Source organism: Delphinus delphis, chromosome 2 (genome assembly GCF_949987515.2).
Source record: "Delphinus delphis chromosome 2, mDelDel1.2, whole genome shotgun sequence".
NCBI lineage: Eukaryota > Metazoa > Chordata > Mammalia > Artiodactyla > Delphinidae > Delphinus > Delphinus delphis.
Genome location: NC_082684.1, coordinates 64,846,845 through 64,918,933, shown reverse-complemented (window position 1 = coordinate 64,918,933; position 72,089 = coordinate 64,846,845). Strand labels below are relative to the sequence as shown.

General features: G+C 42.6%; 1 protein-coding gene across 1 annotated transcript; it reads right to left on the bottom strand.

Annotated features, from left to right (window-relative positions):
- Positions 1–39,159: 39,159 nt before the first annotated feature.
- EGLN3 (egl-9 family hypoxia inducible factor 3) lies at positions 39,160–71,362 on the bottom strand. The gene is made up of 5 exons (XM_060004699.1): positions 70,710–71,362; positions 49,001–49,120; positions 47,268–47,404; positions 45,435–45,508; positions 39,160–44,567 (listed from the first exon to the last, which is right to left on the bottom strand). The coding sequence occupies exons 1-5, from the start codon at positions 71,064–71,066 to the stop codon at positions 44,536–44,538; spliced, it is 720 nt and encodes a 239-aa protein (XP_059860682.1). The 5' UTR covers positions 71,067–71,362; the 3' UTR covers positions 39,160–44,535.
- Positions 71,363–72,089: the final 727 nt, after the last annotated feature.

Below are 72,089 nucleotides of genomic sequence, written 5' to 3'. Positions count from 1 at the left end.
GTCTCCCAAGGGAATAGAAATAAAAACAGAAATAAACAAATGGGACCTAATCAAACTTACAAGCTTTTGCACAGCAAAGGAAACCATAAAACAACCAAAAAGACAACCTACGGAATGGGAGAAAATATTTGTAAACGATGTGCCCAACAAGGACTTAATCTCCAAAATAAACAAACAGCTCATGCAGCTCAACAATAACAACAAAAACAAACCCAATCAAAAAAAATGGGCAGGAGACCTTAATAGACATTTCTCCAAAGCAGACATACAGATGGCCAGTAGACACATGAAAAGATGCTCAACATCACTAATTACTAGAGAAATGCAAATCAAAACTACAATGAGGTACCACTTCACACAGGTCAGAATGGCCATCATTAAAAAGTCTACAAATAACAAATGCTAGAGAAGGTGTGGAGAAAAAGGAATCCTCCTACACTGTTGGTGGAAATGTAAGTTGGTACAGCCACTATGGAAAACAGTATGGAGCTTCCTCAGAAAACTAAAAATAAAGGTACCATATTATCCAACAATCCCATTTCTGGACATATACCTGAACAAAACTATAATTCAAAAAGATACATGCACCCCAGGGTTCATAACAGCACTATTCACAATAGCCAAGACATGGAAACAACCTAAATGTCCATCGACAGATGAATGGATAAAGAAGACGTGGTACATACATACAATGGCTTACTACTCAGCCATAAAAGAGAATGAAATAATGCCATTTGCAGCAACATGGATGCAACTACAGATTATCATATTAAGTGAAGTAAGTCAGAAGGAGAAAGACAAATACCATATGTCACTTATATGTGGAATCTAAAATATGGCACAAATGAGCTTATCTACAAAACAGAAACAGGCTCACAGACATAGAAAACAGACTTGTGGTTGCCAAGGGGGAGGGAGAGGAATGCACTGGGAGTTTGGGGTTAGTAGATGCAAACTATTACATTTAGAATAGATAAACAACAAGGTTCTACTATATAGCACAAGGAACTCTATCCAGTCTCCTGGGATAAAGGATAATGGAAAAGAGTATTAAAGAAAGAATGCTGCTTCCATGTCTTGGCTATTGTAAACAGCACTGCAATGAACACTGGGGTGCATGTATCCTTTCGGACCATGTTTTTCTCCGGGTATATGCCCAGGAGTGGGATTGCAGGATCATATGGTAGCTCTATGTTTAGTTTCTTAAGGAACCTCCATACTGTTTTCCATAGTGGCTGCACCAATTTACATTCCCACCAACAATATAGGAGGGTTCCCTTCTCTCCACACCCTCTCCAGCATTTATTGTTTGTGGATTTTTTGATGATAGCCATTCTGACAGTTGTGAGGTGATATCTCACTGTAGTTTTGATTTGCATTTCTCTAATAATTAGCGATGTTGAACATCTTTTCATGTGCCTCTTGGCCGTCTGTATGTCTTCTTTGGAGAAATGTCTGTTTAGGTCATGGAAGCAACCTAAATGTCCAACGACAGAAGAATGGATAAAGAAGATGTGGTACATATATACAATGGAATATTACTCAGCCATTAAAAAGAATAAAATAATGCCATTTGCAGCAACATGGATGGATCTAGAGATTGTCATACTGAGTGAAGTCAGACAGAGAAAGAGAAATATCACTTATGTGCAAAATCTAAAAAAATGAAACAAATGAACTTATTTACAAAACAGAAACAGACTCACAGACGTAGAGAATAAACTTATGGTTATGGGGGGATGGGTGAGGAGTAGGGATAGTTAGGGAGTTTAGGATTGACATGTACACACTGATATATAAATATATATATTTCTTTCTTTCTTTCTTTATTTGCGGTACGCGGGCCTCTCACTGTTGCGGCCCCTCCCGTTGCGGAGCACAGGCTCCAGATGCACAGGCTCAGCGGCCATGGCTCACAGGCCTAGCCGCTCCGTGGCATGTGGGATCTTCCCGAACCAGGGCACAAACCCGTGTCCCCTGCATCGGCAGGTAGACTCTCAACCACTGCGCCACCAGGGAAGCCCCACACTGCTATATTTAAAATGGATAACTAAGGGACTTCCAAGTGGTGCTGCGGTTAAGGATCCGCCTGCCATTGCAGGGGACATGGGTTCAAGCCCTGGTCCAAGAAGATCCTACATGCTGTGGAGCAACTAAGCCTGTGTGCCACAACTACTGAGCCCACGTGCCACAACTACTGAAGCCCGCACGCATAGAGCCCGTGCTCCCCAACAAGAGAAGCCACTGCAATGAGAAGCCCACGCACTGCAAAGAGTAGCCCCCACTCACCGCAACTGCAAAGAGTAGCCCCCACTCACCGCAAAGAGAAAGCCCACGCACAGCAATGAAGACCCAACGCAACCAAAAATAATTAATTTTAAAAATGATATTAAAAAATAAATAAATAAATGGATAACCAACTAGGACCTAGTGTATAGCACAGGGAATTCTGCTCAATATTATGTAACAACCTAAATGGGAAAAGCATTTGAAAAAGAATAGATACATGTATATGTATAACTGAATCACTTTGCTGTACACCTGAAACTAACACAACATTGTTAATCAACTATACTCCAATATAAAACAAAAAGTTTAAAAAAAAAGAATGTATATGTGTATAACTGAGTCACTTTACTGTGCAGCAGAAATTAGTACAACATTGTAAATCAACTATACTTCAATAAAAATAATAAAATAAGTCTCTATTCCAGAAGTAGCTACTACAAGCTCTTTAGTTATCTCTTTCTCATCAATTTCAGACATTTTGCTAAGATAATGGATGTTCAAATTGTGTTTTCGTTAGTAAAAGTAATCGTATCCAATATATGTGCAGTAGCTTATCTATTTTAGAGATATTTCCACCCCTAAAATGAATAGGGTTTAAGAATTTGGAACTATGCTGTCCAATACGGTAGCCACAAGACACATGAGCTATTTAGCATATGAAATATTGCTAGTTCAACATGTTAAAATGATAATATTTTGGATAAACCAGGTCATATATTATTCAAATTATACTGTTTTTCGTTTTTAAATATAGCTCACATTATACGTTGCCACTGGACATCACTGGTCTAAAGACCCTTTAACTGTGCTGATGATGGCGCTCTGGGTTTGATCCTTAAATGGTCTTCAGTCTTGTCACTGATTCCATAGATTCCATGCTTCCACCATAACTGACAGGGTTAGCTGAATCCTGTCACTGGAATAGTGACTCAGGCATCATGCATTATGGTAGGCATGGGATGCATAGAACAGACATCAAAATAATCAAACTATTGACCTTCATAGAATTCACAGAAAAGGTGTTTTGTGTCATGACCATATGACAAAATTTGTTCTGAAAGCTTGCTGTCATTATAACCTGGTAGTAAAGTTGCAAAGAAATAGCTAAACCTCACCTACTCTAGAATACTGCCTTTTTCATATTATCTTATTTTCTCTTACTAAGTTGTAGTTGTTTTACAATATTATACAATTTTACATATTATATGTATGACTTAGTGATTCACAATTTTTAAAGGTTATACTCCATTTACAGTTATAATGGTTATATTTCCTGTACTGTACAATCTATCCTTGTAGTTTATTTATTTTACACATAATAATTTGTACCTCTTAGTCCCCTATCCTTATATTGCCCCTCCCACCTCCCCTCTCCCCACTGGTAACCATTAGTTTCTTCTCTATATCTGTGAGTCTGATTCTTTTTTGTTATATTCGCTAGTTTTTTTTTTTAGATTCCACATGTAAGTGATATCATACAGTATTTGTCTTACTCTATCTGACTTATTTCACTTAGCATAATGCCCTCCAAGTCCAGCCTTGTTGTTGCAAATGGAAAATGTTCATTCTTTTTTATGTATGGGTGAGTCATATTCCATTGTATATGTATACACCACAACTTCTTTATCCATTCATCTGTGATGCACACTTCGGTTGCTTCCATATTCTGGCTATTGTAAATAATACTGCTATGAACATTGAGGTACATGTATCTTTTTGTTTTTTTCTGTTTTTTTGTTTTGTTTTGTTTTGTTTTATTTATTTATTTTTGGCTGTGTTGGGTCTTCGTTGCTGCGCGTGGGTCTTTCTCTAGTTGCAGCGAGCAGGGGCTACTCTTTGTTGCGGTGCGCAGGCTTCTCATTGAGGTGGCTTCTCTTGTTGCAGACCACGGGCTCTAGGCACGCAGGCTTCAGTAGTTGTGGCTTGCAGTCTCAGTAGTTGTGGCTCGCGGGCTCTAGAGTAGTTGTGGCGCATGGGCTTAGTTGCTCCACGGCATGTGGGATCTTCCTGGACCAGGGCTCGAACCCGTGTCCCCTGCATTGGCAGGCAGATTCTTAACCACTGCACCACCAGGGAAGCCACATGTATCTTTTTGAATTAGTGTTTTCATTTTCTTTGGATACATACCCAGGAGAAGAATTGCTGGATTATATGGTAGTTCTATTTTTAGTTTTTTTGAGGAAACGTTTTACTGTTTTCCACAGTGGCTGCACAATTTACATTTCCACCAATAGTGTAGAAGGGTTCTCTTTTCTCCACATCCTCACCAACATTTGTTCTTTTTGATGATAGCCATTCTGACAGGTGTGAGGTGATATCTCATTTTGATTTTGAGTTTACAGTTCTCTGATAATTAATGACGTTGAGCATTTTTTCATGTGCCTGTTGGCCATCTTTATTTCTTCTTTGGGAAAATGTCTATTTCGTCTTCTGCCCATTTTTTAATCAGCTTCTATGGTTTTTTTTGATGTTGAGTTGTATGAGCTGTTTATATATGGTGTATATTAACCAAGAAAGAGGAAGATGTAGAATCCAGGAAGCAAGGGACGCAGCTCAGGGAAGAAGCGCTGGGAATGCCAGGTTAGTGGTGAAAGGAGATCTGCTCATCCAAGGATGACCACTGTACTGCTGGCCTGTCCAGATGGGAGCCCATGGACAATTACTTTTGGGAGGTCTGTCTCCCAAAGAAAGAAGTGATTACTTAAATATCTTCAGACACATTGAGAGGAGATTTATCCTTCTGTTGGAGTGTTTAGAGGCTCATAGAAAATTAAAAGTAACAATTACTAACTCAAGGGAAAACAAAGTTATACAAGCATGAAAATGCAATCGGAGGATACTGCATGGCTCGGCTCGATTAACATTTCCATAGGCTTAATAATAATTGATCCTTGGGCTAGTCAAAAGGCATGATATAAATTTGCTGAGAGGATGGGTAGAGGGTAAGTATGGGGTATAATAGTAACGATTGGGGGAGGGGGAGCATTATATAAAATCATTTTAAAAGTGGGAAGCCAATAATATTCCAAACTTAAATCAAGTAGGAAACAGCAGTATAAACATGCCATCTAGAAATATGGGAGTAGATATCCAAAGAAACAGCTTTAAAGTAAAAAAATAATTACCTTTTGTAAGTATGAATGTACTTTTTTTTAGAGACTATCTGACTAAATCTATGTCAATATAATCAATTAAATATAGTTCTATTAAAAAAAAACTTTAAAGGGAAACTGAGCAAGCTAGTATCTAGCTAGGAGAAAGGAAGACAGTTCCGCTCAATCCTGTTATGTTTAAAGTAAAATGCTTGACCACAGAGCTTCCCATCCAGTGGGAGAGATGGACCCCAGCTTGGAATGGTGCCTGTGAAAAATCAGAGAGGTCAATTTTTTTTTCAGCTGTAAACAAGAATTTGGATTTTATTTTATTTTTAATTTTTAAATTTTTTGGGCTGTGTTGGGTCTTCGTTGCTGCGCTCGGGATTTCTCTAGTTGTGACGAGCAGGCGCTACTCTTCGTTGCAGTCCGCGAGCTTCTCATTGTGGTGGCTTCTCTTGTTGTGAAGCACGGGCTCTAGGTGTGCGGGCTTCAGTAGTTGTGGCTCGCCAGCTCTAGAGTGCAGGCTCAGTAGTTGTGGCGCCCAGGCTTAGTTGCTCCACGGCATGTGGGATCCTCCCGGACCAGGGCTCAAACCCATGTCGTCTGCATTGGCAGGCGGATTCTTAACCACTGTGCCACCAGGGAAACCTCAGAATTTGGATTTTAGCAGGCTGGTAGGGGAGAAAGAAAAAGAAAGAAAGAAAGCTATTCTGGACAGAAAGAAGAGCATGAAAGAAGGAATGGCTTGGCAATGAGCATGGCAAGTGGCCAGACCCTAAGGACTTCAGCCTGGCTGGAAGAGTGTTGAGCTGTGGAGTAACATTAGGAAGTGGGGGGTTGGTGGGGATTGGAGCCAGATTCCAGTCCAAAGAATTTGCCAACACCAGGTCTCTCAGCCAACGCCTCATCTGTGGCTCCTGGATGCCGGTATCTCAGAGCCATGCACGGACCAGAAACTTAATCACTAAGCCTCTGAAATTAGATTATTGCAGACACCTGACCTCATCTTCCCTCATCCTTAAGTTTTTCGTCGTCTCCTTGCCCCCAACGTGAGGAATTAATTATAAGACTATCAAAATTCCAGCAGGATGAATTCTCAGCCTTCACACGTCTTCCACATCCAAGTCAGGGCCCCCATAGGGAAGGAGTAGACTTGGAATGGGGCTATCTGGGTAGAGAGGCTTAACAACTTTGAGCCCCCAATTTCCCAGAATCCTTTGGCCTGTACAAGCAGCTCATTTCCTTTATTAGAGGATAACAATTACCCCTTGTTTGAAGATAATGCAGGATCTTCTGCGGCAGCAGGTACCTTATAGGACAATATTTGCCCTCCTCAGGATCTGCCCCATCCTGGACCAAGACTGGGGTCAAGTGTGAGCATGGCCCAACGGGAGAAGTCCAGGCCTGCCGAGGGATTATACACTGAAGGGGCTGCAGGAGCTAACAAAGATATACCAACAGCAAGGGGTAGAATTTGCCTGGACACAGATCTTGAAGGTCTTGAATCAAGGGGAGTAGAAAATAAAGCTGGATAATCACCAGTATGGGGGGACTCTTCCATGACACAAGACTTAACATCCTGATAAGGCCCCAGGGCTTTTCCTAATTCCCTGTTAGGATAGCTCTTAGAAGCCTGACCCACTTAAATGAAGAAGAGATACAAGAGCTACTGTGGCAGAGTATGGAGGGAGGATTACAAGGCTCGGAGGAATGGCCAAGCTGGAATGGATTTATTATTATCCATATACGAGAAAACCCGCTGTATTTCTTGGGAGAGCCCAGAGGTCATTCTGGTTATCGCGACAATATGAAGTGTGCTGGGGAGGGTGTGTCACTGGCATCATTAAGAAGCTTCTTAATTGCTGTCCTCTGTAAACTGTCCTCTATAGGTAGAAGGTGCTGCTTCAATACTGGACTCCTTCCAAGCTATGGGGATCCTAGAAGCCCAAAATAGCAGAGGCCTGAGAGCAGCACTTACTTGCCAGAAGCTAGGTGGTCATGATTACCACCATGGGCAGCAAAGTCAGAATGGTAGCCAGTGGTAGCTGACCTCCAGGGTGCTATAGGACATGATGTTCACAGAAACAAGATATATAAATAGCCAAGAGATTATTGCTTAATAATATTCAGCAATACCAAGAACGTATGAGCAGAAGGCTGAGATCAGCTGTCCCAGTAGAAAGTCATGATCCTTTGCCCCATTTCCAAACCCAAGTCAGTTCTCAGATCCAGAATCCAATGATTGAAAGAGAGGAGACAGAAAAATTGGGGACAATTTGAGGATCTAAATAATGATAGTAAGGGATTATAACACTAAATAAAGTAAAAACCCATAGGGGCTACAATGATATAAATAAATAAGGGAGAAGGGAAAGCTCCTTCTTGCCGTAGAAAGCCAATAGAAGGAATAATGAAATCAGAAACCACCATTCAACAAGCACCTTGACTCAGGCAAAAATAACCAATGATAGCTAAAATAGTGCATGAAAATGTGGTAAGAAAATAGGAGCTAACATTCACATACTCTCAAGTATCACCCCCACGAGATACTTATTAATCGCAGAATGTAAAATAGTAATAATGGTAACCTGGCAGGTACCATTTTAGCCAAATCATCAAACTGAACGTCGCCAGGATGTTCAGTAGTAGTTCTGCCAAAAATGGGTAATTTGAATCTGACCATGAGGGAAACCAACCCACATTGAAGGACACGCTACAATATAATCGGGCTGTACTCTTCAAAAATGTCAATTTCATGAACTACGAAGACAGACTTGGCAACTGTTGTAGATCAGTGGAGACCAAAGAAACAGGACAGCTGAGAGCAATGCTTGACCCTGGATATTTTTTTAATATAAAGGATGTTATGGATGAGAGGATGTAAAGGATGAGACAATTGGTAAAATCTGAGTCAGGTCTAGAGTTTAGGTAATAGTATTATATCAATGTGAATTTGGGGGTTTTGATTATTATACTATGGCTATTTAAGAGAATTCCTTGTTTTTAGAAAACACGCACTGAAGTGTTTAGAAATAAAGGGGAATCATGCTGCAAATTATTCATAAACAGTTTGGAAAAAGGTACGTATATGTATGTATATACACACATACTACACACACACATCGAGCCACCGATCCATCCATCTACAGAGAAAAGGACATAGCAAATGCAGTAAAATGTTAACATACGGGGGATCTGGGTAAAAGATATCCAGGAATTCTTTGCACTGTTCTTGCAACTTTTAAGTTTTAAATAATGTAAAGATTAAATAGAGAGAGAGGAAAGGAAGCTTCCACAAGTGTATATAGCAATGATTCCCAGAGCAGTCCCTGCCTGTGGTCATTTACCCAAATAACCATATATTGGGGGGAAGTCCAAGGTGACACTGATAACCAGAAAACCCAAGCACCACTCTGACCTCCTGTTAGAACAGAGGTACTTGATACCAGGTAATACCTGGATTTCTGAACCAATCCTACCCATCTCACAGTGGACCTACTGGGTACACACAGCTTTCTAGTGGTCATTTCTCCAGTTCCTGAATGTATAAATGGAACGGATATACTTAATCACTTATTAAACTCTTGCATTGGACATTGGTTCCTTAAACAGTAGAGTAAAAGAACTGTAGTAGGAAAGGTCACATGAGAGCCCATGAAACTACCCCTATCTTTAGTCTAAATAATAAAAACCAAATTGCTTCCCAAGGGAATGAGAGAGTTTAGGCCCACTCTTGGACTTAAATAATGCAGTGGCAATGGCCTGTATCCCCATTTATATTCTCATTTAATTTGCCTCCATGGCCCCTTACAAAAACCTGATGAATCATGGTGGATAGCAATGGACTAGTGAAATCTTAATCAAGTAGTAGCCTCAGTTGTAGTTATTGTGCCAGATGTGGTCATCCTTACTAGAGAAGATTAACACAGGCTATAGAATGTGGTCTTTAGCTCTTGATCTGGCTAATGCATTCTCTCCCATGCCTATCAGGAGAGAAGATCAGAAGCAGGTTGCATTGCCTTGTGATGGACAGCAAGGTACATGCAAGATCTTGTCCCAGCTTATTACTTCTCTGTCACACCACAGTCCCAAAAGCAACTAAGAACATCCAGACATTCTGCAGAACATCACATTGATCTACTATATTGATGGTATCATGTTATCAGGCATTCGTGATGTCTTTATAAGGGCTCCACAGGGTGGGAAATAAATCCTACAAAGATTCAGAGTCCTTCTACTACAGTTTTTGGGTCCAATGCTCTGGAGCATTCCAGAATATTACCTCCAAAGTAAGAGCAATTTATTATACCTTGTACCTCTTACCACTAAAAGAAAAACACAGTGCTTGATGGGCCCCTTTGGACTTTGTGGGTAGTATCACAAAGTCCAGGGGAGTGGGACAAGTATTCTTGGGAATACTGCTCTGACTCATTTATCAAATGATTTTGAAGGCTTTCACTTCCGAACTGGGCCTCGAGGAAGAAAGGGATCAGCGGCAGGTTTAAAACATAGTATAAGCAACCTGACACTTGGGCCATACTAGTAAGGCAGATTCAATAGTACTAGAGGTAGGAAAAAGTGTCTTGTGAAATTTCAGGCAAGCTATGAGAGTCACAGCACGGATCATTAGGGTTCTGCAATGTATAGGGCGTACAGGGAATTAATTATACACCATTTGAGAAATAGCTCCCGGCATGTTAGAGATGGAGCATGTTATCATGGGGATAGTAAGTAACCGTATACTATAAATGCCCATCATGACCCACATAGGCCGAGAAGCAATCCACCTATGAATAAAGTGGCACATCTGGGATCGGCCTCAAGCAGGTGCAGAGGTCGCAAATAAGCCGCAAGAACAGGTAGCCCAGATTCCCAGCACACCCAGCCCTACTGCACTGAAGCCTTTGCCTGGACTCACACCTGTGACCTTATGGGGCCATTCCCTACGATCAGCTGACAAACAAAAGAGAAGGAAAACCGAGTTGATTCTTGGGCTCAGACCCCTCCGGGATGAGAATTTGGGTCATCCCATCAACCAAGTCACCTAGACAAGCAGAAATGGTAGCTGAGGGCGAGAAGAATCTAGGATCAACAGTAAAGGTTGGAGATGAGTATTAGTTGTGACTTTAGGACCAGCTTGCCACTAACTCTCCTCTTGTAGGTTTTCCTAGAAACTGATCAACCAGAATCCTAGAGAATTAAAAGTGAATTAATTAAAAGTGAATCAGAACAGGGTAGATTGTATTGATAGTTGATGCTGTTGGTGTCCCATCCAAATCTTTTTCTTTTTTTTTACTGGGTTGTACATATTCTCTCAGCTGCTATGAGTGTTGGCTAATAATAGCTTCCAGGCACTCTGCTATGGAAACTTCCCCTCTGCCAAGAGAAACCACTTTGCCCAGAAGGCTACAAAGCCAACCTCCATACTCATCAACATTGCCAAAGGAAAAGAGAGTATAGGATACAAAAGACAGCGGGATTTATACTCCAGACCATCTCTCTCACCATCCTCACGGATGGGCTACACGTTACCGGAAACTACATTCCTTGCTCTGCCTCTTTCCCTACCTTGTCGTACTCCCTTGCTCTTCTACAGATTTTTCTTCTGAAAACAACTCCTTAAATAAAATACATGCACCTGAATTCTTGTCTCAGGCTCTGCTTCTAGGGTAACCAACCTAAGACATCTGTGATACTGATATGACTCAAATTTGAAAATCTGTGGACAGAGGGATTTATTTTTTCAAGTTTTCTTTGTATTTCTATTGTTTTTAATTTTTGAATTTTATTTTATTTATTTTTTATACAGCAGGTTCTTATTAGTTATCTATTTTATACATATTAGTGTATACATGTCAATCCCAATCTCCCACTTCATCCCACCACCACCACCCCCCCGCCACTTTCCCCCTTTGGTGTCCATACGTTTGTTCGGTCAGAGGGAATTTTTGCTACCAATTTTTGCTCAGATTTTACCTTAGTTAAGAAGTTAGCTGTTCAACAGCATTAGTTCACGATTTCTCCCAGGGCTAGTGTATATTTTTAACGAGCTTAAAAACAAAAGAAGCTAAAGATGAGGTTGAACTCAACTAACATGCCAGGACTGTCATGAAAGTCACATCCTCGTGTATATCTGTGAGGTGACAGTGAGGAAAGGATTGGAGAATAGGGTGGGGGAGATCGCATACTCCCTCCACCCCATCCTCTCCATCACACCCCATCACTTCTATCCTGAAGCTCCAGTGAGTGTGTCCATCTCCTTATATTCAAGAGTTTCTAATAATATGACAAAAGCAGCACTTTAGATCAATTTGGCAATGAACCAAAATGGACTGGAGCTGACCAAGATGAGAAGGAGACCTGTGGAGAGCCTGCTACGGAGATAAGAGTTAGATATGAGATGGTGAACACCTACATTTTTATGGTGTCAACATGAATGGAAAGGAAGGAATAGAAATGATATTTATTTTACCCTGAAGGTTCTCAGGCTCCACCATCCTGTGGATTCAATTAACATTGAAGCAACATTTAATACCCCAAGTTTCCTGGATCATCACTGCCACCTGCTGGTGTAAATCTCATCTTCCCCATTCATTCCTGGACCACCCAAAGGGACCTCTTAGGTGCTCCCATCCTTCTGCCTCAGCCTCCTCCTGGATGTAGGCTTCCTACACACCGCAGGAGGATCCTGCCTCAACACTGTTGAACTGGGGCTCCCTGAGTGCTGACTGCTGTTCCCAAAGCTTCAAAACTCTTGAAGTGACAGTGCTCCTTGACTGCCAGCTGAAAGTACACCAGAGCCACACTGTGCTTGAGCAGTGCTGAGGAGACAAACACTCTCCCCACCCATTTGTTTGTGGAGACTTATGGCACACAGAGCCCCAATGAAGCGTTTCTTTAGAGTAGTTGATAATGTTGATTATATCTCATTCACTGACTATTTCACATGCATCTATGTTGACTAATCAACTAGATCGGGCAGCCCTCCAGCGAATCTACTTTTTCCTGTATATTCAATAGTGCCTAGAGTGGTACAATTGCATATTGGTCATGCTCAAAAAATCCTGGTTGAATGATTAACCAATAAAGATGTGGCAAGATTCCCAAGTCATTGCTTAAAGAGAGGAAACTCCTTCATTCTCTACGTGATAAGAGTGACTGTAAGTGAAAGTAGACTATTACTTTGATCATACTATCATCCGTTCTTACTGGGGCAATAGCCTGTGGGCACCCAAGACCTCTGACAGAGTTAAACTAGAAATAAAAACTATCTGAGGCAGATGGTCGATGCAACAGAATGACCTTTGGACCTGTAAGATTGAGGTAGGAGATAGATGGGCCCCTGGGCCAGACAGCTGGTGTTTGTCACGTGGAGTAAAGTTGAAACTTTGTTCTCCCCCAGCCACTCCAAGGACAAAGTTAGTGGCGGAAGAGGAGCTCTGCTAAAGTAAAGAGATAAGGTGCCGGCTCCTGAGGTCAAGGAAAACTTCCCTGTCTGCACATGCGCAAGAAGGCTCCTTGGGGGTCAGAAAGGGAGGGGGCACCACCCCATAATGTGTGTGGACATGTACCCACAGCCTCTACTGTGGGATCCACCTTAGCAAAAAGTTGCGCACGCATCTTGGGGAGCATTCTAGGACCAGTCAGGTGTGAAAAAAGAAACAAGATAATTGGCCAAATGTAAACAAAGACCCGGAAGGACTGTCCTAGGCAAGTGATTCAAATCACCTCTTTACTGAGATCCTCATTCAGGATGCCTGCATTCCTCTCTGGGTGCGCATCTCCGCCTAGCTTCTAGCTTCTAACTTACTGCACTCCTCATTAGACAGAACACCCGTACCCTTTCTCTCTGGGTGTGTATTTCTGCTTTGCTTCTGTCTTTTTATTATTATTACTATTTATTTATTCATTCATTTATTTTGGGTCTCCGTTGCTGCGTGCGGACTTTCTCTAGTTGAGGCGAGCGGGGTCTACTCTTTGTTGCGGTGCAGGCTTCTCATTGTGGTGGCTTCTCTTGTTGCTGAGCATGCGCTCTAGGCTCACAGGCTTCAGTAGTCGTGGAGCCCGGGCTTAGTTGCTCCGCGGCATGTGGGATCTTCCTGGACCAGGGATCGAACCCGTGTCCCCTGCACTGGCAGGCACATTCTTAACCACTGTGCCACCAAGGAAGTCCCTTGCTTCTGTCTTAAATAAACTGTTTCTCTGTGTGCTCTCCCATACATTGTGCTGTGTGTCTAATAATAACTTTTGTACCTGTTTTTATAGTTTTTGCCTCCTTGAAACATTCTTGCTTTCAAATGGGGGAGAGAGCCAGGGCCACTTTCCTTCTAGCCTCTAGCCCCTGGTGGTCTAGCAGCTAGGATTCCTGGTTTTCATCCAGGCTGCCCAGGTTCGATTCCTGGGCAGGGAACTAAGGTCTCTCTTTAGGGCTGCTCACTGCTGTCCCTCCGAGATCAAGATTATACACTGTGGTTAGATATTTGCAACCTAACATGAAAAAGAAACTAAGTCCTCTTAAAACTGAGTTCCTCTGCCGAGTTTATGATTAACCTCTCTATCCAAAACATTATTCCCCAGAATGTTATTCCTCTTCTTGTCCAACACCTCTTCTCCTCAAGATGGAGGAGGAAGGATGAAGATCAAAGAAAAGGGGGAAGTGTAACCAAGCGGGACACTACGGGGCCTTCCCAGGACAGAACCCTCCCCCATATCCTTTGCTTTAGCTCCTCTCTGGAGTACCAGATAACAGTAACTGATGCACATTTCCTGAATTGCTTTACAGATGATAAAACTCTCACCAAAAGGGAGACTAACTACTTGATGACCCTGGGCACGTATATAGGTAGCCCCGAAGCCTACTGGAACCTAAGAATTGATAATGTAACCCCTATGACAAACCCTGTTACCTCACCATCAACCAATCAGAGACTTGTGCATAAGCTGATCACACACCCTTCCATCCCCCTCCCTCACCTGGCCTTCAGAAATGCTTTCCTGAAATCCATTGGGGAGTTGGGGCTTTTTGAGCACTAGCTGTCCCAGACTCCTTGTGCGGCACCTTACAGTAAATGCGGTGCTTTCATTCACCACAATCCAGTGTCAGTAGGCTGGCTTTACTGTGTGCTCGAGCAGACCCAAGTTTGGTTCGGTAACAAAAATAATCCATCAAAAGAGAGTAGGCCAGGACTTCCCTGGTGGCGCAGTGGTTAAGAATCCGCCTACCAATGCAGGGGACACGGGTTCGAGCCCTGGTACAGGAAGATCCCACATACCGCAGAGCAACTAAGCCTGTGCGCCACAACTACTGAGCCTGTGCTCTAGAGCCCGAGCCACAACTACCGAGCCCGCACGCCACAACTACTGAGCCTGCACACCTAGAGCCTGTGTTCCACAACAAGAGAAGCCACCGCAATGAAGAGTAGCCCTTGCTCGCTGCAACTAGAGAGAGCCCACGCACAGCAAGGAACACCCAACGCAGCCATAAATTAATTACTTAATTAATAGAGTAGGCCATGGGAAATAGAAAAGGGAAAGTTGCAGAGATGAATGTTGGCAGCATCTACTCCCAACCCTCAGACACCAGGGAAAGGTACCCCAAATCATGTTTTAAAACAAAAGAAAATTTCTGTGTACACACAAGCCCTAAGAGGGAAGTTAATGGAAATACACTCTTTTTTTCCAGTGGCTGGTCCAGTAGCTCAGGTGGTGACAGCACGTTGCTGAACGGTAACAACACTTCAGATTCATCACTTTGATAACTGTGATTTATAAAAGTAAATTTCTATTTGTCTTCCTCCTGTTCCTGGCACAGAGTTCCTAAAACCCTTGGAATTTCCAGTGAGGAGAGCAATCAAGGTAGCTTTTGTTATGGTAATGACGTGACTCTCAGAAAGCACCTAAGGGTGAGGGCTGGTAGCCAATAGAACCAACCAGGGGATTAGAGGGTTGAACTTTTAGTCCTACTGTCCTCACCGCCCATCCCCCAGCTTCCTGGGAAGAGAGGGGCTAGAGATTGAGCTCCATCATCAATAGCCGATGATTCGATCAATTGTGCCTATATAATGAAGCCTCCATAAAAACCCAAAAGGAGAGGGTTCAGAGAGTTTCTTTGGTGGGCTCACACATGGAGATGCTGGGAGAGAGCAGGAAAGTCAACGCCCCTTTCCCCACACATTGCCCTGTGTACCTCTTCCATCTGGCTATTTCTGAGTTATATCTTTTTTTTTTTTTTTTTTTGCGGTACGCGGGCCTCTCACTGTTGTGGCCTCTCCCGTTGCGGAGCACAGGCTCCGGACGCGCAGGCTCAGCGGCCATGGCTCACGGAACCAGCTGCTCCGCGGCATGTGGGATCTTCCCGGACCAGGGCACGAACCCGTGTCCCCTGCATTGGCAGGCGGACTCCCAACCACTGCGCCACCAGGGAAGCCCGAGTTATATCTTTTTATAGTAAACCAGTAATCTAATAAGTAAACCGTTTCCCTTCCATGAACTACTGAAGCCAATTAATCAAATCCAAGGAGAGGGTTGTTGGAACTTCCCATCTATAGCTGATGGGTCAGAAGCCCAAGTGACAGCCCAGACTTTCAAATGGTGACTGAATTGGAGGATGAGGGGAGAGAGTCTTTTAAGACTGAGCCCTTAACCTGTGGGATCTGATGCTATTTCCAAGTAGACAGTGTCAGAATTAAGTTATAAGACACCCAGCTGGTATCAGAGAATTGCTTGGCCATGTGTTTAAAAAGCACACACACATTGGAATTGGTGGCAGAATCATAGCTGATGATGAAATCGAGCAGGACCCTGTGGGGCTCCTGGGTCCAAAGTCTTTCCATGTCCCCCGTTTCTTGTTCGTAGGAAATAGGCTTCATTCAGCCTCCATGACCTTCCCTGAGTTCCAAAGGACAGGTTCAAACAGCTGTTAATCAGGGAAGGGAGGGGATGCAGAGACAAGGGAGGAGCAGTCAGGAAACAATAGTGCCTCTTGGGGCAGGGTCCGGGGTCCTCCTCAAGGAATATACATAATAATATTTTTGAGCTCTTCTGCGGAACTAAGGCTCGCACCCAGGTGGAGGGGGGCCACTTCCGGCTGAGCACAAGATTCCTGGAACACCGCCCTGTTACCTCACCACCAACCTGTCAGAAGAAAGTCACACACCCTGCAGCCCTCACCCCAAATTTTGCCTATAAAAACTTTTTTCAGAAAACCGATGGCGAGTTCAAGGTATTTAAGCTCTCCTTTCTGCTTGCTTGGCCCTGCAAGAAACCTTTCTCTGCTCCAAACTCCGACGATGTTTTGGTTTATTTGGCCTCACTCTTCAACAGGCACACAAACTTTGTTCCATAACAATGATCAGAAATGGGATCAGAATCAGAATCATAAGCACTCACTTATGCAACTGGTATTAAGTGACTACTTGATAAAAGGTATTCAGCCAGGTTCTTTGTTTCCCCCAAAGATATATACAAAACCAAGCAACATAAAACATGCTCACTAATAGCTACAAAGGCAGTTTGTAATGAATTCCTTGAAATGCATAACATAATGGGAAATTAAGGCAAAGGATAAAATTGAAGTAGCACTGAATTTTGTCTCGAACAGATAAGGTTTTGGTAGGTAAAAGGACAGGAGAGTCAAGGTTTTTCCTCCTACACCAGCTATATCTGTTTTTCAGATGTACTGTAGCTGCCAGGTCAAGAGTCTGTAGAAGCGAACCCATCACTACAGGACTGACCATTCAAAAAGACAAATCCAGCTGATGGTGGACCCAAGATACCATTGTGATACAAAAACGTTATACAAAAGAAAGCAGACCAAAAAACTGTGGGAATAAAAATTCAGAGCTGCGCAAGACCAAGTCTGGCAGCAAATCCACTCCTTCCACTGGTGCAGCACCAAACCCTGCATTGAGCCACCTTGGAAGTCCTTCGATTGAAGGGGAAGGCATTCAAGGCAGGAGGTTCGCACAGGCAGTTAAATGCAGAGGTTGTGCTCCCTTGATTTTGCAGCCTTAGAAAACTGGGCCATTCCATCACTACTAACAATGTAGGCAGAGGAGCAAAGACGAGAACGCTTTGCTTTTGAAGTTAAATCCCCACAGGAAAGCTGCTTTGCTCTATGTGGGTAGAAACAAAGAGTTGCAAGAAAATGGTCACATCCCCTAGCACTTTTATCTCCTTGCTGCCTAGACATTTTCATGTGGAGAGGGAAAATTCTCATGGAAGTCTGAGAATAAGCAGGCACTGTCTTATGAGCTTGAATAACACTACCTCTGTGAGGTTTAGTAACATGACCTCTGAAGAGCTGCCCCCAACCAAGAAGTTCTGGAGAGCGTTCTTACCTCTTCAGGTCTTTTCATGTAGAAGCGTATATCCGGCTGGTTCTTGGGGCTTTCTCCTCAGGCTGCCAGGAGGAAGAGGAAAGTTGTATTATTGGAAGCCAAAGGAATATTGTGGTTTAAAAATAAGCATGAGTAAGCTTAATAGCATCAGTTTCCATAGCCGCCTCACTCCAGCATCTTGACAGGACAGTCCCTGTTTCTGCTGGTGTCAATCCAGTGACAGCAGCACAGCTGGCTCCCACCATCATGGGCTCCTCCAGCTTCCAGAAGGAGCTTCCTAATCTTAAGCCAAAATCTGACTCTCAGGGATTCTGAGAAAACAGCAATAAGGGAAAGGAGAGGAAAGGGACAGTTGAATAGAAAAATATTTCACTGAGCAGAAATGAGAAGAATTCACTAACTACCTAACATCAGAGCAGTCCTTAAAAAAAGGCGTGTGGGGGGGGGGGCGCATCACAGGGGAGACTAAATCCAAAATACATGTATCTGGAGATACTGTGGAGAATTTCTGATTTTCAGATCAGGTAGACTTGAAACCAAGCAGGACCCTGTGGGGCTCCTGGACATGGAAGCCTTTCCATGTCCCCCATTCCTTGTTTGTAGGGAACAGACTCCAGCCTCCATGACCTTCCCTGAGTCCCAAAGGGGAGATTCAAACAGTTGCTAATCAGGGAAGGGAGGGGATGCAGAGACAAGGGAGGAAGAGCCAAGAAACAAGAGCGGCAGCCTTGGGGCAGGGTCCTGGTTCTGCCTCAAGGGATGCACATAACAATGTCTTTGAGCTCTTTACAGAATGAAAACCCCCAACAAATGGAGTTAGCATTCTTCATTCCAGAGAAGACCACCAGAGGCCAGATTAAAGGAACCAGAGTTGCTCATTAGGAGATTACCTGAGACCAGAGTAAAGGAGTGCACACCCTAATCTTATCAGCAACCTTGCCCTTGAACTACTGCTGTAAAAACTCCACCAAATTCTCCCAGGTGGGGACACACGGTTATATCGAGGGCAGGAGCCCTCTGTGTCCCCTTTTGCCTGGCAAAGCAATAAAACTATTCTTTTCTGCTTCACCCAAAACACTGTCTCTGAGATGAGATTTGGCTCGGCACCAGTGCATAGAGGCTGGGTTTTCAGCATCAGACTAAAAAGTACAGAAAATTAACGTTAACAAATACGGTTTAATAGACATCTATAGGTACACAAATAACATTGTATTCTTTAGAAAATAGACATTTTCAAATGTGTCTGGGACAAAATTTGTTTAGGCATTAGATTACTAAAATACTTTTAAGATTATAATATGCAATAAAAACTGAAAATAAGTTTAAAAAAACAGTGTATATATACACACAAATAGTGTGTGTATATATATATATATATATCTAATATATATGTACACACACACACACTCTAAAAACTTGAAAATTTTAACAAATTTTCCAAAAAAAAAACCAACCTAAAGTTAGAGGTTATTCAGCAATAATGAAAAACTTACTAAGCGTAAAATTGTAACTTGTGTGTCAAACACTAACCACTTTACGCTTAATCTTCATAATAACACTAAGAGGTAGATGCCCTGATCTCCATTTTCCAGGTGAGGAAACTGAGGCTCATAGATGTCAAAAAGCTTGCCTAAGATTATATAGATAGTTAGTGGCAGAAGTAGAATTTGAACCCAGGCAGCCTGGTTCTAAAGCATACATCCTTAACCACTATACCATGTAATTTCATATAAAAACCCATAGGAGTGGCCAAAGCCATAAAGAGGAAAAGTCATACCTTTTATTTATTTCATACCTTAATAGCTTTTCTTTTGAATTTTATTTTATATACAGCAGCTTCTTATTAGCTATCTATTTTATACGTATTAGTGTATACCTGTCAATCCCAATTTCCCAATTCATCCCACCACCACCACTTCCCCCACCAGTTTCCCCCCTTGGTGTCCATACGTTTGTTCTTTACATCTGTGTTTCTATTTCTGCCCTGCAAACCGGTTCATCTGTACCATTTTTCTAGGTTCCATATATATGCATTAATATACGATATTTGTTTTTCTGTTTCTGACTCACTTCACTCTGTATGACAGTCTCTAGCTCCATCCACCTCTCTACAAATGACCCAGTTTCGTTCCTTTTTATGGCTGAGTAATATTCCATTGTATATATGTACCACATCTTCTTTATCCATTTGTCTGTCAATGGGCATGTAGATTGCTTCCATGACCTGGCTATTGTAAATAGTGCTGCAATGAACATTGTCATACCCTTAATAGCTTTTTTTTTTGTTTGTTTGTTTTTTAAATTTATTTATTTATTTAGGGCGGTGTTGGGTCTTCGTTTCTGTGCGAGGGCTTTCTCTAGTTGTGGCGAGCGGGGGCCCCTCTTCATCATCGCGGTGCGCGGGCCTCTCACTATCGCGGCCTCTCTTGTTGCAGAGCACAGGCTCCAGACGCGCAGGCTCAGTAGTTGTGGCACACGGGCCCAGTTGCTCCGCGGCATGTGGGATCTTCCCAGACCAGGGCTCGAACTCGTGTCCCCTCCATTGGCAGGCAGATTCTCAACCACTGCGCCACCAGGGAAGCCCCCTTAATAGCTTTTTATATTAAAAAAATAGGTTATTTAACACAAGATTGCAACATGGTGGCATACTTTAGCAAATGATCCTGTTGTCTCCTCCTGTGCTAAAAACTAGGGTACAGAGTGGGAGAAGGAAAAAAAAAATGGAAATGGTATTACGTTGGCCAAGGATTTACCAGTGTCTACGTGGATGATGTTTAGGTAAGACATGCAGAGCCGTGTATATACATTGACACAAGCTAAGGATTGGTGTGAATCATGGCTCTGACTAGCAATGCCACAAGTATTACACCATCTGTGCATATTGAGTGAAAATTACTTCTGTGCATATTGAGTCAAGACTGAGTTCTAAGTGATTAGTCCCTAATGACTTTGATTACAGTAACTTGCTAAATTGCTATAAATGGGGGCCTCTAGGATAACGTGTTTAAGAGCCCAGGCTGTGGCGTCAGATCTCAGCTTCAGGCTATGGCTTGGCCACCTGAGAGCTTTATGACCTTGAATAGCCACCACCGACTCTACCATTTCCTGGCGTTGCTGTAAGAACTAATTATAAAACACCTGATATGGTGCCTGGCACAGAATGGCTGGAAAACAAGAAACGGTTATTCGCAGAGCAAAAACTGACAAACACCCACCTTCCAAAAGTTAAAGTAGGCAGAAATACGTTGTCAGAAGGAATCATAAGACTTCAGATTCTCTGTAATAATGGGCTAGGATATTTGGACAAGCCCTCTTGAAAACAAACAAAACACACACACACACACACACACACACACACACACACACACACACAACCACTAAGGGAATTACCTGGTGGTCCAGTGGTTAGGACTTGGTGCTTTCATTGCCCAGGGTCCCGGGTTCGATCCCTGGCTGGGGAACTAGGATCCCACAAGCCATGCAGCACAGCCAAAACCACCCCCCGCAAAACAACAAACAAACAAAAACAACAAACACACGCTAAAATCTATGGGTAAAGTGTTAAAAAATAAAAGAAAAGCAGACATATTTCTTAAAAGTAAGAGGAGCTAACACCATAGTTAGAAATAACCAGAACAAAAGGAACTCCAGAGATAAATGAGCGCAGAAGCCACTTTTGTCCTGAGGGGATCTGCTGCTCCCACTAGACTTGAACTTGCATGTGAATGAATTTTGGCTGCAAATGGGACACAAATCAAAGCTCAGACTCATACCAGGTGGGATGTCTAGTGGGAGACTCTCCCCTCAGTAAGCCTGGGGCCCAAAGGTGAGGATGAACCAAAGGAATGGAGGTTTTCTGTGAGATCTTGCATCCTAAATGTCCCAGACATAAAGTCTTAAAACTAAGATTAGGGTGGTCCTGGATTAGAATTGCTTTCTGGTGCCAAGCAGAAGCAAACTCAAGCAGAAGCTCTCTGGAGGACCTGTAGCTGTGTTCTAGTTCTCCACTTCTTCCTAGAGATAGTTCCAAGTACAACAGTCAAGAATCAATGATGAAGATGCACACTAAAGATGTTACCATGAAGGAGAAAAGCAGAATCAGGCATGTGTGCATGTGCACACACGGACACAAACAGGTCTACAAAGGATTCGGACTGATGATAAAAGCATTCTGCTTATTATGCTTAGTGAAATATATAAGATATGCTCCATCAGCAGGGAACAGGAGACTTTTACCAAGTGATCTTGCAAGTGAGAAAGAGAACCAAATAGAACTTCTAGAATTTAAAAATGTGATAACTAAAGTTAACTCAGTGGATAAAATTAATAGCAAATCAAGCACGTTCATGAACAGGGATAAAAATCAAAAGAAGTTATCCAGAATGTAGCCCGAAGAGACAAACAGAAAACGCAGAAAAGCTGGTAGCAAATAGGAAGTACAGATGTGAGATCAAGGGTATTCAGTTGGGATCCCCAAGGAAGAAGAGAGTGGGACAAACATATTTGAAGAGATGGTGGCTGAGAATTTACCAAACCAATCCAGATTCAAGAAGTTCAATGAACTCCAATCAGAATAAGTAAAAATAAGTCCACACTTACACACATCATAGTAAAACTACTGATAACCAAAGACAAGGAAGATAACCCTTAAATGAAGTCCAAGAAAAAGCAACAGATTTTCTTAAAAGGAGTGTCGAACTAATAGTAAGAAGACAGAAAACAATAGAATGGTCTTTCCTCTTTGTATGTTGAAGATTGCTGTTAAGCTAGAATTCCATTTCCAGTTGAAATATTTCTAGAATGAAGGGGAAATAAAGACACTTTGAGAAAACAAAAACAGGATTTATCACCTAAATAAAGGAAAATCTAACAGATGCTCTTTAGGTAGCAAATATGACCCAAAGTGAAGATCAGAGATGTGAGAAGGATTTGTGAATTCATCTAAATAAACAAGGAATGCATAAACTAGGTTGTGTGGGTTTTACATATAGAAAGGTCATTGCATTTTCCAGAGGAGAGTAGTTACCAATTAACTTTAAACATTGATACGTGTTGTAATTTTTAGGATAAGATCTAAAAGGGATTAAAAAAAGAATGTATAATGTCTAATCTCGTAGAGGAGAAATGCAATTATAAAATAATTTAAGAGATGCATGAAAGAAAAGAGTGCAACAAGATAGGGTAAGCACAAAATAAGATGTCAGATTTAAGCCCAAATAAAACAATTAAATTCATATTTTAATCGATTTGAAATGTAAGAATAAAAGAATAAAGAAAATCCCTATGAGTTGACATAGGGTGATTTTCAGGATATATTCTTAAGTGAAAAAGCAAGATGCAAAAATTATGTCACATTTTGTGTGAGAAAAAAATAAGAATACACACATTTATTATTACAAAATTAAACAGAAAGGACAAATGAGAAATAAAATCAGTGGCCTACAAGGGTGTGGAGGTTGGTATCCACAGGGTGGGAGGGATAGAGAAGGGAATGAGACTTTTAAGCAGACCTTTTTATAGAATTTTGACTTTTGAACCATGCTAATCTTTTATATATTCAAAAAATAAATTGAAACAAGAAATGAGGAAAACTCTAACATTGAAGGCAGATAGAAACAAAACCATATCACACTGATACATAATTACCCAGAAGGAAAAAATAATAATAATTTCTGACCACAGTACTCTGACAGTACACACCCAATGTAATATAGTTCAGTCTTAGAACAAAAAGAAATCTTAAACGTAAGTAAGTTTGTTGTTGATGAATCAATTATGAAATATTTTTAGTTTACTGCCTGACTGAGTAAATATACTGTTGGGAACGCAGGTTCTCATTGTGGGAGGAGAGAAGTACAAAGAGCCAGTGTGGGCAGGACGGAAGAAACCCTGTGGTGTTAGGATGAAAATGGAGACATTGTCAGTGTAAACTTGAGATTTCTCAAGCTCTTTCCACGGAAAGGGCCTGGAAGCAATCACATCTCTGTACCAAGGAGCACACTTAGCATCCAGATCCTAGTTTTGAATACTATTCCCCACTACAAAGGAACAGCAGGACGTCTTGGAGAAATGCCTGACTTCAGGACGGAGACAGGGAAAGTAAAAAGGAAGCCTGGAAGATCTGGTAGCAGAGAGTTAAAAAGTGCTCAAAACTTATGGGAACTATCAAAAACACACAGGATCCCGTGACTCAGAAACTTAAAGGAGCTCACAATGGCCAAATATGGGAGAATTTAAACTTCAAAACAAATGGTGACAGGAATAGATTGTAATGCTGAATAAAAATAATTCATAAATCCACACTGGTTCCAAAATCCCTTTCCTTTAAAAAGGATGGGGCAAGAGGAGCGAAGGGAAAGTTTTCCTTAGAGCAGGTACCAACTAACAGGTGTAGGAGGAATAAGAGAAATAGAAAATCATTATTTTACATTAGTAGAAATCACCAGTGGATGATAAAATATGGGGTAAGAGATTGTTAGGGAGCAGAATGTGGAGAAATTTGACAGACACCCACCTTAACCAAGTGTTCAAACAGTAGCAGTAATAATGGAACTGTGTCATGCACCCCTCACACACCACACTGAGGAGAACACGGCATGGGGCACCCCTAACAAAAAAAATGTTTACCTGGGCCTGATTGTGAGGCAAGGAAGAGTCAGATAGATGCAAATATGCAGAAGGATGTCCTGCAAAATAACTGAGGTGGATCCTTTAAAAAGGAGAAAAGAGAGAAGAAAAGGAAAAAGGAAAGAGAAGAAAAATGAAAAAAACCCAAAAGCCTGGGGACCTGTTCTACCTACAGAGAAAACTAAGTGTGGTTCATGACCCTTAACTGGGTCCTGGATGGAAGAAAAATTGTTAAATACTTTAGTGGGACACCTGGGCATATCTGAATGTGGACTGTATATTAAATGATAATATTGCATTAATGTTAAATTTTGGAGAGGATAATTATACTGTGGTAGGAGAATGTCCCTATTCTTAAGAGATAAAGGCTCAACTCTCATCCAGTTAAAAGTACATGTGTGTGTATGTACACATATATAAATACATATGTGTAAAAATGAATGATATACATATGCATTTGTATATACACATATTCACAGAGTGTAGCAAAGTGTTAATAATTGGTGAATCGAATTGATGTTTATTATTCTTGTGAGTTTTCTGTAGACCTGAACTTTTTAAAAATAATAAAGTTTGGGGAAAATTTAACTAAGATTTATTTATCTAAAAGACAAATGCTGTTATACTAGGTAAAGGGAGAAAATCCAACTAGTATATGCAGTGTAAAGCTACATTTAAACCCAAAGATACTAAAAGATTGAAAATAAAGGAGATTAAAAAAAGAAAGCTCAGGTGGCTCTATAAATATCAGATAAAACTAATTTTAAACAAAAAGCATTACCAGAAAAAACGAGTTGTCTCATAACGATTTTTCAAAAAGTTCAAATCACAAAGAAGTGATTAAAAAATCCCTAAAACGTTTACATTGAATGAGGTCTTCAATATATAAACCAAAATTGATACAACTACAAGAAGAAATAGAAAAATCTACATTCATAGTGAAAGACTTTAACCTAAATCTCCGTAATTGATAGACTAAGTGGCCAAAGTGGAATTCAAACGAGGAAAAAAATCCAGACATGCAAGGACCCAAAGTTTAGCAGCCACAAACACCTTCTGAAATACTAAAGGATATCTCTTGCTAAAGAAAAAAAAAAAAATCCAAAAGGAAGACATGGAGTACAAAAAACAATGGCAATCAAGAAAGCAATTAAACAGATTGGTTCAAGATGGCAGACTACAAGGACGTGCTCCCACTTCCTCTTGCAAGAGCACCAGAATCACAACTAACTGCTGAACAATCATTGGCAGGAAGACACTGGAACTCACCAAAAAGGATACCCCACATCCAAAGACAAAGGAGAAGCCTCAAAGAGACGGTAGGAGGGGCGCAATCACAAAAAAATCAAATCCCATAACTGCTGGGTGGGTGACTCACAAACTGGAGAACACTTCTACCACAGAAGTCCACCCACTGGAGTGAAGGTTCTGAGCCCCACGTCAGGCTTCCCAACCTGGGAGTCCGGCAATGGGAGGAGGAATTCCTAGAGATTCAGACTTTGAAGGCTAGTGGGATTTGACTGTGGGACTTCAACAGGGGTGGGGGAAACAGAGACTCCACTCTTGGAGGGCACACACCAAGTAGTGTGTGCATCGGGACCCAGGGAAAGGAGCAGTGACTTCAGGGGAGACTGAACCAGACCTACCTGTTAGTGTTGGAGGGTATCCTGCAGAAGCAGGGGGTGGCTGTGTCTCACTGTGAGGACAAGGACACTGGAAGCAGAACTTCTGGGAAGTACTCCTTGGCGTGAGCCCTCCCAGAGTCGGCCATTAGCCCCACCAAAGAGCCCGGGTAGGCTCCAGTGTTGGGTCATCTCAGGCCAAACAACCAACAGGGAGGGCACCCAGCCCCACCCATCAGCAGACAAGTGGATTAAAGTTTTACTGAGCTCTGCCCACCAGAGCAACACCCAGCTCTATCTACCCACCACCAGTCCCTCCCATCAGGAAACTTGCGCAAGCCTCTTAGACAGTCTCATCCACCAGAGGGCAGACAGCAGAAGCAAGAAGAACTATAATCCTGCAGCCTGTGGAACAAAAACCACATTCACAGAAAGACAGACAAGATGAAAGGGCAGAGGGTTATGTACCAGATGAAGGAACAAGATAAAATCCCAGAAAAACAAGCAAATGAAGTGGAGATAGGCAACCTTCCAGAAAAAGAATTCAGAATAATGATAGTGAAGATGATCCAGGACCTCGGAAAAAGAATGGAGGCAAAGACTGAGAAGATGCAAGAAACGTTTAACAAAGACCTAGAAGAATGAAAGAACGAACAGAGATGCAATACAATAACTGAAATGAAAAATACACTAGAAAGAATCAATAGCAGAATAACTGAGGCAGAAGAACGGATAAGTGACCTGGAGGACAGAATGGTGGAATGCACTGCTGCAGAACAGAATAAAGAACAAAGAATGAAAAGAAATGAAGACAGCCTAAGAGACCTCTGGGACAACATTAAATGCAACAACATTTGCATTATAGGGGTCCCAGAAGGAAAAGAGAGAGAGAAAGGACCTGAGAAGATATTTGAAGAGATCACAGTCGAAAACTTCCCTAACATGGGAAAGGAAATAGCCACCCAAGTCCAGGAAGCACAGAGAGTCCCAGGCAGGATAATCCCAAGGAGAAACATGCCGAGACACACAGTAATCAAACTGGTAAAAATTAAAGACAAAGAAGAATTATTGAACGCAGCAAGGGAAAAATGACAAATAACATACAAGGGAACTCCCATAAGGTTAACAGCTGATTTCTCAACACAAACTCTACAAGCCAGAAGGTAGTGGCATGACATATTTAAAGCAATGAATGGGAAGAACCTACAACCAAGATTACTCTACCCAGCAAGGATCTCATTCAGATTCGATGGAGAAATCAAAAGCTTTACAGACAAACAAAACCTAAGAGAATTCAGCACCACCAAACTGGCTTTACAACAAATGCTAAAGGAACTTTTCTAAGTGGGGAACACAAGAGAAGAAAAGGACCTACAAAAACAAACCCAAAACAATTAAGAAAATCGTAATAGGAACATACATATGATAATTACCTTAAACGTGAACGGATTAAATGCTCCAACCAAGAGACACAGGCTTGCTGAATGGATACAAAAACAAGACCCATATATATGCTGTCTACAAGAGACACACTTCAGACCTAGGGACACATACAGACTGAAAGTGAGGGGATGGAAAAAGATATTCCATGCAAATGGAAATCAAAAGAAAGCTGGAGTAGCAATACTCATATCAGATAAAATAGACTTTAAAATAAAGAATGTTACAAGAGACAAGGAAGGACACTATATAATGATCAAGGGATCAATCCAAGAAGAAGATATAAGAATTATAAATATATATGCTCCCCACATAGGAGCACCTCAATACATAAGGCAACTGCTAACAGCTATAAGAGAGGAAACTGACAGTAACACAATAACAGTGGGGGACTTTAACAGCTCACTTACACAAATGGATAGATCATCCAAACAGAAAATTACTAAGGATACAAGCTTTAAATGACACAATACACCAGATAGATTTAATTGATATTTATAGGATATTCCATCCAAAAGGGGCAGATTACACTTTCTTCCCAAGTGTGCACGAAACATTCTCCAGGATAGATCACATCTTGGGTCACAAATCAAGCCTCAGTAAACTTAAGAAAATTGAAACCATATCAAACATCTTTTCTGATCACAATGCTATGAGATTAGAAATCAATTACAGGGAAAAAAATGCAAAAAACACAAACACATGGAGGCTAAACAATATGTTATTAAACAACCAAGAGATCACTGTAGAAATCAAAGAGGAAATCAAAAAATACCTAGAGACAAATGACAATGAAAACACGAAGATCCAGAACCTATGGGATGCAGCAAAAGCAGTTCTAAGAGGGAAGTTTAAAACAATACAAGCCTACCTCAAGAAACAAGAAAAATCTCAAATAAACAATCTAAAGTTACACCTAAAGGAACTAGGAAAAGAAGAACAAACAAAACCCAAAACTGGCAGAAGGATAGAAATCATAAAGATCAGAGCAGAAATAAATGAAATAGAAACAAAGGAAACAATAGCAAAGATCAATAAAACTAAAAGCTGGTTCTTTGAGAAGATAAATAAAATTGATAAACCATTACCCAGACTCATCAAGAAAAAGAGGGAGAGGACTCAATCGATAAAATTAGAAATGAAAAAGGAGAAGTAAAAACTGACACTGCAGATATACAAAGCATCCTAAGAGACTACTACAAGCAACTCTATGCCAATAAAATGGACAACCTGGAAGAAATGGACAAATTCTTAGAAAGGTATAACCTTCCAAGACTGAACCAGGAAGAAATAGAAAATATGAACAGACCAGTCACAAGTAATGAAACTGAAACTGTGATTAAAAATCTTCCAACAAATAAAAGTCCAGGACCAGATGGCTTCACAGGGGAATTCTATCAAACATGTATCAAACAGAAGTGCTGACACTCATCCTTCTCAAACACCTCCAAGAATTGCAGAGGAAGGAACACTCCCAAATTCATTCTACGAGGCCACCATCACCCTGATCCCAAAACCAGACAAAAATACTACAGAAAAAGAAAATTACAGACCAATATCACTGATGAATAGAGATCCAAAAATCCTCAAGAAAATACTAGCAAACAGAATCCAACAACACATTGAAAGGATCATACACCATGATCAAGTGGGATTTATCCCAGGGATGCAAGGATTCTTCAATATATGCAAATCAATCAATGTGATACACCATATTAACAAGTTGAAGAATAAAAAACATATGATCATCTCAATAGATGCAGAAAAAGCTTTTGACAAAATTCAACACCCATTTATGATAAAAACTCTCCAGAAAGTGGGCATAGAGGGAACCTACCTCAACATAATAAAGGTCATATACAACAAACCCATAGCAAGTATCATTCTCAATTATGAAAAGCTGAAAGCATTTCCTCTAAGATCAGGAACAAGACAAGGATGTCCACTCTCACCACGATTATTCAACATAGTTTTGGAAGTCCTAGGCACGGCAATCAGAGAGGAAAAAAAATAAAAGGAATACAAATTGGAAAAGAAGCAAAACTCTCACTCTTTGCAGATGACATGATACTATACACAGAGAATCCTAAAGATGCCACCAGAAAACTACTAGAGCTAAGCAATGAATTTGGTAAAGTTGCAGGATACAAAATTAATGCACAGAAATCTCTTGCATTCCTATACACTAATGATGAAAAATCTGAAAGAGAAATTAAGGAAACACTCCCATTTACCACTGCAACAAAAAGAATAAAACACCTAGGAATTAACCTACCTAGGGAGAGAAAAGACCTGTATGCAGAAAACCGTAAGACACTGATGAAAGAAATTAAAGATGATACAAACAGATAGAGAGATATATCATGTTCTTGGATTGGAAGAATCAACATTGTGAAAATGACTATACTACCCAAAGCAATCTACGGATTCAATGAAATCCCTATCAAATTACCAACGCCATTTTTTACAGAACTAGAACAAAAAGTCTTAAAATTTGTATGGAGAAACTAAAGACCCCAAATAGCCAAAGCAGTCTTGAGGGAAAAAAACGAAGCTGGAGGAATCAGACTCCCTGACTTCAGACGATACTACAAAGCCACAGTAATCAAGACATTATGGTACTGGCACAAAAACAGAGATATAGATCAATGGAACAGGATAGAAAGCCAGAGATAAATCCACACACATATTGTCAACTAATCTATGACGAAGCAGGTAAGAACATACGATGGAGAAGAGACAGCCTCTTCAATAAGTAGTGCTGGGAAAACTGGACAGCTACATGAAAAATAATGAAATTAGAACACTCCCTAACACCATACACAAAAATAAACTGAAAATGGATTAGAGACCTAAATACAAGACCGGAGACTATAATAAAACTCTTGAGGAACACATAGGAAGAACATTCTTTGACATAAATCACAGCAAGATCTTTTTTGATCCACCTCCTACAGTAATGGAAATAAAAACAAAAATAAACAAATGGGACCTAATGAAACTTAAAAGCTTTTGCAAAGCAAAGGAAACTACAAACAAGATGAAAAGACAACCCTCAGAATGAGAGAAAATATTTGCAAACGAATCAACAAAGGATTAATCTCCAAAATATATAAACAGCTCATGTAGCTCAATATCAAAAAAACAAACAACCCAATACTAAAATGGGCAGAAGACCTTAGACATTTCTCCAAAGAAGACACACAGATGGCCAAGAAGCACATGAAAAGCAGCTCAACATCACTAATTATTAGAGAAATGCAAATCAAAACTACAATGAGGTATCACCTCACACCAGTTAGAATGCGCATCATCAGAAAATCTACAAACAACAAATGCTGGAGAGAGTATGCAGGAAAGGGAACCCTCTTGCACTGTTGGTGGGAATGTAAATTGATACAGCCACTATGGAAAACAGTATGGAGGTTCCTTAAAAAACTAAAAATAGAATTACCATATGACCCAGCAATTCCATTACTGGGCATATACCCAGAGAAAACCATAATTCCAAAGGACACATGCACCTCAGTGTTCATTGCAGCACTATTTACAATAGCCAGGTCATGGAAGCAACCTAAATGCCCATCGACAGATGAATGGATAAAGAAGATGTGGTACATATATACAATGGAATATTACTCAGCCATAAAAAGGAACGAAATTGGGTCATTTGTAGAGGCGTGGATGGAGCTAGAGACTGTCACTGAAGTAAGTCAGAAAGGGAAAAACAAATATCGTATATTAACGCATATATGTGGAACCTGGAAAAATGGTACAGATGAACCGTTTTGCAGGGCAGAAATTGAGACACAGATGTAGAGAACAAATGTATGGACACCAAGGGGGGAAAGCGGCAGGGGGCGTTGGGGTGGGGTGGTGGTGGGATGAACTGGGAGACTGAGATTGACATATATACACTAATATGTATAAAATGGAGAACTAATAAGAACCTGCTGTATAAAAAAATAAAATAAAATTCAAAAAAAATCAAACAAAAATGAAAAAGAAATTCTCCAGAAACTCTTTATTACAGGGAAAAATAATAACCCTAGAAATATTATGAGATTATCTTAATATGAGAGACAGATGGAATAGAGGAAGGAGGAAGTGAAAGCATGCAAACATTATTTTGTGCAAGAGGAAGCTATAGATTCTGGTTACCTCTAGAACGTAGAAAAATATTTATATACACATCAAAAATTTAAGGTTAGCTAGTAGAAAAACACTTTAGTTTCTAGACCACCAGAGTAAAAAACAAGAACAAAAGCAAACAAGAAATTGATCAAAAACAGGCAAGGAACAAAACAAACAGAAAACAAGAAGCATGGTAAAACAACGCGTCAATCCAACACATGACAGTAACAGATGCCTTGCGTGAGGGGAAGCAAAGCTATGGCTATGAGCTATTTACAAGAGATACTCCTAAAATAAAATGACAGCAAAAGATTGAACATAAAGGGATGAAAAAAACATCTCAGAAAATGCTAACTAAAAGAAGATGTGTAGCATAGTATTAATCTGACAAAATAGCGTACAAGGAAACAACTGCTAAGAGACAACAGTGAGGGATGTTTTTATTTTTAAAGAATTACAATCCACAGAAATCATAAGAGTGACAAACAGTTGTCCATTATCCCCAGAATTTCAAAGTACATAAAGCAAAAAGCCTTGTAAAAATATAAGAAGAGGAAAATCCATAACCACAGTAGGTCTAACACCCTTAAAATCCACTCCTATATATTCTGCAGGTTTCTCCTGATAGATTAGCAAAGCCCTACAGTGTGTGTAGTGTGTAAGTTGTTTCTTCCCAGGTGTTAGTATATCCCTGTCCCTGGAGCATGCAGAGAATTGACGCTAGTTACAGGGCTAATGGCAACAAGGACTGGTTTTGGTGCGTCTTGAGGAGAACAAGCATCCCCTTTCAAAGCATCTGCCCCAGATGAGGCTAGCATGGGGTTTTCGCGCAAAGGAAGGCTAGTCTCTTCAGATACCAGAGGGCAAGATAGTTCCACTGGCAAAGGAATGCTGGGGTGACTTGGGGTTTCAAGATTGTTATTTTATCAGAATCTAACAAGATGTTTCTCTTCCAAGTTGCAGAATCCCATTCTTTCCTAGTCAATGCCCTAAACTTTAACATAAGAAACTTGGCATCACTGTGAATTTAATAATCATAATTCAACAACCCACACAATTAAATTTTCTATAACATTTCAGCGATTATCAGCCCTGTGGCTATAAGAAATAATCCTTGTAAGGGCTTAAGAGAAGCTCTGTGACATTCTATAGTCAGACCATGACTTGAGCTGAGAGTTCAAGGACCTGACCTTGTCATTTTCTCTCCGTAAATACTCTAGTACCTTCAGGACAATCCACCCCACATTGTTGTTATCATGACTGCCATTAACAGTCCGGCAGTTGCTTGGGATTCCAAGGCATTTGCTTCCATTGAGATTGCATCATAACGAATCACAGGTGATAGCTTGATTAACTGTGGTGCCGCTACAGTACCAGCATCCCATTTCCCACTGGCAAGGAGCTGAGCACTGCACTTAAGCTCAGACAAATCCCCAAATACTATTCGTGTGTGTGGTTGGAGTGGGGAGGGGGACATCTATCTACTGGGACCACTTCCGCTATCAATAGCTTTTTTTTTTTTTTTTTTTGCCGTACGTGGGCCTCTCACTGTTGTGCCCTCTCCCGTTGCGGAGCACAGGCTCCGGACGCGCAGGCTCAGCGGCCATGGCTCACGGGCCCAGCCACTCCGCGGCATGTGGAATCCTCACGGACCGGGGCACGAACCCGTGTCCCCTGCATCGGCAGGCAGACTCTCAACCCCTGCGCCACCAGGGAAGCCCCCGCTATCAATTCTCTGATAGGGTCCAGACAGAGACAGAAACTACACAGGAATTTGAACATTTGCAACCATACGGGGATGGTTAATATAAAGAACTATTTACAGGGAGTACACACTAATAAAGCAAGAATACCCTAGGACTGAGGGAGAACAGCCAAGGAAAGAACAAACTTTCCTAGGCTGAGATTCACATCTCCTTCCAGAGACAAGGCTGCAGCCCACTGCAAGGTGGAGAAGCTCTAGATGCCCGGGGCCAAAGCTGGTCCAAAACGAGGCTGGCGGTCAGGTGTCACAGGCAGAGCACACGGGCTGGGGACCAGCATTACAACTTGCTAGAGGGTGAGCACAACTCAGTGTCCTACACTTAACGCTGGCAACCGTGGGGCACACTGCACACTGGAAGGCACTCCCTTCCTCCTACAATGTCCCTCCAGCACCCTCTACTGACAAATTTAGCACTGTTCCGGATGGCAGAGTCTGGCTCCATTATCAAGGCAATGAAGGGTAGCATGGAGCTGAGAGGTAGTAAATTGGTAACCGTCTAACTTACTTGCTGTCCGTTGCACCTCCTTTTCCTTCAACCAGTCCCACAGCTGCGCGGGCTCTTTACCTGGCACAGTGCCCTGAACCCTCATTCCCAAAGGGGCTGACAGCATTCCCTGCCCATCTGTGCGGCTTTTTTCACCCCAGAAGCAACACCATTGACCCAAGAATGTCAAACCCGAGTGGCTCACCTTTGTAGCTAGAGACTCCTTCCCCGATCTCAGAGCGGTACATTTTCCGAGCTTGGAAACACTACAACAAGAACTAGTCGTGGGTCCAGACCTTGGGCGAGTGTATAACCACTACCCTGTGGGCAGTGGATATGGAGTCTGGCTCAAGCGTGGTGACAGTGGTTTTGCAGGAAAGAAAGGCAGAACTGGCGACGAGCGGGGAGAAAGTCAAGCTTCTGAGGGAGGATGAGCTGCTCTTTAAGGGTGCCTCCAAGCCCGAGCTTGGCTGTTTGTTTAGAAAACGATCAGCAGCTGTGAAGGAACTCGGCCCTTATGGGTGGTTAAAGGTCACGAACACTGCTCCTTCGAGATGGTGGGCGTGGCTAACGCAGCCTCCAAATACCTGTTTATGGCTCCCTCACGTGCACGCACACTAATGAGGGCTAGGAGAAGCACCTGGCTGAGGTTCAGGGCAAACAGTACTGGGACCCACAGTAAACAGTCTTTTTTTTAAAGACGCAGCTAGACGTAATCTAATAGGAAAAGAAATGGCCGTGCTGTGGTTATTCTCCGTGAGGATGAAACTTCAGAATACTGTGACTTTCATTTGTCTAGGTCACCCCCAAGACCAGGCTCCTTTGTGGGTTTAGAGATATGAGCTAACTTGTCCAGCTCTAAGTGCTCAGGCAGGGTCAGCCGTTACTCACCCACCGCTTGCCTCTTACCAAGGAGTCAAGTGAAACAGGAGGCAGAGCCCCCCCCCCCTTGGGGGACGTTGTAAAATGAGGAGGAGTGCCTCCAGCTGCGGCCACCCAGCAGACGCCACACCTGCACCCCTCCTCCACGCTCCCCGAGCCCGGCCTCTCCTCCGTGGCCTGACTGAACCCTGGTTCCTGCAGCCCTGGCTCTCAGAGCCTGGATGGCAAACGGCGAATCTGCTTCACAAGTGAGTGCATGTGTGAAGACGCCAATCAACAGCCTACCACCGTTTTGGTATATTTTTAGTAAAACATAGCTTTCACCTTTTAAATGTCACCTGGAATTAATTGACTTGTTTTTCACAAAACCCGAAAGAGCCCACATTGGCTCTGTGTGACCTGGAGGGGCCTGCCCTGCCCAGGGCCCTTCTGAGAGAAGCAGCCCAAAGCAGCCCTATAGGGATTCTACCCCATCCCCTCCATCCATAACTCTAGTGAACACCTGCCCCCAGGGCAGTCAGTCCAGATTTCTGGTCTGGCCCTAAAAGATGAGCTTTGCAAATCATACTCTTTCCTTGGGAATTGGAAAACTGAAAGCAGCTGGAAAGTTCCGTAAGTGGAGAGTCACACAGCAGGAAAGTTGTATGACTAGGGTGTCAGGAAACTCTTCAGCTGAGAAAGAGTGGAAGAGAGAGAGAGTTTCCTCACTCCTGACTGCTCTCATGGCTCCTGCGCTAGTCCAGTGAGCCTTGCCCTGTTTGTGGGCTGTTCTTGGACAGCCACGACATTTCCTCTGGAATCCAGACCGCACCAGAGCACTTCCTGCTGGAGTGCTCTCTGGAGGATGAGCATGGGGGCCCTCATTTAGCAGCAGACCTTGGAACAAAATCCCGGCCTCCAGACCAAACTGATGAGGCTGCCCTCAAAAGCAGGGGTGGCCCTGAAAATTCTTGACAGCGGTGTGTGGCCGACGTCCCACTCGTCAGAAGGGAGGTCTGCCCCTTCAGACGCCAGCAGGTGTGTGCCGGTGGCCAGCCGGAGTCGGGCGAGTCACGGGAGTTGGAGGGAGGCCATGGAGAATGGCTTCACGCCCTTCCCTAAATGAAATAATGTCTTAAACGCTCACTGTAAATTATCAGGGTGGCACAGTCTTCAAATTGCTCCCATCCAGGCTTGGCTCGGCAAGCCTCACTCCCTGTTCGATGGGGCCAGAGAGGAGTGGAGTGGGGCCCTTAGGAAAGACAAGGGAATCGCCCCCGGTCTGGCGTGCAAACCAAATCCGCAGGTGGAGCTAAAAAAGTCACTTCAAATTTTGGTTGCTCTGCATATGCACATGAGTTAGCACGAGTAAGGATGTGGCCATCAGAGAAGGGAGAAAATCTCCCTCTGAAGCTCGTGGGGGAGATTTTGTAGGTCCCTGTAAATAAAGAAATAACAGTGCTGGTGGCCATGGTAAAAAGCACAAGCACACAGCCTCCCGGTAGAGGAGGAGGGCAACTCACTCCTTCAAATGGCCCTTGGGGAACACTCAGGCTTTCTCAGTGATGTCCAAACACTTTTACACACCCCCAGCGAAATTCATAAACATAAGTACCCCCTGCATATTTGAAAGCTGATATCTGGTTTTCATCTTAAGCTTAAACAGTTGCAAAGAATACAACTTCCAGTAAAGATTGACATTTTAACATACAACTGTTCCGTTACTCTCTTAAAGGTAAAAATAAAACTAGACCATGAGATAGAATGACTGGAAGGTGAGGTAGAGGAACACTGAGTGGAGATCCTCTTTAGGGACCCATCATCATCCACACAAAACGGTGGGAGCAGACCACTCTAGGCAGAAGGAACAAGTGCAAAGGCCCTGAGGCAGAGACAAACTCGACTTGTTTGCAAAACAGAAAAATGCTAGTGTAGTGAGAGATAGGCTGTGAGGGGTAGGTGGGGCTGGATCATGTAGAAGTCCAGACACTATTGTGTTGATCTCTTCGTTTTGCCTCTCCACACTCCCTACTGTTACGGCCCTGTCCTGAGCCACAAAAGCCTGACCTCACCTGTGTCTCTGTCAGTGGGCAGTTGACTGGTGACTTCTAGATGTGCTTAGCCAAGAGTGCACTCCAGCAGTTCTGACGAGGGAAAAGCAAGAGGGTGGGATGTTTACTACCCCGGCTCCCTTCTTGCAGGGTCCCATGGGCCGGCTGGGTTCCTTCAGCAAAGGTCCCAGCTCAGGGAGCCTCTCTGTTTCTGGTTACTGTTTCCTTCCCTTTCCTTCCTGCAAGCCTTGGTGCCTGGGGTGGTTACCACCTGCTTTGGAGTGTTGGGTACCGCGCTGTCTCTTATGGTTTCCCTACCTGCTCCGCACCTTGGTGAAAAGTCCTTTTATTTAACTCTCCTCCAATGACCTAATTTGTAGGTGTCATCCATAGCTTCCTGGGCCCCTGGCTGGTATTCCATGATTAAGCGGTCACATTTTATTAGTAGTATTCTTCAGTCCTTTGATAATTCTTTCATCCTGTGAAGCTACATCACAGACCTTTTGGGGTTTTTTTTTAGCTTTTGTTTCCAAGCGCCTATTACAGTGTTATAGGAAAAGCACAGTGACCGTATACATAATGCACCACAGAGCCAAGAGATACTTGAGAGACAACTGCTCCGTGGAGAACAAAATGCAGTCGGAGGCCATGAAGTTCAAGTCTGGAACGGCATTCCCATGCACAACCCTCTCTGGGGAACGCAAACTCCACTGCCCTCCCCAGGTTCAAAACTTCCACTTCCCCCTAGTGTTAGTTGGAACACTTTTAGCCATAACCATATTTAGTCATATCTGGGGAGGGGGGGTCAAAAGTCAAAAAGAAGAAAAAGAATGTATATATGCTTACGTAGCTAAGGTCACAGTTACGGCTAACACACTTGTCTGGGAAAGCCTCAGTCAGAGGGCTCAGGACAAAAAGCATACCAAGCCAAATAAAACCTTTCCCTTCAATCGGGTGGACACTAGCTGCTTTCATTCATCTCAATCCAAGAATCACCCTGTCAAGTCATGGCTTTATCACACTGTGGAAGCCTTAGGTGGCTGCAAGGCCACTGCCGATGGGAGACTCCACGCTAATCACTGCAAGTCACAGCTGTCTTGTTTTTTTTTTCTTTTTTATAAATTTATTTATTTTATCATTTATTTTTGGCTGCGTTGGGTCTCCGTTGCTCCGTGCGGGCTTTCTCTAGTTGCGGTGAGCGGGGGCTACTCTTCGTTGTGGTGCACGGGCTTCTCATCGCGGTGGCCTCTCCTGTTGCGGAGCACGGGCTCTAGGCTCACAGGCCCCAACAGTTGTGGTACGTGGGCTCTAGGCTCCCGGGCTTCAGTAGTTGTGGCACGTGGGCTTCAGTAGTTGTGACACGCGAGCTCAGTAGTTGTGCCTCGCGGGCTCTAGAGAGCAGGCTCAGGAGTTGTGGCGCATGGGCTTAGCTGCTCCACGGCATGTGGGATCCTCCCAGACCAGGGCTCAAACCCGTGTCCCCTGCATTGGCAGGCAGATTCTTACCACTGCGCCACCAGGGAAGCCCTGTCTTGTTTTTAAAGCATGTTTCCTTCATCAAGATCATATTAATTTACTGACAAAAGGAAATCTACAGACAGACAGCCCAGAGAGGAAGCAGGAGGTAAAAGTGGATTGTCCAGTTGAAAACAGAACCTGTGCCGAGGAAAAGTTTCCCTGACATTGGTAGCTAAGCCAAAAAACTTTGGTGCAATACATTGTACCCAGACATTTTGCTCCCACCTTCTGAGAAAGCCAGAAAAGGCCAAGAAGTGCAGGGGGCCCATGAAAATAAGAAGCAAAGAAGAAAGGATGTAGAGGTTGGTTAAAAATAAAATTTATCAGATGAGAATTAAGTCCTGAAAATGTTATCTCTTCCCACAGGAGGATGGAAAAAAAAATCTGCATGTCAAGGAGAACATAGGCCACAGGATGAATAAGCATAAAAATAGGAGGAAATGACCAAGCAAACGTGCCAATCCTGCGGGAGGAGGGCTCTTCAGGAGGTGCTGACCTTCCAGGACAGGCGTCACCCTCCAGCGATACAGAAGAAACTGGCCGAGGGGCTGATTCTGGTGGAGAGAGACATTTTTTTTCCCTCTATACCTTTTTCAAACTGTTTGCTCTCCGTCCCCACCCGCATGTGCATTTGTTACCTTTTCAGAAAAATAATAGATCTTTGGAAAACACTCTAGGGGAATTCCTACTTCTCAGCATTTTTCTGGCAGGTAACGTGTCCCAGTGAATTTTTCAAAATCCAGAGAGTTAGCAAATGCTTAAATTGGGTTGAGGATGAAGGAAGCTGGCAGCAAGCAGCCAGCCCTTGGCCGCTAGGAACCCGCCCCCAACCAAACCCCCACCCCACCCTCAATAGCTTATCTTGAGATCTGCCATGAATTTGGGCTGCTCCCAAAGCTCTCTTCAAAACAGGCCTACCACACCCAGACCCCATTCCCATTTAACTGCCATTACAAATGATAAATGAAGTCCCAAATCTTCTACCTTATGACGGATCCGCCTGCATCCGTCATAAAGGATATGCCGTTTTTCCTTCAAGAAATAGGCACAAGACAAAGACTACCTGTTGAATGAATTTTTAATGACCCAATGTAAACAATGAATTTTGTTCCACAACTGATCTTAAATCTGTATGCAAAATTGTGACAGTAAAACACAACTGCCATTCCCTATCTGAGATGTTTCTCTAACCTTAAAAAAAGAATCGCAGAATGGTCTTATAAAATTTCTGAAAAATCTCAGCACTTCGGAGCACAAGCAGCAACTTCTTCCAAAAAAGCTGACTTTTCTAAGTACTAAGTTTATCAAAGGTCAATCGAACAGAATTCAAGAAAGAAATCTGGGCTTCCCTGGTGGCGCAGTGGTTGAGCGTCCGCCTGCCGATGCAGGGGACGCGGGTTCGTGCCCCGGTCCGGGAAGATCCCACGTGCCGCGGAGCGGCTGGGCCCGTGAGCCATGGCCACCAAGCCTGCGCGTCCAGAGCCTGTGCTCCGCAACGGGAGAGGCCACAACAGTGAGGGGGCCCGCGTACTGCAAAAAAAAAACAACAACAACAAAAAAGAAAGAAATCTGGTGCTTTTTCAACATTCATAGTCTTCCAGAGCATTTAAATAAGCAAAAGAGCTGTGTGTTTAAAGAAATTAAAATGACATCCTTCTACAAGCCACCTTAAAATGATTAGATAAGAGACTGTCCAAGTGCTTTGGAGAATTAAAAATGTTTCTACATCTCCACTCAGTGTCACTTAGAGGTGATGACAGAGCCTTGCCTAGCCTCCTCTCTTGGTTTCCACGTATCAGATGGAGAACTGTCAGTAACAGAACCACACCGTCATCTCCGCCTGAAGCCCAAACTGGAAAGTTAGGTGTATTAAAAAGAAAAAAGTTTTCTTTCCTCCCCTCAGAGGGCATCAACATAGGGACATGAGGGCAGCAGCTTGGACGCTGTCCAAATGTCCCCATGCACTGTGGCCTGCCGGGAGGCCTCCAAACCACACCCAGGAAGTCCCAATCTGTTTTTCTTCCAGATGGTCCACAATGCTTAACCCTGCTCTATGGGGAATGGCGCGCTCCATACAGCTCCTGCCCAGGGTTAGCCAGGAGGCCAATGTCGCCCATACTTCCTCCACGATCCTGGGAGGCATGCAGCAGAGATCCCATTGCAAAGACAAGGGAGTATTCAACTATGACACTGATGTTTTCTGCTCATGTGGTTTCTACTGAATAACTGACATTCCTTCAGGATACTGGGCATGAGACCCTCGTTGATAACCCAAACCTCATGTAAAAACATCAGGCGGCAAGCACTTAAAGATTCCCCTCTTCCAACTCGACTCATTCCTGCTTTTGTCTGGCATCTCCTCTGCAGGAAGGAGACAGCAAAGAGAGCAAATACTGAGGAGCTGGAAGTCTTGAGTGTGCTATTCCTTCACCATGTAATGTCTGACAAGCCATCTAATTGCTCTGAGTCTGTTTCCTCATCTGAAAAGAGGAAGAGCTGTCTCAAAGCTGCAAGGAATAAACATGTGAGGGCGCGTAGCACAAGCCTGGCATAGAGCTTATTCTCTGAGTATGCAGAGTCATCTTACCGACTGCACTACATCAGGACACGAACCTCTGACCTTGGCCTTGCAAATGTAAAGAGAAGATAAGCCACAGTAAGTCCAGGATCTCAAAGGATCTAACCTATCAACAAGGAAAGATAGCAACATATTAAAAAATCACTTTTGGATGGGAGTAGAGTCGATCTGAAGCCAGAGTGGGTCTTAAACATAAACCAGCATATATTAGCCAAGAGTTCAACTATAACCAGCTTCATCTTGAAAAGAACTATTTATTTCCATTCTGTTTTGACAATAGTCTCTAACCATCTGGCTAACCAGTATTCTTTTCATGCCATTCAAAAGAGTCAAGACTGAAGCTAAGTCAATTTTGTATTACTTTTATTTAAAATAACTTTACCAAGTACATTCCTTGGGCTTGTCCTCATAGTTGATCAAATATAAAAGTACCTGACATGTCCAAACCCCTATTTTATATAAACTGCTGACCCAGCATGGCATTTCCCATCACTGCTTCCTAAATCACAGGAAATTTCAAGACCGTAGGGCCAAAAGAAATTAGGATGACCCAGCCTCTAAAAAACCTGATTTAAAGAAGAAAACCCAAATCATATCTGAATGGATAATTCATGATCCAGACAGCCCAGCATTTAATTGGTATTAACTACTCCACTGAAGACCTATTTAATGCACTTAGGTAACACTTTTTATTTCCATGAAATTGGATCTTTGGTTCAAAATTTAATCTCCTGCCAAGGACTCTGCACTATGTAGGTGACGTAACACTGAGGTAGGCTCTTAACATGTCATTGCCAGGAATATAAAAGAAATTGATCCGATTATTTGCTAAATAATGTTTCTTCATCAGGGCTAAGTCGTCCCCTAAGTGTGCTGTCACAGAGAGGAGCAAAAAGCAGTCACTATTAGTTGTATTTTTCAGGACTCAAATTCAGCCATGAAAAGAATCAGTGCATTAAAAATTGACTTGATATATAGTTTATTAGGTTATAGGACCTTTGTCTGGAAGGAATAAGCAAGGCCTACGAGGTCTGATCTTCTGGCAAGTCAAAATATTGACTAAAATGAAAGATACAAGACATACTATTGGAACAACATGATATTCCTTCAGAATATCATCATTATCATTCTCATGACATTAGTAATCATGTAAAAAACTTAGCTACCATTTTAGGGAATATAAAATCCCTAATAAATAACCTTCTTCCATTCTCTCTTGCTGAAGTGTTTTGAAATTGTTCTGAAGGAGGAATGTAGTCTGTCCTATATGAAGCTACTCTTATGTTACTCCCACGGTCCCTGGACACAGAGGGCAGAATCCTCTTGGTTCAATCTTCAGATTCATTGTGGTCAATGACCTCTTCAAAGAGGCAAACAGACAGGAGAGGACACTGTGACCAAAGCTTTCTAGTTTTCTGAGCCTAAATTTACAGGTCAACAATAAGAGAAAGACGTATGTGCAAAACTTCTAGCGAGCCCTTCCTGCCCAAGATGGAGGAAATGAATCAAACCATTAAAACGTGACGACAGGGGCTTCCCTGGTGGTGCAGCGGTTGGGAGTCCGCCTGCCAATGCAGGGGACACGGGTTCGAGCCCTGGTCCGGGAAGATCCTATATGCCGCAAAGCAACTAAGCCCATGCGCCACAACTACTGAGCTCATGTGCCACAACTACTGAAGCCCGGGTGCCTAGAGCCCGTGCTCCACAACAAGAGAAGCCACTGCAATGAGAAGCCCTCGCACTGCAACAAAGAGCAGTCCCCGCCTGCCGCCACTAGAGAAAAGCCCGCGCGCAGCAACAGAGACCTAACGCAGCCAAAACAAAATAAATAAATTAAAAAACAAAAAAATGGGGCTTCCCTGGTGGTGCAGTGGTTGAGAGTCCGTCTGCCGATGCAGGGGACATGGGTTCGTGCCCCGGTCCGGGAAGATCCCACATGCCGCGGAGCAGCTAGGCCCGTGAGCCATGGCCGCTGAGCCTGCACGTCCGTAGCCTGTGCTCTGCAACGGGAAAGGCCACAACAGTGAGAGGCCCGCGTACCGGAAAAAAAAAAAAAAAAAAAAAAAAAAAAATGCTACAGCAGGAGAGTGAGTTTATTCAACAAGTATTTACTGAGCCCTTACTATGTGCCAGGCACTATTTTAGGTGCTGGGAATACATTCCATTGATTAAAAACATACAAAAATCCCTGTCTTCATTGTGCTTACACTCTAGAGGAAGGATACCAGACAATGAACATAATAAATAAGTAAATTACACAGTAAGTTAGGAGGTGATGAGTACTACAGAAAAAAAACAGAGCAGTCGTGAGAATGAAGACAAGTCTTATCTGGAAATTTTCCAAACCAGACACACACACACAAAAATATGCTTCTTTCCTGGAAAGTCTATATATCTGTCAGTGACCAAAGAAAATATTTCTGGCCCCTTAATGTTCATGGGATTTTCAAACAAGAAATTACAAGGATTTAAAAAATATGAAAATGGAGTTGAAAACTAAGAAAAGTAACTTGCATAAAACAGGAGCTCAATAGAGAGTTCTTGAGGCAGCAGAATCTGTGCTTACTGTAGGAGCAGAGCTTCCCACAGTTCTAGCAAATTCCATGATTCTGGCCACACTGCCAACCACAGTGGATCTGAAGTCAAATCTGTTGAAAAGAGGCTACTAGGGTCAGAAAATGTGGAAGAACTCAAGCAGCTTTTCAGGATTTTTTGTTTTATTTCCATTTCCTTTTTAAAATACAGTGCCCTAGTTTTTGTGATTTTCTTATTTTGTTAAAGAAGAAGGGTGAGCTCATTAGAAAGGAAAACTGAAAAACAGGAATGCCCACATTTCCAACTCCATCTCCAATCTTAAATCATTCAAGATGCACACGTTTATTGTATATCAGTAGACCCAGGTCTTTTGACACCATTATCAGAGGCTGTTGGCTCTAAACTACCAGGAAGATTTTTTCCCCTTGATTTAAATTCAGATTTCATTTCAACAAAGCAACCAGAACAATGAATGAATGAGGTTCTCTAAGTCAGAAGTGAAAATAGAAAATAAATGGTGTTGTCATCTTTGATCAGAAAGTCATATTTTCAGCAAAATGGGGCAGAGGCAGCAAGTCCAATTTGCAGGACCAGGAAAAAGGAGTGTCCACCCACAGGATATTTAGAAATTGATGACTATGACAGCAGCCCTTTCTAGAGGTAATAACGTCATTAGGTTGTGATAATCCTCCAGAAACCCCAACAGCCCTGGATTAAAAACATCTGGAAATTGTTCAGATGACACAAATTTCTGTTTCCTGCTGTTAAGGCTTCAGTGATGCCTCTCTGTGGCATCTATCACCGTCTAACTTCTTTGCAAACCTCCTCCTTTCAAATCAGGAAGTGTACATAAAGTGCAAGTAAGATTCAGTCCCTCGCCTGTGCTTCCAGGTTCTTGCTTTGATACCCAGGATTACCAAATCTGACAATGAAACCGCTGGCCAGCTAGGTCGTCTGCAGGTATTTCTGGAGTTAGCAAATGAGTTCATCTGGCAAAGAGAGTGTCTGAAGGTAGATGGAGTCTTGGCAAGAAAACACAAAGTACCGTACGCAAGACAGGGATGTGAATGATGCAAGCAATAGGGGGGTTCTCATCACCGAGTCACTAAAGAAGTGGCCTTCTTTGGATCTCAACTCTTAAAAGTGAATTCAGGAACTGTTACTAAAATGAATGAGGCCAGCGGATTTCAGATCAGGGTCACTCCTCAGTGAGGGCAGGTTCAGTTTTCCCTGGGTTGGGAAGAGAAAAGAAAATGAAGAGGGTAAGGAACCAGATCTGATGACTTTCATGTCACAAATGTCACCCCAAAAGCCTCCGGCAAATGCTTCCCATCTTACAGAACAAAGTTGAGCAGAGTGCCTCCTGACAGGGCTTAGCAAAATGTGTTTTCTTTGGGATTTGCTAGGTAGACAGTCCAAATGGATCATGGGTTAGGCAATGTTACATACATCTTTAAGATTTCTTAGATTAATTTTTCTTGATTAATATGCCCACAAGCACTGTGACTCTTCAAGAAAGAGATACAGTATATAACATTTCCCACATTTGGGGACCAGGAATTTTACCTTCCCGCAAACTGACTTGGCTTTCAATACAATGTATTTTCGGAAACGCTGCTTTACAATACTGGTTGGAGGGGACAGGAATGACCTTACGTCATATTCAGTTTATATTACATGAGCCCAGTTTTTTTAATGAGAGTCACAGTCCCGTACCAATATAACAAATTAACCGTCGTTGTTGGGATCCACTGTATTTCCTTTGCAATGTGCCAAAATCATGGGCAAAATTTAACATTATGTTTGACGGACAAACATTAACGATCAAAAGTTAACTGTTTCCCATCTATTATAAACTGTCACACAATCAGTGACAGTCACAGGGGATGTCCTTCGCATTTTTTCTGATTTTTCCAGAAGAGCTAAGGCCAGGGTTTCAGAATTAAGTCCACCAGGCTGTCATCATATATATATATGCAGTCCTGCATATACATACGGCTGAGACTGAACAGAGTATATTAGAATATACATAAAAATCTCGAATAAAAGTCAAGGATTGACTTGGTCAAAAGTCACAGAAAATTATCAAACACATACTAGTTAAATTCCTGAATTTCTTTTTGGCTTCTGCCCTTTCTTCAGCATCAAAGTACCAAACAGTCATGGCATATCTGTGAAAGATAAGTAGATATTAGAAAAGAGGTTTAAAAATACTACCAAAAATAAATACTATGAATTTCACATAACAGTCATTTGTAAAGCCAACATTTAAAACTTTTCCTATTATCAGAGGTCCATCCCAATTTTAATTTAAAATAAACTTCTCTGGTTTCAAGTCTATTTAAATGTAATAAAACATTTAAGGAATTCCATGTATGCTCCAGGCATTATCCTGGGCGATGGGAATTCAAATGGTCATGTGAATACATCAGCCTCTTACTCAAGGAGCTCAGGCTCTAGCAGGCAGGAAAGGAAATTTGACAAATAATGTAACAGGTTAAGATGATCTACACAGAAAGGGCTAGAAGGGAGTCATTCTGCTAAAGACTGAGATACCTAAGCTGATGGGGAGAGCACAAAGGAGTGAAGCTTTGAAGAATAACTTATCAAATGACGGGACACGTAAAACTCCTGGCTTTTTTCTTTAGTTTTGGACATTGAGGCAACGATGCAATGGCCTCAAGCTTTCTACTGCGTCCCATCTATGGGACAGACTATAATAGGAGTAATTTCATGCATGAGTTTTCAAAAAGTTGCATTTTATTATTATTACTAGTTAATGGAATTTCTATAGCACCTGACTTTTTCCAAAGGCTTCCCATCAGCATGTGCTAATGTTTCCCCTGTGACCCTGGTCATAAAGGAACTTAGGAAGAATGAGGGAATTCTGCACAAATGACAGGGTCCAATTATTGTACAACATTAAAGAAGCCACAAGCAGGCTTTGCTGGTAGAATCAGTTACCTGCTCACCCAGGGCACGTCCCAATTTGGTATTTCATACGCAACTCTATGTGGGGCTCAGATCTGTGATTTCTGGAAGGGGCCACATAAACCTTAAGCTGTTAACCCCTGTGATTTTGATGTAATCAGTCTTGTTAAGGTTTAGGCATTACCTTTCTACCCAACCTCTCTCCTCCCTGCGCCCAACTGCTATTCCCAATTCAGGCTGCACCCCACAGAGCTCCAATACCACCTGCTTTGGCCATAAAACAAAGGCAAATGAGAGGCAGAATCTGAAATTAAGATTACATCAAGGGTTTTCAGATTAATAGTAAACAATACTAAATTGTTCAGTTACTCTGAAAATCTCCCCATGCATGATCTAAAGAAAGAAGTCTGAAAAATCCAATTGTTGGGACATGATGGGTATAGTAAGCCCAATCTAATTTTAAGCTCAGGAAAGGGTAAAAAGGAAAAGAAATCAGAACAAATTCCTCTTTCTTTTTTTTTTTTTCTTTTAAATTTGTATCGGAGTAGAGTTGATTTACAATGTTGTGTTACAAATTCCTCTTTCTCTTCTCGAGGTTCTTTCTCTGCTTGCAACTGGCAACTTGTAAACTCATCCAGAGCTAACCAGACAGAATTCCTGTTATGTGGCAGCCAACATTCTCCAGGGGTGGTTCAACGTTAGGTTTTTTTTTTAAAGGGGGTAGGGGGAAGAAAGGAGAGAAGAGAAAAATGCTCTGGGAAATTCGGAATCCAAGATGCTCACCTAATGGAAAACAATTTGTTAATAGTTCAAACTGATGTTAGGTTTGTGTACTAGAGAACCCCAAATTTCTCCTTTAATTTTTATTGACTTCAAACAGGTTTGCTAGGAGCTTTGGGGGGTGGTTGGTCCCTCATCTGCATAGAACACAAGTTTAGAGAATTCTCTGGGCGTTTGTACACGGAGCTTCTCAAGAGGAATCGTGGCCCTGGCCGTTACCTGGTTGCATAGGAAGGCTGGACTTCATGTGGGTTCCTGCGGTCTGACCAGAAGAACAAGAGTCTGTCAAAAATGGGCTCCACATCCGCTATGAACGATTTCCCTTCTGGAAATATCCGCAGGACCCCACCATGTAGCTGAGGGCCACAAAGAAGGGAGATTATTGCCTCACACATAGTCATTATCAATGATACGTCAGCCTCATCTAGAAACAAAGCCATCTTCCAGCCGCCACTCCAAGCGCATGTTACTCCCAAATTTTTACTTCAGCCTCATCCTTTGTATTAAATGTTATTTCAAATTTGGCTAGACATATCTCCTTATTCACTTCCCACCAAATGAAGCCTTCCCACCCTCATAATCACGGAGTCCATGGATACAACATGGAGTACTACTAGGTCAAATCATACAGAATTGCCAATATTCGACTGTTTCTGACCTATAACCCCCTCCCGCCCCTCCCCCCAGCAATTTCATAGAGTTCAGTCTAATATTAACAGCTCCCTAGGATAGGGACCACACAATAACCTCCCCTTCAATTAGAATTTACAGCTTTCTTTTGAGCTCCTCTATCTCCTATCCGATTTCATCAGTTGAAAGTTACATGCTCTTTTTTCTGAACTCTCAGACGACCTTATCTTTCATGACATATATCACTCTCTTCCTTGAATTACTTTTTTTTACATGTACACCCAAGCTGTCCTACTAGAATAACCACGTCAAGGTAGAATTCAGACCTCACAGGTCGACGTTTCCTCACAGCACAATGCCCGGCGCTAGCAGGCACTCAACTATTTTTTGAATGATTTCATACTTTGTGATTTATCATCACTGATCTGACAACTTTACCCTCTTGCCTATAACGCTACCTTTCAAGATTTCAAAGGACAACTAAGGGATATATTTCAGTCACGTTACCAATAGGGAGCCGACACAAACCTTGTCACTAATTCACTGGTTTCCCAGGCTTAGTTTTTCTGACCCCAGATAAAATATCCTTGCTTTATGACAGCAAGTATCTGGCCTAATGAATAGTGAAAGGAGTTGCAGAAGGTTCAAAAGCCAAATAAGCCTGAAAAGTCCTCCAACTTCTCAGACTCCTAAATCATCCCCAGCTTTCAGAAAGCATACATATTCCAGACAAATGTTTGTCAGCGTGGAACCAGACTTCATATCTCTATCTATATATATGTTCAAAAATATAAAAATAAGCCATGAAACCTTTGGCATTCACAAACCATAGTAAACCATGGCAAGAGGCCACCAGGGAGACATTTTACTCCAAGAGGGAGGACTGTGTGGGAAACCTCACTTGGGGATAGTTTAATATCCTACAGTTCTATTTTTGTGAAATTCTCTCAGTGTTGCTCCTGGCAGGGAAAAGTATGTATCTTATTCCACATTGAGACTCAAGAATCCTATCAGCTCTGGATTAGACTAAAGAAATTGATCCCCATTCCTAAAATTATAAATTATTTTCTCTTCATCAACCATCAAATTATAACCTATAACCTAATAATGGCCCTACCCACCCACTCCCATCAAATTAACTTCATATCTATTATTTTCATCTCATCCACTTTAGTACTAACACCGTAAGAGGAAAAAAGAAAAAATATGAAATAGAAAGGATTCATCAGTGGGGATTATGAACTGCAAACTTTCCTCTAAGTCATCTGAATTCTTTTCCTATAGTTCCTAACCCCTCACTCTACTCCCATTATTCCAAGTACCTTGGCATCCCAGTTCTTGTTCAGATAGTAGATGCAGGTGATGCAGCGGCCGTCACCGCTGGGGTTGTCCACATGTCGAACATAACCTGTTCCATTTCCTGGGTAGCAAGCCACCATCGCCTATGGAGAAATCCCAGGGAAGCTGGTTAACAAAGCTGAACCAATCTTCTCCCACCAGTGAACAGCTGAGTAACACAGTCTCCTTGGGTGCCACATGACATAGTTGACTGTTGGCTTCTTCACTTCACGTACAGTACATGAATTTGGACTCTTCAGCGTATATGATTAACGGCCAAGTTATACCTTATGGCTCAGCCCAGTGGAAAGTAGTTCAACAATATTCCCACAATTCTAGAACATTTTGGACAGTATCTATGGTTGTCATTAGGATGCCCCGCCTTTCTTCAATCTTTCTTTTTGAAAAAGCAGGTTCTGGGTTCCCACCCTAGAGCCACAAAATCATAATCACTAGGTTTGGAGTTTAGGGATTATGCATTATTGACAAGTGCCCCTGAATCACTGAATCAATGGCTAAAGATACTTGCATTTACAAAGAGACAGGAACCAGTGATGAAGGAGAAAAAGGTTAGGCTTGTACAATAAAATGCTTAGGATAGAAAGAAGAGGGGAGGGTCAATGGAAGCTGTGCCCCGACTTGTCAGCATAGATGATAGTCAGATCCAGTTCATAGAAAAAGCCACAGACACATCTTAATGCATTTTTCAATGCTTGTCTTCCTCCTCCTGACAATTATCAAATTAAATGATAACCTGAAATTCTCTTCCTTTTGCCCAAGCGCTACCTGTATCAGTCAGGTGGAGAAATAAAGCAGGAAGCCAAACTAAAAATCCTACTAACAAGTACTATTAGGGAATTACTATGAAGAGGGTAACAAATCTCTAATTGTTCCCTGGAAAATTTATAGCAAAGAGTAGAAAAAATTAGACAAAGTGTAAAAAGCCAGTTCTTTCCACAGGACACTGACTTATTTCTAAAATATCTTTGTAGGGATGAGATACATGCAGGGAAGATATTGTCAACACAAGAGGAGAAAAAGGATATTTTTTCTGTTTTGTTTGCTGATGTATTCTTAGTGTCTAGAACAGTTCCTGACGCACAGAAGGTATCTGATTAAATTTGATTTTTTTCTTGGAGGGGAGGGGAGTACCGCGGGGCTTGTGGGATCTTAATTCCCCAACCAGGGATTGAACCCAGGCCCTCAGCAGCGACAGCGCGGAGTCCTAACCACTGGACTGCCAGGGAGTTCCCTTTTTGTGTTGTTTTAAAATTTGATAAATGAATGAATAGCAAACAGCTCTTTCCTCTAAACAGTAAGTTTACTTTCTGCCTAGATCAATAGAGATTTTTGTCATTTTAAAGCATATCTTCAAACATACATGTAGCGATCCAGTTCACATTTTCCTTCATAAATGGCAAGGCTGTTTCACTGGTAAAACAACCAGTCAGGTAGAGTCCAAACTAATAACACTAGTGGCTCAATGAATCAGCTTCAAAACCATGGGTGCCAAGTCACTCCCAGTGGTAACACGAAGACACGAGCTAGGCATGTACTTGAAAGGCTTCTTGCACACTACAACAAAAATAAGGCTGAATAGTAACTTGGCTTTACGTGGATCTTAAGGCTTAAATCACCGTCTCTCTCAAGCATTGTATCCCTATACAGCTAGCAATCCCCATATCCTGCCTTTGAATGTCTAAAATGTCAATGCAGTGTCATCTGAGAGCTGAAGTTAGGCTGTGAGCTTGAACATCTTTCAGAGGCGGAATTCTGAGGCTACTCCAATCGAGATTTAACAAATGTTGGTACCACCAAGCAAAGGATGGCTTGGGGAAAGGTGATTGGTAGCAGACAGAAATGATGAGTCTAGCTGGGGAAGAAGAGATAAATGAAGTCGCCTGTAATGACTAGGGAATTACCCATCCCTGGAAGCAGCTATTAGGATTATAAGAGCCACCACTGAGCCAATAATGAAAGTCACTTAAGCCACAAACAATTATAGGCTGAATTCCCTACCAACTCAGCCTCTCCCCACTGTGAAGCTCTGAAAAGAAGAAAAAGTACTCCATCAGTGCTACATAATCGGGCAGAAACAGAGACACAGATGTAGAGAACAAACGTATGGGCACCAAGGGGGGAAAGTGGCGGGGGGAGGTGGTGGTGATGGGATGAATCGGGAGATTGGGATTGACATGTATACACTAAAATGCATAAAATAGATAACTAATAAGAACCTGCTGTATAAAAAGTAAATAAAATACAATTCAAAAGAAATGCTACATAATCTTATATTCTTAAACAGCTTTACTCTAAGGAAAAGGTCAGTGGTCTGGATGTCTGCCATCTAATTTACTCTGCAACTAATCATGTGATCCCAGGCTTGTTTCTTTCCTGTAAAAAATGGCTTGGGTTACCCAGCCTCTGATGGTCCAAGAAGATCTCAGACTCTATCTAAGCATCAACCCCGGAAGCAGCAACAGAGTTCTTCAGGGCATTAGGAAGTGCTTAACTGCCTCAGGACTCAGCTTGGAGCAAATACTGATAAAAAGAGACACAAACTCAAAAAAGTACGTCCTTTTGTATGTACTGCTGCATCTATAAAACCCACCCGTAGAGAAGGAGCTAGCACATTCCAGGGGACTTATCACTAGGACAAAACTCCTAAGTGTCAGCAAAGTATCAGATTGCTTAAGGGAGAGAAATAGAGAGAATTTTTCTGGCCAGAGTGAATCTTCACCTTCTCTCCTGGTTCCTGAAACCATAGCATCAAGTTCAAAACAACGCAAGCAAATCACTGTGAGCCTCAGTGGGCCTGTTGAAACTACACAGGCCAATTTTATCAGTGTTTTCTGGACAAGAGCCACAGGAGATGGGTCTTGGCTTGGGCACATTCCCAGTATCTGTTGGGTTTTGACACAGTCTAAAACCAGGAGGCTAAGGATGCGCTGAGAAGCAAGGCTCACTTCAATAACGTCATGCGTTTCTATGCCAAATCATGCACGGGGCAGAAACAAACCCTGGAAACTGATCAGTTAGTTCTACAGAGCTGCTATCCAAACCTCATCAAGCCAGCAAGGGAGTTAGAGTGTACAGAGGAGGAGAACGCTCCAGGACAATAAGAACATCACCAGAGTACTTCAGTGATCATGTGACAAACACGCTGCGCAATAACACCGACACCCATCAGGAGGAAGTCTCACTTATCGCCGACTTTTTATTTGCCAGAACTTGCGGACTAGATTAATATTTGAAATCTATACAAGTTTAATAATATGTTAGTGTGACCTGCAATAGCACATACAATTTAGTCCTATACTTCTATTCTTGGATGGGCAGATAACTCCACATGTCCCCTTATGTATTCACCATCCCTTCCTACGGCCCCATCGTGGACACCCCCCACCCCCCCGCACCATGCCCAGAGGCTTCTCCATAGCTATGTAGCAAAAGGAAATGAGTGGAGAGGGGTGAACCCCTCCCAGGCTCCCAAACTGGCTCTAGACCAGAGATACGTGCTCTGGATACCTAGGCGGCCACGTTCAGGCAGTAAATGTATAAGGATTCTTTGAAAATGTACACAGACCTATAGAACTTTTTTTTTTTTTTGCGGTACGCGGGCCTCTCACTGTTGTGGCCTCTCCCGTTGCGGAGCACAGGCTCCGGATGCGCAGGCTCAGTGGCCATGGCTCACGGGCCCAGCCGCTCCGCGGCACGTGGGATCTTCCCGGACCAGGGCACGAACCCGTGTCCCCTGCATCGGCAGGCGGACTCTCAACCACTGCGCCACCAGGGAAGCCCCAGACATATAGAACTTTGACAGCCAAACCCAAGTAACAAAATCTGCTCGCCAAATGCCACAGGTGGAAAGAAAACAGTTTCTGTTAAGGGGTATTACTGAATTGGCTTCATAAAAAGCCGTATCTCATCAATCCCAAAGGTAAAGTTGAAAGAGGAAAGTCCAGGATTTCCATCCCAGTGCCTAAACAGAATGTTCTTAATTGAAACAAGTTTGATCGCATATATACACCATTTCAAAAAACTGGCATCATTGACCTCCACTGTCATTCATGGGTGGGAAGGGGACACATCTGTCCTATCCCAGCCTCCACTCAGATTCACCACTTCTCTAAAAACAATCAACAACATAGACGTTTCATAGAAACGTATTTTACATCACTCATGACTTCAGCGTCAGTCACTAGTATGACTTGATCTTAAAAAAGAGAGTGACGTTTTACATAAAGTTTAACTCAGCAAATTAAAATAGTAATCAAGTCTTATTTTACTTACCAAATTTGCAATAAATATGAACCCATTTTTAAAAATTTGTCAAGAATAGCATAACTTCAAAACTGCCAGGCTGAGTGACCTTTAAACTGGTATTTTGGTCCATGGCCAAATGCTAGGCCCCTCTAACCGTGAAGCAGAAATACCAGCCAATCTTGGTAAGGATTTGTTTTGAATTACGAACGGTCCCTAGCAAAGCATATTTTAATAAAATGTAACCTAAACACAGAATAACCTGTACTTAACCTCTTCACACCTCAGTTTTCTCATCTGAAAAATGGGTTTATGAGGATTGACGGTGACAATCCGTGTAAAACAGTGCAAGGCCTGGCACACACTAAATGCTGCTTAATGTCAGCTATTTTTAAAACTGATGATGTGCATGTTTTTGTCTTCCCCTCCACTGGGGCTTCAGAATGTCTCCCCTTCAGGGATCCGATCCTACCTAAGTGCTTTGTAGCTTCGAACCCGGGGCTGGCAAACTCATATAGCCTGTGGCCCTTGCAAGTAACATAAAAAATTGAAGCCAACCAGGTATATATGTGTCAAAACTCTAGAGTGTGTACCATGCTAACTACAACTAGGGAATTTTCTAACCTTGGCAATGAGGGGCCGGTGTTACAAAATCTTCAGATTTTAGGACAGTAGCAGGGAACTGAACCGGATTTGTATGTAAACTCTCCTGTATATTTTTTATCCCGATTGTTAAATCAGGGCCACAAAAAAACATATCAGGCTGGATTTTGAGATCACTGTCTGAGGCTCTCCCAAGAGATCAAGCTACTCTGTGTTACTTCCTGAGCTACAAGGAGGCACCTTCCCCATTTCTCTTTACCAGGCTCAGATGTATCCTTCATCCTTCAGTGCCATCCACATTGCACAGGCCTCTGCCAAACCTCTCTCCCCTCAAGTCCTTCCCCCATGTCCGCTCTGGATATAGCAATGGGGGCCCAGGATCCCTCCTCTCTTTACCATAAGACGCTAACCACATAGAGTATTAGATGTGTAAAGACTTGAGAAGAAATACACAAGGCCATGCACCTTGTTTAGCTTGGAAAAACAGCTAAGCAAATGTAAAAGCTGAAGTTTTCTGGTCAGAAATGGGTCCAGTTTATATTACCTAAATCGGACAAAAATCATATGATATCACTTACATGTGGAATCTTAAAAAATGATACGAATGAACTTATTTACCAAACAGAGATAGACTCATAGACATAGAAAACAAACTTATGGTTACCAAAGGGGAAGGGGTGGGGGATAAATTACGAGTTTAGGATTAAAATATACACACGACTATATATAAAATAGATAACCAACAAGCACGCACTGCATAACACAGGGAACTCTACTCAATATCTTGTAAGAACCTATAATGGAAGAGAATCTAAAACAGAATATGTGTGTGTGTGTATGTGTGTGTAAGGGAATCACTTGTACACCTGAAACTAACATGATATTGTAAATCAACTATATTTCAATAAAAATTTAAAAAAATATATATATATTACCTAAATCACTTAAATTCCTCCAATATTTACAACGCATCTTTACAACATAGTTGCAACTATGCAAAGCTTTCTTCAACAGTTTCAAGAAAATGTCACTAAACAAGAGTTCACCTTGCGGCCAGCCTCTTACAAAAAAGCAAGCTCTCAGTGTGATGAACAGCTCATAAGCAGAAAAAGTGCTTTAGAGTCTTTATATTCATTCTCATGTCATCTAGATTGGCATAAAGAAATTAGCTGGAGATAACGTAGGCACTTTAAGGAAACAAGTGTGCAAACTGTCACTAGTTATTTTGGCATCTTGCTTGTTATCTGTCTTGTTAGTTAAGAGCAAGCCTAGCTAGTTCCTTCCTCCTAGTGCCCTAGTTAAAGACTGATGTAACAAAATGAGGGAGAAATGGGGAATATGCTTTTGGTGGGCAAAAGCAAGAGCTGTGTCCAGCTACCACGTTCCCCTTCCCAAAGTTTCAGCATCTGACCACACAATTCAGAAGATTCAGAACATCAGTTAATATCCATCAGGTAAGTAATCTTGAAAACGAACCCCAAGTTTTTCACTAAAATGTCTTCTACTATTCTGTTTCTATCCTGGGAACTTCTGCCTTCCTCGTGTGCCCTAAATCCACACTAAAAATTCCCCTCCCTGAACCCACGTACCCAGAACTCTGCCACATATAACCTCACCTCCAATTTAGAGCAATAATCATTATGCCCCCATACCTGAACTTTGCTGAAATGCAGGAGCTTCAGTAATTCTGAAAATGAAAAATCAGAAGTTATTGATATAAGCAACTCTCAGTTGCTCTGGTGAAGTAGGCCTGCTGGTTCCTCCTGATCAGGCAAGAGCATCCTGCCTAGAAGGGCAGGGAATTTACCATATTCACCTGAAATCCTGTCCTCGGGGAGACCTTTTTCACCAATGCCCCTCTTTACTATGAACTTGATCCTAACTTTGGGATCATTCAACCAACTATCAACAACTATCAAGACTCTGAAACCTTCTACTCAGTTCTCTTAGCTCCTTGAGATTCTTACATTAAAGAGCTGGGCTCCCACACCCACTCTCAGAAATATGCATAGATGCACACACACACACACACACACACACACACACATGCATGCATAAGGTCACAAAGGATTCACGGGCTTGTAAGGTCTAACTGAACGAGATCAAGATTCTATTTCAGGGGATCCTGTACTTCGTGCATGAACCTGAGTAAATCACCCTGAACTTGAATGAATCACCCTTCCCCAGAAGCCACTGAAACTCTCAGAGGCCAGGAATTTAAGAGACTATTGTCACTCCTATTCGAATTCTGCTTAATTCCTCTCCTTGGAGGGGATTCAAGCAGAGTCCTGCAATTAAGCACAGTAAACAGGCCCCGGAACATCGACACAGCAATACAGGCTGTTTGGGTTTGGGAAGGCGGCGCTTCCCGCAGAGGCCTGGCTCCCGGCCAGCGGGGTGACGGCTGAGTGACAGGGCTACGTGCGCTGCGTGAGGGTGGCAGCCAGCCCACACCCGAGCACACAGCCCGGCAGCCCGCGGAGGGAACCGGCACGGGAAAGCCCTCCCCCATCACTACCCCAGTCACCAGAGAAATGTACTCAGTAAGGGCTTCCTTGCAATTATGAAATCCGCAGAAGTCAGCCAGGCCCTGGGTTGGGGACATTAACACAGGCATTTAACCGTATCCATTCCGCTGCCTTTCCTCAAATCGTTAACAACTGCCATTTCCGGAAGACCCATGAAGCCAGGGAGCATTTCAGGTGGCAATTTACACATATTCTCTCATTTAATTTCCGGGTTAAGGGGAAGGTGAGCAGCGGTCACCTGCCCTGAGTCACCCTGCCCACAAGTCTTCGGTAGAAGTCATTAACCCTGGAAGTTATCATATTGACCTAGAAGTTACCTTATTCCTATAGAAAAACAAATTCAAGAGTAATCCTTAAGGCAATATGGGGGTAGGGAAGTTTAACTTCCTTTGATGTGAGAAACAGACTTATCAGTAAATAAAACTTTACATGTAGCTCTCTAAAGGCTTGAACCGAATACAAAAAAAGAATGTCTGTGACCACAGGATTGTCAGAGAATTAAATATGGTTGGCTTTAAATTCTCATCTGGAATGAATCCTAAAATACTTGAGGGAAGCCATGATAACTTAAATACAGTTGGTAAGACAAGATTTTATTGAGTAATATACAAAAATATATAGTTACCAATCAAAACATGTCAAGAAAAATGCCTTGAAGCAACGTTCTTAAGAGAAACCAGGAAACACTTTACTTGCAATTCCCAGTCGCTCTGAGGAGTCTTAACGTGGGACAAGGTAACTATGTTGGAAAAAGAAAAAGTTAAAGAACTTTCTAGGAAACCAGATCTTATATTCACATTTGGATTTCAGCACTTAGAAAAATATATCTGCTGAATGAAAGGAATGACACACAGCAAGTCAGAACTAGAACTCATGAAACTCGGGAGGCACATTTATTTACTGAACAAACATGTGTACGTGCCTGACACTGTTCTGTGTGCCTCCCAAATATTACCTCATTCACTATTCATAACAGCTCCATGAGGCAGGAACCATTATTATCTCCATTTTACAAATGAGGAAACCGAGGCACGAGGAGTTTAGGTAACCGGCCTTTTCAAAGCCAGTTAGTCTGGCCGCAGATTGACCTCACACTTTACCCGCGCAGCTTATCCTTTGTCTAACATTAACCGGTTCACCTCTTTTTTGAGAGAACTAAGATCTTCCGTTCTTCTTGAAGTATTTGACTTCTTCTCCCCCTCACCTATCACCCTTGCCATAATGATAGAAAATCACAAAATGCAAAAAGAAAGAAAGAAAAATAGAGTGTCCTTGGTGTTGAGTCTGTGAACTAAAAGCTCCAGGGCAGTCAAGGGGGTAGGGGGTAGGGTGCAGGTGGGGTTGTATTTCAACAAAAGCCGAGAGCAAAGGAAACTGACTCAGTCCTGCAGCGAAACACTAGTTGTCCAAGTTGCCTTTGATTGGTTATTCCCACTGCAGGACAAACTCAAGCCAACTCTAAGCTCTGTAGCCCCATATCTGACTGGGATGCAGTTGGTCAGTGATCAGTCTTCTCCCCAGGCTGCTCTTCCCCTTACCTCGGGGTCTGTGGAAGGAAGTCAGCCTCTCCAGGACCTTTCCTTTTAGCTCAGGTGAACACCAGCCAAGGTTTTCAGACTTTTTCAAAGTCAGAAAGCAAATGACCAATTAAGAAAAAACTTTAAAGGACATACAAAAGTGTATTTCCCTTGGGAAGGCACCTGGTAAACTCCAAGGAATCCCAGGGATGAGACAATTTTTCCTTACTCAGGTGCAAAGCTTATTCAGGAGACTCTTAACTCCACTACTACCACATTAATTAGAATTCACTAAGTACAGAACTTTCTAAGATCAAGTGAATTAGAATACGCTGGATACAGACCCACTATGGCTTACAGGAGGGGTGATATCTAGAGGACCATTCAGACACATGAAAAGTAAAAGGCTCTTCTGAGAGAAATGTATAAAATACTTTGGGGAGCAGCAAGGGGGCTAGAAATAAAGGAGTTGCCTGGCTCTGAGTCTAGGGGGCAGCGATGGTGAATATAATTGTACCTATGTCCCTTCAAGATGGGGCTCCAAGAGGAGCCCCATTTTACGAACGTGGAAACTGGGAGAGACAAAAAGTAACTTAACGGGACATTATAGAACCAAGCATGGTCTTCCCACTGCTAAACACTGCTTCTACAATATCAGGAAAAAGTTGTTCACTGAAAACAGGTGCAATTATTTCCAGAGTGACCACGAATGAAATTGTCTTCCTTCAAGATAACACAACAAAGGATTCTCGGATGATTATCATGGCTTATCAAATAGAGGCTCAAACGATATTAACTGGGCAATCAAAGCCCTCCATGCAGAAGTAGGAAAAGGCAAGTGCCAGCTACTCTCCAATCTCTACCTAGTAAAACCTTTGATTACAGTCAAGCTGGATTCGTTTTTCGGCTTTCCTTCCCCTAAGAGTCCCACACCTCAGCCATCTTACCCTAGAGGGTCAGAAACAACCCTAGGCTTCTGTGTGGTGTTCAGTGAGCGCATAATAGATACTCAATACTGACAGAATCATCTGCTCTCTTCCAGTTTGTTCTCACCCCAAATCACTATGATGCTTTCTTGTTCTCCCTGGTGCCTTGAGCTTGCACTCCTTGCCAGGCTGTAGGATACAGGGGAGCAATACTGCGCAGATATTAACAAAGATTGTTCCCCTCCATTCAACGCAACAGGAGAGAAACAGTTCCAAATTATACTCCAATTCTGGTTCTGGAAAATTAACTTTTTTTTTTCTGCGGTACGCGGGCCTCTCACTGTTGTGGCCTCTCCCGTTGCAGAGCACAGGCTCTGGACGCGCAGGCTCAGCGGCCATGGCTCACGGGTCCAGCCGCTCCACGGCATGTGGGATCTTCCCGGACCAGGGCACGAACCCGTGTCCCCTGCAACGGCAGGCGGACTCTCAACCACTGTGCCAGCAGGGAAGCCCCTGGAAAATTAACTTTTATTGGAAAAAATAATAGAAAAATTGTGTGTGTGTACTTAACATGTTAATGTGTTTTTCTCAAAAATTTCCCAAATGAAACAAAAACACTTGCATGTTTTAGTTTTAGCGATCAATCAGCTCAGATCTGATCAACTGATCGAACGCCGATTTTCTCACTGATAGAGAAACTCTAAGAAGATAGAGCACCACCCCCATTTAGCCTCCTCATATTCATTTTATTCTGTGGTTCTCAAACTTCAGCCTGTATGAGAATTGCCTGGAGGACTTGTGAGCTTCTGATTCACTGGGTTTGGGGAGAAGCTCAAGAACATGCATTTACAGCATGTTCCCAGATGCTGCTGCTGCTGCTGTGGCAAAGCAAGAGTCTTCGTGCAATGCCTCACCCTAAATAATAAAAGGTCAAGGGGAATTAGAATTAGTCACCTGCACTAGTTACCTTGGAGAACAGGCGGTGGTGGGTAGAGCAGGAAGTGAGAGGAATTCCTATAGGGCAGTTTCTGGCACAGCCTCTGCATCGCGATTCCTGAAACTGGCAGGAAACATTCCAAGTGCAACTCTGTAGCATTGTTGAGGATTACTGTCCTGTCAGCGCTGGGGTGTGTGACTGTGGATAGAGTCAGATCTCTTCTTCAGGCATCCAATCAGAGGCACTGAAAGCACCTATTTGCCCTCTCAAATAAAATTACAGTCTCAATTTTCATTGAATTCCTTATCATATGGAGATAGATTTATATTATTGGACCCATGTTAGAGATGACAGTGAGGCTCAGAGAACTGACTTGCCAAAGATCACAGTGAGACAAAATAAAATGTAAAACGTCCACCCCAGTGCCTAATAAGGTACTGACCAAATTAAGTTCAAATACAAAAATAAAAATCGACCTTGTTCCTAAAGAAGTGGAGATTAAGGTCCTGAGATGCTGCCTGCCAGGGTCTGAGCAAGGACCAGAAGCCAGGGTCCTAGCCTCATGGTCCCGGGCTTCTCTGAGGCAGACCTCTAAGTATGAGCTGCCAGGATCTGATGTGACTTGGTACTTTCTAGGGCCAAGCATAGAGTATCAGAACTAAGGAAAAAAAACCTTACAAAGCCAAAGTCCCTCCTTTGAGATGGTCCCTCACAGCCTGTTAATGTAATAAAATAGTTAAACCCTTTAGCACCAAATTAGGGAAGAAGTTGTAAAACCTTTCTTTCTCTTTTTTCTTTTTTGGTCTAACAAAATATTTATAGCACGAATGGATGAAGAAGTTGTGGTACATATATACAACGGAATGTGGTATATATATACTCAGCCATAAAAAGGAACGAAACTGAGTCATTTGTTGAGACGTGGATGGATCTAGACACTGTCATACAGAGTGAAGTAAGTCAGAAAGAGAAAGACAAATACCGTATATTAACGCATGTATGTGGAACCTAGAAAAATGGTACAGATGAACCGGTTTGCAGGGCAGAAGTTAAGACACAGATGTAGAGAACAAATGTATGGACACCAAGGGGGGGAAACCGCGGTGGGGTGGGGATGGTGGTGTGCTGAATTGGGAGACTGGGATTGACATGTGTACACTGATGTGTATAAAATTGATGACTAATAAGAACCTGCAGTATAAAAAACCAAACAAACAAAAAAAACCAACAAATACTAAACTTTCTTTAGGTTATTTGTATGGAAACACGTTAATATAAATGTTTCAGACATTACATGAAATTTCTAAAAAATATAGCTATTTTATAGCTATTTTTTTGACACCCTGACATCCTTAAAATCAAAGTTCCTTTTATTTGTATGGAAATACGTTAATATAAATGTTTCAGACATTACATGAAATTTCTAAAAAATATAGCTATTTTATAGCTATTTTTTTGACACCCTGACATCCTTAAAATCAAAGTTCCTTTTAAAGATGAAATTAAGTCAACAGTAAAGGACTATTGGAGGCACTAAAAATATATATCAAGCTTAATAGTCTCTGTCTTCAAAGAATTTATAGGTACATGAGGGGCAGGCAGGGTAAGCAGCAAAGAAATAAATCTACTGGGGTGGCCCGGGTTGAGCCACCCACAGAGTTCTAGGAAGCAGAAGGGAACTTCACGGAGAAGGCAGGAGGATGGATTTTTGAGGAGAAGACAATGAGGAAGCTTGGTTTGCCCGGCAAATCCGTTTCCAGCACTTCAGGGATCTGGAGGGAAGGAAGGCTGTCAGTGGGAGATTAAATGTGGAAAGGTCAGATGGGGTCAGACGTGGAGGGTCTTAAATGGCACGCTAAATTCACAGCATATACGGTGGACAATGGGGAGAGAGCACGGTTGGGTGTGTTTTTGGTTTTGTTTTTTTAAGCATGGAGACTGCTTGATTAGCGTTGGGTTTTACACTGCTTAACACCGGCAAAGCTCATTAAAATGGATCACAAGGAGAACAAGAACCAAGGGCAGGTGATTTCTCTCTTTTTTTTTTTTGCGGTACGCGGGCCTCTCACTGCTGTGGCCTCTCCCGTTGCAGAGCACAGGCTCCGGACGCGCAGGTTCAGCGGCCATGGTTCACGGACCCAGCCGCTCCGCGGCATGTGGGATCTTGCCGGACCAGGGCACGAACCCGTGTCCCCTGCATCGGCAGGCGGACTCTCAACCACTGCGCCACCAGGGAAGCCCAGAGCAGGTGATTTCTGATTAAAGTAGGTATCTTTAAAATACTTCCCTCCTCAAGGATTTCTACTGTGAAAGGGAAACAAAATTTAGTTTTTTAAAAAAAGACAAAACTTAAGGTTCCACAGGAGCCTAAAAAAAACCCTCAAAAAGCCAAAACAGCACAAAATAGCCAAATTTTGAGCAATAATATTGCACGTTCCTGAATGAACCTTCAATGTTTAAAACAGTTTTGTTTACCTACTCCAAACAATCAAATTAAACTGCAAAACAATATAAATAGGAAAGAAGCCATCCCAAAAAAAAAAAGACTCACTGCCAACTTTGTGTGGGGTATTGAGATTTCTAAGTAATAGTCCCTCAGGTTTGACTAGACAGATAAGTAGAACTGGGAGGGGATGTGGAGGGAGGGGCACAGGCAGGATCTGTGATCTATTTGTCTGGAGAACACAGAGCAAGCTCCCCCCAAATGTTCAGACTGTTTAAAACAGTGTCTCTTTACTTCCAAGCAATGTTCAGAAAGAAGAGTATTATCCTGAATACTTCAAAACAACTTCAAGTTGCCCTAAGAGAACCAAAACTAGATGTCACTGCCACCTGGAATTGTGTTTTTCCATTTGTCTTCTTCCCACTGGCAAATAATCAAGACTACTATCATATTCTTTGAATCTCTGTATTTTGGAATTATTTTTATATGGTGATATTATTTTGGCTTCATTTTGGAAACAAAAATAAAAGTTAATATGAGATAGGTACATTTACTCCAGAACTTGAGAAACAGTGATCATTGCATCTCCTAAAGAATGAAAAATTGGTTTGACTAAAAATAGAACTACCATATGACCCAGCAATTCCACTCCTGGGTATATGTCCAAAGAAAATGAAAATACTACTTTGAAAAGATACATGAACCTCAACGTTCATAGCAGCATTCTTTACAACAGCCAATATATGGAAGCAACCCAACTGTCCATCCACAGATGAATGGATAAAGAAGATGTGGTATATATACAACGGAATACTACTCGGCCATAACAATGAACGAAATTTTGCCATTTGCAGTAACATGGATGGACTTGGAGGGCATTATGCTAAGTGAGATAAGTCAGATGGAAAAAGACAAATACCGTATGAATCACTTGTATGTGAAATCTAAAAAATACAACAAATGGACAAATATAACAAAACAAAAGCAGACTCACAGATACAGAGAACAAACTAGTGGTCACCAGCGGGGAGGGGGGCAGGGCCAAAATGGGAGTGGGGGAGAAGGAGGTACAAACTATTGGGTGTAAGACAGGTTCAAGGACATATTGTACAACATGGGGAATATAACCAATATTTCGTAGTAACTGTAAATGGAAAGTAACCTTTAAAAATTGTATAAAAATAAAGGGCTTCCCTGGTGGTGCAGTGGTTGAGAGTCCGCCTGCCGATGCAGGGGACACGGGTTCGTGCCCCGGTCCGGGAAGATCCCACATGCCGCGGAGCGGCTGGGCCCGTGAGCCATGGCCGCTGAGCCTGCACGTCCGGAGCCTGTGCTCCGCAACGGGAGAGGCCACAACAGTGAGAGGCCCGCGTACCGCAAAAAAAAAAAAGTATAAAAAATAAAAATAAAATTGGTTTGATTTAAGGAGGTATTGACATTGTACTGAACATGGAGGACACTCAGTAAGTAGGAACCAAATGAAACCAACACAAGATGCGAAAGCCTGCATTACACAGCTACAAACCCATGGGTCTGTAAGGCTGGGACTGGGCAGAGGCAGGGGGTAAAAAATATGACACTGAGTCACTACCAGCTCACCAAAAACAAGAATAGGGACTCACCTATAAATCAATATCAAAAGAAGATACAAAATTAAGGTAAGAGCCATATTGGTTTAAGATTGAAATAATCGAGGGAAACAGGGTACGAATTTCTATGTATAAAGAACCAAGCTAACTAATCTTGCCTGGCAAACAGACACATAGTTCTGAATCTGAGCCAAAGCAACGGCTCCTGGCAATCTGCCAAAGCCAAATTCCTCGGTCTGGCATCATAAAATGATTTGTCTGTCGAATTTACAATTCCAGTGTCTCTGGATTCAGCTACCCACTGGGCACCCCTGGCAGTTGCCCAGCAGAATACATCTGAACTATCATTACTGTCAGAATATGGGCATTTGACAAACATTGGAGAAAAATGACATTCATTTCTTAGAGCAATATTAGTTAACAGCTACAAAGTGCTGCTACAAAGGAATTATCAAGTCTGTAGCTATAATAATTAACGAAGAGTTAATAACCTTCTCCGTAGTGCTAACCTGCAAGCTGCTCCTTGGTGTTCAGTAGACATGGGTCAAACTGTCATTTAATTTACTGGAGGCCACAAAGGTGAGTCAAAATCAGAGGTCTTGCCAAACTGAGCAAACATGGTCCAAAGGCGAGATGCCCTCTGAACTTTATCCTCAAGTGCTAGGATGCTTCTCAGATGCGACCTGCTTATCATGGGTTAAACTCCACCCCCAGTTTTAAGCTCATCAGAGAAGTCTCCCAGACATGGTGCGTTTTCAGTGTAGAGTTGTAACACGCAACTCCAAGACTGCTTGTTATTTATAAAATCTGAAAATTTTCTAGCCAGAGTTGGGAATCAGGGAAGAATTTACAAATTTTGCTTGAGCTGAGTAAGGTCAGAAAGGGACATAATTCATGATACCCACAAGTCGAAGGCACAGATTGGCTACTTAATTCCCACCTAAGGATGGGTGCTGATCAATTTTAAGTCAGAATTATATTTAAAAATTATAAACCACTGGCCATCTGAATTTTAACATCTATTTTCCACATAAATAATTCTGAAAACGGTGAACATATTCTAATTTTTTCAAAAAAAGAGCCAGATGGACAAATGAGATAAGCAACTGTTTTAAGATATTCCCGGTAAATTAAAGAACCATGATTGATTTTAAGAAGCTACATACATCCTAGCCCTAGTTTTCTTTAGCTTAAAGTAGTTAATAAAGTAGAGCGACTTTCCTCTTTTCCTTAAAAAAAAAAATTCCCAAATAAGACACTGATGCAGCTGACTTAACCTACCGACCGTGTCTCCCAGTCCACCTGACTTATGAAGCAACCCCAACCAAGGTAGCCCCTTCTCTATTAAAGCACTTTGCTCAAGCCCAAGACCTACTCCAATCTCTCCTCAAGGACCTATGCAAGACCTCATTTCTCCAAATACAAAAACCACCTAATTGCTGAATGATTGAGGAATTGGACAAATGTAATTTCTGATACCTCCCTAGCTCCAAAAACCTTTATTATTAAAGTCCTAATAGTTTTGGTCACTTATTTTAGTCACTTCATGTTAAGTAAACAGAGAAATTGGACAAAGCCCAAAGAAGAGAAACAAAAATGACTAATCAGTGTAAAACTGGTCTGCTTAACCAGAAAAAGAGAAAACAAAGTTGGTGACAACCATTTCACGCCACTCAACTTCCAGCTTACTTCTTTAGGTGCTTTTATCATCCCTTTCCACCTCCTTTCTCCCATCCATGTACAGATCTACCGCAGTGCAAGGCATTTAATGATTTGTGAATGAATAAATTAAATTGATACCCCCGATTTCCCGCTTCACTGCAAGCAGACAAGGTCGTAGTGGAGTGGCCAGTGGCCCAAAATTGAACAAAAGAAATTATAAAGGAAACACACATATGCACCTTCTTTTCTTTGTTCCCAAGTGTCATTCAACAAAATAGACAAAGAACACTATGAAAACTCACCCTATGGAGAAACTTGCTTCACTGTCACTGAGGCTGTATTCTGTAAATTATTTCCTTCCTCCAAGAGCTAAAATACAAAACCTTTTATTAAGAATTCTCACATCCTTATAGAAAGATGTTCCAGTGCTTCAAACTCAGTGCCTCCTCCCCCTAAAATACCTTATTTTTTTTTTAAATTAATTAATTTATTTTTGGCTGCGCTGGGTCTTCATTGCTGCGCGCGGTCTTTCTCTAGTTGCAGCGAGCGGGGGCTACGCTTTGTTGCGGTGCGCAGGCTTCTCATTACGGTGGCTTCTCTTGTTGCAGAGCACAGGCTCTAGAGCGCGCGGGCTTCAGTAGATGCGGCGTGTGGGCTTCAGGAGATGCGGCGTGTGGGCTTAGTCGCTCTGCGGCATGTGGGATCTTCCCGGACCAGAGCTCGAACCCGTGTCGCCTGCATTGGCAGGCGGATTCTTAACCACTGCGCCACCAGGGAAGCCCTAAAATACCTTATTCACAGATAAATTTTTAAGACTTTAATTGCAGAGACACCATGTATGATGCCTAGTCCCCAAACCCCATGCTCTAAGAACTGCACCTCTCATGGGCCCTGGCAACTGTATTTGTGATGTATGATTCCACATGCCCTCCCAAACCATCCCCACCCAAGGTTGACAGGTCCTCTCTCAGGGGGGATGAAAACAGGGATTCTAGAATGTTAATCAAGTCTCTGTTGAACTCAAACTGAGGCTGAGATGGCCGCTGTGGGGTAGCCATCTTGAGCTGTGTGCTCAAAAGCTGGACGGAAGGTAGAGAGGGCTAGAAATAAAGAGTACAAGCAGAGAAGCAAAGATGGGGGCCATAGAGCACCAGAGAAAAGAACTAACACACCAGCTCTCCTGGACGTTAAGGACTTTCTAGTTCCTGGTTCATGGTTTCAGGCTTCTGTGAACCCCACTTGCATTTCCTGCACTTGGGTTCTGAGAGAGATCCTGATCTTTGAAATTCATTACCCCAGGTTTGTCTAAGGTAGTTCACAACCATGCTAAGCTCCATCGAGTCACGAATATTCCTGATATCACAGGAGAAGGAAGGGCCAAAACTGTTCTTGTTCTAGCAGCAAAGGAACAAATCCACCATTTGTAACATATTTTCTGTTATCTACAACGTACTGCTGTTTCATCATTTCCCTGTACAGTTTCCAGGGGAGGACTGACCTGCTGATACAACCCCCATAACCCAATCATCCACAGCTACTCCAGTTGGGGATCCTAACAACCAAGCTGGTTAACAAATGCTTTTCCTGCAAGTAACAGTAGGAAAACATTAGCACAGCATTCCACTCTCTTCTTCAAATGTACTTAACTGACCCACTTCAACGTTTGGGTTTTGTCTTTTTTCTTTTTTAAGCTTGAGAATCATCAAGTGTGCGCTAGAGGATCCTACAGTTCAAAAGTGCACGTGAATGTAAGCTCTAGGGGGCAGGGCCGATGCCTGTCCACCTTTGTATCCCCACCCCTGCACGGTACCCCATGCTGAGTGAACATTTGCTGAGGGAAGGAAAGGAGGGTAAGTAGGAGCCTAAGAGTCAACAACACAAACTCTGGGCTCAGACAGACCTGGGTTAGACTCCCAAATCTCCCCTTAGAACATTTATGAAGGCTCAAAATTCTGCTAAGAATTTTATGTACACTGTCTTATTTCATGCTCCTTCCCCCGCCAAAGCTTTAAGGTATTCTCTCTCATTTCACCTTTGGTGAAAACTGTGCAACTTACCTGTGGCCACAAGGTTAGTCACCCCAAGTCCAAGACCCTAACCCCTATGACAAACTGCATTTACTGCTGACTCCGTGTCCTTGGACAAATGATTTAATTACTCAACTTGCCGAAGATTTTGGTTCTGAAGACTGTCAGACAGTGTCTGAAAAGTGCTTAGCACAGTACCAGGCGGAGGCAACGGCTCATTAAAAGGTAGTTATTATTATTAGAGTTACTAACTTCTGCTGCAAGCAGAGGCACTCTGGGTCCTATAAATTACACATTCTGTGGAAAACAGCCATGTCCAAGATCTAGGCAGCCAAAGCAAAAGGAGCAAATTAGGACCAATATTTATCTTGGATATGATCTAAGTTCTCCAACAGGGAGTAACAGATAAGAAATCTTTTCATAGCCTGAAAGCAATGATTGTGCTTGAAGTTAGGGGGCACCATACTGCTGTATATCATAGAAACATCTGCCCCAGAGTCCTCAGCACCATTGGATTTTTCTCCAACAAAGCGGAGGTAGATAAATTCTCATCAGTTAACACCTTTTGTGGCCGGGAGGGGAACACTTTAATATTTCTTTCCATACCCTTCCACAATTTCAATTTTAGGTCCACTATATTCCTATTCTATTTCCAATGCCTCTGCGATTGTTTCATTGAGATAAAGAGCATTATTACCTGCTTCAATGACCTTTAAAAGTTCAGGGAAAAAAAGTATTTCATTAGGATTAACAAGCATAACACCAAGAAATGTAAAGTACCTAAAAAAAAACTGGTCGAAAATATGTAAATGTATATATTGGCAATTGTTGAAAATGGGTGATAGGAGCTCATTATACTAGCCTCTCTACATTTATATATGTTTGAAAATTTCCATAATAAAAAGTTACAAATAAATGTTTAAAATAAATGTACAAATTCTACCTTTTAATAATTTAGTTTTTACTGAATACCTGCTTTAGGATGGAGCAGGAAACTGGGTCCGTATCACTACTCTGGGAAACAGCACAGAGTAAGGCACTCAGTTGAGGGAAGAGAAGTAAATAAGGTTAAATTAAGGTGGAACTAATATAAATCATATAGAAATGGAATGTGTTTCTACAATGCTTTAATAATGAACTTCAAGTAAGAGACCCAGGGCTACAAGACATTCCTAAGGAGACTTCTTTATACAAACAAACCAAACTTTTTTTTTTTTGAGTACATATAATAATTGTTTGCTCAAGCCTGGTTTACATTTGGTTTTAGCTGGCCAAGGAATATCCCAATTTAGAGGTGATTTTTCTAAAGGGCAGAAATAAAGAACTTTGTGCCAAACCACTAAAAGAAAGCTGGAAACCAAGGTACGGGCAGATGTCTCTTCAGTGGACAAAAAATGAATTTTCTCTTTTCAATTCACAGTCACCTTCTGAAAGGGTTAACTGAAAGGTTATTTGTTCTACCCAGATGATAACCCATAATTGAAAAATCATATCTAGAGATCTTTTAGTTTTCCTTACCCAGATGTACACAGTGTTTTTCATTCAATTTGTGGAGTTAAATTCTAGCTTAAAACCCTACCATCGTCCATTAAGTCAAAGCTAAAATAAGAACAAAACCCAAAAAAACTTAACTTTCAAATATGTTAGTGACCTCTATCAACGAATTCTGATCTCCCTCCCTCAGAGCAAATTCTGTTCCTAGAATGCTAGGGGTGAATTTCCTAACACCAAAATTTAAAAGAAACTCTAAAAAACTGATAAGAAGCCACCTGCTGTTCTAGGTTGAAGCGACGTACACCTCTTCAACACTGAGGATAGCTGGTCCCCTCCTGACCCCATCCCAAAGGCACGGTCATTTACAAAACGAGTGCAAAAACAAAACTAATCAAGACAAATGGCTTTCTACTCCATCACCAAAACGATGCCACAAGAGTAAAGAAACACTTTACCATCAATCTTCTACAGAGTCCGGCTAACTGAATTTTCCCCTAATCACAGTAAAATTTAGGAAGCAGCATTTTCTTCTAAGATTTGCTTTATTTGCACTCTATTAAAAACAGTGCTTTCAGATATTCTAACCATGTCCTCCTGGCTTGAAAGGTATACAGCAATCTCTTCTCTATTCCACTCGCCCAATCCAACCCCTTCATTTCTATACACTTCCAGTCTTTACCACTTGCCCTTTATTAAAAGTATTCCTCTTAGTTTACGGGACAAATGAGACAATGATGGTATGTTTTATCACAAATTGAGGAATACTACATAGAGTGTGACAGAGTAGTACATAGGTGAATGTTCACCTTCCTTCTCACGCTAGTATGTTTTGCCTCACTGTGTTAAAGTAAAACTTGTCTACAGTTCTGAGTGCCCCTTGACCAGTCCACAATAAAAGAGGTACGAAATCACTCTCAGAACTGCCCTGAAAAACGTGCTGGATTATCATTTGTAGAAAATACTGAGTAGCTCGACTATCCCAACGTAACGTACACGCACAAATATCATGGTACTCCGCGTTCCCATATTTCTGCCAATCTACCTGTAAATGTTTCCAAGAAAAATTACCACCCAGGGAGTGACTGCTGGCCATCTGAACAAAAACATGGTTTCTTTCCAGAGGTACTTGACTACCCTCTTCTGATCACTTAACTGGTTGTTCTCAGTGGATCTCCCCAGCAATCGATAGTTAGGAAAGGGGGCTGGGGCTCAGCACCAGGAGAGAATTTTCAACTCAAGTGGATGATCAAATAATGTCCTGGGCGCAGAAAGCCAAGGGCAGCACTAGAAAGTGATGGCGATGAGCCTTACTCCTTCACAGGTCAAACTCTTCCCACACCTGCCAAACTCCACAAGCCAAATGCCACACTGTGAAATGACACTGTCTCTAGAATTCTCTAAAAGTGCTTTCGCTGGAATCCCCTCTGAACACAATGAAGGGCTGACGGGCAATATTAGGTGACTTGAAAGTAGACATTTAAGATCATGAGTTCTCATGTCTCGGACCATACATAATGTTTCTAATAACCTGTCCCAACGTGGGGCGGGGGAGTGGGAGGTGTAGGGGGAACCAGGCGGACTTCTTGCTTCTTGGTTAAAAACTAAAGTTGGTTTGCAGCCCTGCCAAGGCGACAGACCACGGACTCCAAACGTCCCCAGTCCCCGCGGGCTGCAGCAGCGGCCGGGCACCCGCGCGCGTCCTACCTTGGACCTTTCCTTGACGTAGTATTTGCCCAGCCGGCTCCCGCAATACAGGACCAGCCTGTCGATGAGGGACAAGAGGAAGCTGATGGCCTCGCAGCCTTCCTCGTTGCCCCCGATCCACGTGATCTGGTCGCCCCGCAGGTGCCGCTTGGAGACGCCGGCGCGGGGCCCGGCCAGCTGGCCGTCCCGCAGGGCCCCGTTGCAGTGCAGCTGCTTGACTCGCTCCAGGACACAGTCACCCACCACCTCGCCCAGGAAGTTGTCCAGGTAGCAGAAGCCGACCTCGTGCAGACAGGGCACGATGTACTCCAGGGCGATCTTCTCCAGATCCAGCCTCATGATATGTCCTAGGGGCATCTCGCCCGCAGAGCCGAGCTCGGGGACCCCCAGCGTGCACCCGGAGAGAGAGCGACCCGCGAGCGCGCTCAGCCGAGGCGCAGGGAGAGTGGCCCGGAGTTCAGCTACCTGCGGCGGCCACGGTCCCCGAGCCACCGCGGCACCAGGGAGAGGGGAAAGTTGCTCGCAACTCTGGGGAGCAGGGATCCCGTTCAGGGACCAGCGGGAGTTGTGCGGGGCTCCACGACTCAGCACCGGACTGGCCCAGCGAGGAGTCGGAGGGCCCCTTTTGGAGACGCGGAGCCACCACTGGCGCGGCGGCGGCCCCAGGCGGGGAGAGGCTGAGGTCCAGCCCCTGAGCAGGCCGACTCCGCGCGTCACGGGCCCCGCCCAGGCTCCGCCCCAGGACCGCCTCCGGGACAGCCCTTCCCCCCCCCCCGGCCCGTCACCCCGCAGGGTTTACCCCTTGCCCAAGGAGCCCGGCGAGCCCGGCGCCAGCCTCCCTTGTTTGTGACCAGGAGAGGGGCTGGAGAACAGACGGCATTTTTAGAATGCCATCGATTTGCATATTGTTTTGCATAAAATCCCATAACAAACTTGAAAACCTGTATCCCAACTCCGAAAATGCAAATGGATTAACAGCACAGTTTACTGCCACATTCTAGGCTGGTCACCTCCCAGGCATTTGAATAAAATAATAAACCCAGGAACAAACAAATATTTTAGCAATGATCTCGTTTTAGCTTTACCTGGTACCTTATTCCCCTTTCCTCTGCTGTTTGACCCAGGTCGGGAGGTGCAAAGACACTGAGAGACTGGGAGGAATCCAATTTTAAAGAAAATTAACAAGCATCTCCCTGACCCCTACTATCTTCAAGGCCCCATGAGCTCAATGAAGGGGGGGTGCGTACAATGAAGAAATACTGGGTCATATCTCACTGAATCCTAAAAATACTGTATTTTTCTTTGCTGAATGTTTTCATCCACTTATCTTTCAAGTTTCCTACTAAAATATGATGTTCTGAAGGTCTGCCTTCAAAATTC

Excerpts from the sequence above, each read along its gene's own strand:
- EGLN3 (XM_060004699.1), bottom strand. The coding sequence starts at position 71,066 with ATGCCCCTAGGACATATCATGAGGCTGGATCTGGAGAAGATCGCCCTG. Across the intron at positions 49,121-70,709 it reads ACGTCAAGGAAAGGTCCAAG|GCGATGGTGGCTTGCTACCC; the intron begins GTAGGACGCGCG and ends ATTTCTCCATAG. Across the intron at positions 44,568-45,434 it reads GAAATTCAGGAATTTAACTA|GGAAAACTGAACCTGCCCTC; the intron begins GTATGTGTTTGA and ends TTCCCAACCCAG.